The 72,089-nt window shown below is 37.7% G+C and overlaps 2 protein-coding genes and 1 non-coding gene across 3 annotated transcripts in view; all 3 read right to left on the bottom strand.

Moving 5' to 3' along the window:
* The window catches only part of LOC149836132 (RHOMBOID-like protein 2), a 6,575-nt gene extending 269 nt beyond the window's left edge, over positions 1 to 6,306 (bottom strand). The window contains exons 1-5 of the mRNA XM_090009007.1: positions 5,585 to 6,306; positions 2,471 to 2,634; positions 1,663 to 1,826; positions 1,312 to 1,568; positions 1 to 56 (exon numbers count right to left, since the gene is read on the bottom strand). The exon at positions 1 to 56 is cut by the window's left edge and continues 269 nt beyond it. Of these exons, the coding sequence (XP_089865133.1) occupies positions 1 to 56; positions 1,312 to 1,568; positions 1,663 to 1,826; positions 2,471 to 2,634; positions 5,585 to 5,889 (946 nt within the window). The 5' untranslated portion in view covers positions 5,890 to 6,306. The remainder of the gene's footprint in view (positions 57 to 1,311; positions 1,569 to 1,662; positions 1,827 to 2,470; positions 2,635 to 5,584) is intronic.
* A 27,469-nt stretch (positions 6,307 to 33,775) lies between these two features.
* On the bottom strand, positions 33,776 to 33,849 carry TRNAV-AAC (transfer RNA valine (anticodon AAC)). Its single transcript has one exon. It is a non-coding gene; the product is annotated as a tRNA-Val (tRNA).
* Positions 33,850 to 43,747: 9,898 nt separating this feature from the next.
* On the bottom strand, positions 43,748 to 50,136 carry LOC149836130 (putative pectin methyltransferase QUA3). The gene is made up of 7 exons (XM_090009006.1): positions 49,603 to 50,136; positions 47,212 to 47,412; positions 46,880 to 47,090; positions 46,533 to 46,794; positions 46,064 to 46,435; positions 45,623 to 45,718; positions 43,748 to 44,343 (listed from the first exon to the last, which is right to left on the bottom strand). Exons 1-7 carry the CDS (start codon positions 49,996 to 49,998, stop codon positions 44,127 to 44,129), a joined length of 1,755 nt encoding a protein of 584 aa, XP_089865132.1. The 5' UTR covers positions 49,999 to 50,136; the 3' UTR covers positions 43,748 to 44,126.
* Positions 50,137 to 72,089: the final 21,953 nt, after the last annotated feature.

Raw genomic sequence — 72,089 nt, 5'->3', positions numbered from 1 at the left:
GGCAGCTGTCATTTCCGTTCTTGCCCCGAAATAGCATCACCAGGCCAACCGCAAAGCTGTAAATTTTCAGAACATATGTAAATTGATCTATGATTTGATCCTTGCCTCAAAAAACAGAAGTTGAGAAGCTAAAAAGAAGCACCACCAAGTCCAAAAGGCAACAAAATATTGCAAAAAGAGCAAGCACATGTTGCTAGGAAGGGAAGTCCCCATCACAGACCGCACATTGGCAGGCCTTTGGTCAGTAAAACCCTTGAGGTCCCTCCGGCCAACTGGAGGGTATGCCCAGCTTCAACCTTGCAGCGATGGACAACCCCCTTGGGTTACGAACTCATGATGTTCTGTCAAATTAGTGACTTTCACAAGTCGCCCCTATCAGATGAGTGGATCCCTTGTAGTTGTCTTCAAATTTTCATCAACATATAAGCAACAAAATTGTGTTCATCAACCATCGGGTGCTCTCCTTCTCTAGTGGGAGAAGCTAGTGCACATCACTTGGTTCAAAACCCAATGGTATAGTGTAACTGGTAGGGGTCTGACTAACCCCAGCTTGCCTTTCAAAAAAACAAATTTGTGTTCATCAGGTAGGGGTGCTTGGCACAGGCTTGCTTGCTTGCTTACATATAGGCTTGTTTGTTAACCCACCACCTCAAACACTGTGCCTGGTGCTCGTTTAAGCTCTCTTTTTTTTAAATACAATACGTTAATCATTGGTTATATGTCTTAGAAAGAATAACATGACAAAAAAAAAGGTGTACCCTATTGGTTAGGACGTTGGTCTTCGATGCTTGAGGTGGCGGGTTCAGTTACCGTTGTTTGTACATTTGGTTTTTACATCTAATAATAACAATTTTATACCTTTATCCAGCCCGAGCCGAGTCAAGCTCAAATGGGCAGTCAAGTGAGCTCTTGTGCAGCCATATCAACAGCATTTCTTTTTTAAGGGTGCACAACCATCCTATGGCGGTAATAGACTGTTCTATGTTGAGATATCTGAACTTCTGTTTATGATAGTATTTGACTAATTTCTGCCCTAATGTATGGTGTGGGGTGTGAAGAATGAGTACTGATGCTCAAAGAGGGCCTATGCTTGTAAAATCTTCACACATACTGAATATGACCAGTGAACTGAACTAACATAAACTCATGGATGAAACCAAGGATTCAGACAAGGCTTTTATGCAAGATTGCAGTATAGGATAACTAACCGGTGCATAAGTTGCAGACATCCATAATGTGACTTAGGAATTAGAAAGTTATCAGTCAAAAACTGAAAGCATTTGCATGAAACAAGAGATGCATGGCACTTACCCGACTATCACCAGAATCAGTGAAACCACCAATAATATGTACTGATAGACCATATATTTAGACTTGACATGGCCACTGTATGGTGGTGGACGATGATGTCGTTCCATCCAACCAAATTGAGGTCGGATCAACAAAATGAAGCCTAGAAGAAAACCAACCAAAAATCCTCCAATATGAGCAAAATTATCAACATGTGGTAGTATTCCAATGGCTAAGTTGATAACGATTATCAGCACTAACGTAAATAGAGCTGCAGCCTGTCAAATGAAGAAAACCAATTACTTCATTAGCAAACATGGCTTAGCAAAAAAGAAACAGAAGACTTGTTAAAAGGCATAGCAACTAACTCACCTTGTTGGAATAGATTGTCCAGTTTGTAATTAGCTCAGAAAACATCGCTCCAAGAAGTCCAAATAGTGCACCAGAAGCACCCACAGAAATATTATTTTGAATGAAGAGGAGAGAGAGGATGCTGCCTCCAAACCCAGATAACAGGTAGATAATCCCTATCCTTACTGTCACAGATGGAAAAAGAATATTGTTGGGATCATATCTTGAAAAGGGGAATAAAAGAAACTGTAGTTTACCCATGAAGCACAGTGCATATGCCTTTTTTCATATTAGCTTGCTGTCAAAGTTACTCTCTTCCCCCTTTCTTTAAGATAGACAATCTGTGGGCATAGCCGCATAGGGGCTAGCCTCTGGTAAAATTCAAATCTGAGTCCGCTCAGCTAGAAATAGTGAAATCCCACCAGCCCAGCAATCGCATAAAGTTGCTCTCACAAACACTTAAAAGTTACATTTTTAAGAATTTTTTGCCTTCACGCTTTTAAAGTTTTTGTCTCCTATAAGCAAAATAAACTATCCACCAGCCAACCCTCCCACAGAGGCTCCTTTCTCAGTCCAAAATTCTTGCAAGTTTCAAGGCAGGAGGCCTCCCACATTCTCATTTGTGAGTGTGTGCATGTGTCTGTGTGTGTGTGTGTCCAGGCTTGGGAATCTCATTCACAATTCCATAATTTAACACACCTTCTGGAAGTATATCAAGCAAGAGATATGGTTTGAAGCTCATTAAATAAGAATTCTAAATCCATGTATGTCATTCTATGAACTCTGTACTCCTATATAAAATTATCTAAGCTTGAATAAGAGAACTTACTGAATCCAAATTGCTGCTCGAGGCGGATACCAATGAAAAGCAGGCTCAGCATATTTGCAAGTAGATGGATAACACCAGCATGCAACCAGACACAACTGAGAAGCCTCCATCCTTGATGCTGATGCACCACTCTATTCCACTCAAGAGCCCCTAGTTTCAACAGCCTGAAAACATTCCAAGTCCAAAAGAAACATCAAGATCACAAATAGAAGAACTTTTATTTAAAATTATGATCATGCCTCAGCTCTATTTGATTACTGGAAAAAATATGCCAGCTTTTACACAATCAGCAAACAAGGACGGAAACAAATTTTCTATGAACAAGGATAGAAGTAGATGGAACATAGCACACTAGCTTAATATGTGTTTTATTCAACATTGAACTAATAATGCACCCGAAATTTTGTGCTTACATGCCAATTTTAATCAATCACTGTTCTCAGGTTGACCAGCAGAGTTCAGTGATGTAGTAATTGTGAAATGTAGATCCATGATGATGGGGATCTGGGAAAATAATCAGTGTTTCTTGTGTCACTGTAGAATAGATACATGTGATTTGACAAATTGCTTCAGACTGAATGTATTTGTTTATTGTTTATGAGCCAGCATCTTCGTAATCACCCATAGGAATTGGTACTGATAGTGTGTTTGATATATGGAACTGAAAGCTCAGTGCATCAAATTTAGAATTTTTGTTTTGCGAATTACTAAAACACAGTAACTTGATTAAGGGAACTAATATATTTAACTAAGGATGTTTTTTTCTCGGTGTGTGTGTGTGTGTGTGTGAGAGAGAGAGAGAAGGGGGTGGCTCGAAATTGGATGACATGAGTCACAAGCAGTTCCATTGCTCGTGAAATTAGTGGGAAGATATATTTTCCTAAAACTGTTCTGGCACAAAGTGAGTACCATAACTAGGGGTGCACAACGAGCTGAGCTAGCTCGAACTCGGTTCGATTAAGCTCGGCTCGGACTCGTTCGGGTAAGTAAATGAGCCGAGCTTGATCAAGCTCTGAAACTCGATTAAGCTCGGTTAATGCAGTCATATAATAAAGATCTCTAGAATATGTATAATTTTTGTTGCATAAAAATCTCAAAAGGGGGTTTCACCCAAGTGGTTAGTGCGTTGGGCACTTGAGTGTGAGGAGTGGGGTTCGAATCCCACCCTTTACACACCTTTTCAAAAAGTCTTTTTAAAACGATCAACTCGGCTCGAGCTGAGCCAAGTTTGTACACAGGTTGTTCAAGCTCAGCTCGAGCTCGAGCCGACACAAGCTGAGCTTGAACATATTATTTTTTGAATGAGCCAAGCTTTTTGAGCCTAGGATCGACTCGAGCCCAGCTCGTATGCACCCCTAACCATAACACATGTCAGGTAGTGGCTTCTTCAGATTTTGATACTCAACTAACACACAGAATAACCCCATCAAGTTACCTACATAAGGGTCCATCTGCAAGGATATAACTGCAGTATCATAAAACTATTATAGCCAGTTCCTCACAATATTACAGCATAAGAATCTTATTCAAAATGAACACAGATCTTGCATGTATCAAACAAAACTGTCACACACATAGGCACACATGCACAACACGCACGCACAACACACGAACGCACAACACGGATAGAGCTCTGGACATAGCATGCTGTATCCCATCTAGCATTTCTCTTCTTACTTGATACATACAGTAGAGAACAAGATCAGATCCCAGACATGGATCAAGAAAAGCTGATGAAAAGCCATCCTTTGTAGCCTCCAATACTAGAGGTAATTGAAGTAAAAAAAATAAACTTCCAATTATAAAATCAGTCATGACCGTACCTGATCTGTGCACCTCATTTTTGTCTTTAATCTAATATATACTTCCCATAACGAACATACACTTCCCACAATAAACATACACCTCACTCTATAACTCAAAGAGTCAAAATAGAACACTTTCTAGAGACCGATAAACGGCCTATTAAATCAAAACAGAGCACATGCATAAGTCTTCTTTTGTAAATAATGTCTACACATATTGACATGTTAAGATGCAAGTCTCTGAACACTTTTGACTGAATGCATCTAAAGATTAAAGATTTGATGAACTTTATATACGACAACGAGGCCACTTGTTCCTGTTCAACCTCCTCTTTTTATTTCTTTCATTATACCACAGAATTTTCACATAAAGCTTCTTCTGAAATCTGTAATAGAACCGCATAATTTCCCTTGAGGTGATTGAGTGAATTTTTTTTTCCAGAGACGGATATTTATGCCACCATAACCTTTTTCCCTTTTCTTGGCAAGCTTAGCTCAGTGATAGATTCTGAGATTCCTCAACAAACAGCAAATCTGTGAATCCCCTTGTCATATTCAATCTTGTTTCTTTTTTCTTTCTCAAATTTTAACTTTTTCTTCTCTTCAGCACAAAGAAAATTGTTTGTTAAAACAGTGCTAGAAGAGATACTTAACAAGGTGAAAGGTTCAGAGCAAAAAAAAAGAAAAAAGATACAAGGCTTCTCCACAGCGTCTTGCCATCATTAATCAACAGGATCCTTAACACAACAAATGCAAAAACTAAAAGATGATATTGATGGCCCTCAGCTTGCTCAATGGTGACAGTCCTCATGAAACGGTAATTCACTCATCAAGGTCAAGCTAAATGCCTCTCTGACATTGACAGTTGAAGAAGCCATAAAGCCAGAGAACATCCACTGGTTCTAGCTCGTTTTCATCTTCCCTCATAGGAAATTAAGCCGGCTTTTGGAAGTGTCCTATACACCTAATACGAATAAAGATGAGGCATTCACATCGGAAGTGTCCTTCCATACACCCAATGGGATAGCAGATGAAGGATTCACGCAGATACGGATACTAATTCTTCAAGAAAATAGTGTTCCAACCCGTCTCCAAAACTCGCAACTTTCACACAAAAAACACAAGAAAAGACAGCTAAAGGTGTGGTAAAAGCTTCTCAAACTACAGAAAATTGAACAGAACAAAAGAAAAAAAAAAACAAAAACCCAATTCAATTAACCCGAATTTCTACCTGTTACCAATTTCTGATGAAATTCTGACAACCAAAAGGCGGTAAAAAGAAGAAAGGGAGGGAGAAAATCGAGCTTACGTGAGAGAGGAGGGGCCGAAGAGGGGGTTCTCTCGGAGGGGCTCGAAGGAGAATCGGCCGAGGAAGGTGGCGACGCAACTCTCAGTGCTAAGGTGGGGCTTCTTGGGGCAGTTGTTGATGAACATGAGGACTATGAACATCGCGACGTTGGCCACCACGAACATGGGGACGAGCCACGACGTCCATTCCCTCTCGGATTCGGATTCGGCCGCGTAGTAGGAGGCCGAGTAGCCGTTCCTACCGTCCTTCGCCGCCGGGTGTAGGCGGTGGTGCCTCCCACCCCTGCTCTCGATGTCCTCGTTCATGGAGTCTCTCTCTGTTTCTAGAAGAGAAAGAAGAAGTTGGTGTATTCTCTCTCAGGAAAAAGAAGTTGGTGTATTCTCTCTCTCTCTGAAATTCTAGAGACGGAGAGACCACCGGTTGTTTAGGGCTGCAGATCTATCGCACTCTAAAATCTAAATCTCTCTCCCTCTCTCCAGAAGGGAAAAAAAAGTTGATATGTTAATCTCTCCTCTCTCTCTCTAGAAGAGAAAGAAGAAGTTGGTGTCTTCTCTCACAGGGAAAAGAAGATGTTGGTGCTCTCTGAAATTCTAGAGACGGAGAGACCACCGGTTGTTTAGGGCTGCAGATCTATCGCACTCTAAAATCTAAATCTCTCTCCCTCTCTCTAGAAGGGAAAAAAATGTTGATATGTTAATCTCTCCTCTCTCTCTCTCTCTCTAAATTCTTAGCTTAGAAGGGAGTACTCATTTTTGGGGGCGTTACAGCCTTGCAGAGGAGGTGGTCGATGAATCGGCGATTTTTTTTTCCGGAGAGGGCGATTTAATCGCCCCAGTGGGAAATTTAGCTTGGTGTGGAAGTGTCGGTTGGGAAAATGGGTGTTTGCTTTTTTACTGTGTAATGACTGGGAACGCCCTAGACCTCGATTTGTTGGGAAATGACGACATTGGGGGTTGAGTGGTGTGTGTGATGGTTTTGTTTTTTGCATCATTGGGTTGAGGATTACGTAAATTTTCAAGTGTTTGGTAGTTGGTAACATTTAGTCTACGTGAGCCAGTTAGGTTTCAGTTGTTAGTCTGTTTCAACTCAATCTCAATCAGAACTTTTATAAGGTATGTCGAGTTGGTGAGACTAACTCTTAGGCTAAGTAGCAGTTTGGTGCAATTTCAGTTGGCATTGAAGTAAGAGAAAGGGATGATCTTAACTTTTTTTTGGTCAAGTCCTTTTAGATCCCTCTAAAAATTATGCTTTCAAGTATTTTTTTCTTGATTTGAACCGTTAGATGTGTTTATCATTGCTTATTCCTAAAAAAACAAATTTTCTTTCAAGCTGATTTTATGTAAAGATGTAAATATTTTATCATCAAATTTCATTATAATATCAATTATTGATGTTTTACTTCTTTAAAATACACATTTGACCATAAAAAATCTTAATCAAATACATGTTCCTTATTAAGTAAAGGATGATAAACATATCTAATAGTACAGATTGAGCAAAAAATACTAACAAGACCTCAGGAAGAAAAGGTTAGGACCATTCCCCTTCTCAATAAGTGAAGGATTAAAATAGTTGCTAACTTCTAGAGAGAGAGAGAGAGAGTTGGGACATTTTGCCAAATTATTGACGGGAATAGAGGGTGAAAGCAGTGAATATTGAGGTGAAGTTGCAATTGCCAATTTTCTAATATCGATAGAACTTCAAACTCAAGTAACTGGAGAGCAGATCAGTGGCTTGCACTAGGCCCACCTCTCCATTGAATGGATACCTTGTAATGTACTTAATCCAGTTGCTAGATGTTCCTTTCAAGTAATTGGTAGTGATCCAAACGGGTCAGATTCAAAACAGTTAAATACATGGAAAATCGGATCCGGACAGCCAAAAAATTGTAAAACCTCTACCTTAGATTTTACTCGTTTGCATCACTAGTAATTAGAATACATAAAAAGAATTTGAACAGTGAATTAGGATCCTATAAATGAACAAAAAGTATTAACCCAATTATTTTTCAAGCTTACCAACAAGGGCTCAGCTTGTCTGGCAGGAGCAGTTAGTGCACGTCTCCTTGTATTGGGACGTTGCAAGTTCGAACCCCAAATGACATGGTTGTATAACTGGTAGGGGTCTGCATAACCCCAGCTTTCTCTGTCAAAAAAAAAATTCAAGCCTATATGTATTGCAAAGATGGTCCCTGTCTGTAGGAATGCAAACAATTCAGATCCCGAACAGCTAAAATGCCTGAGAATTCTGATCTGAATCGGATTCGGAACAACCAAAAATTGCAAAATTTCCATCCATTTACATCCCTAGCTGTCGGCTATTATAGACCCACACACACTGGCTATCACATGGACATTATTGTTGGTACAAACATGTTATTTTTTTTATGAAGTTTTCATTATGACCAAGCATACAAAAAAGGATATCTGAGGAACATGGATCATATTTGTGTGGACTTTGTGTGATTAGGGCTGGTAAACGAACCGAGCAACTCGTGACTGGACTCAGTTTGGCTCATCCCAATATCGTTCTTGTTCAGAGCACAAGTTTGTTGGTTAGATATAGCCGAGTCGAGGATGAACAAGGGGTGGTGTTCGTCTTGGCTCGGCTCGGCTCATAAAAGGTTCGTTTAGATAACTTATATTGAATTTTACATATAACATGTAATAGAAAAACTTGTTAATTCCAGCTGGGTGGTTGGGTTTACTTGTGTTCAACAAGTCAGGGGTTACATTCTCAATGAACCCTTTGATAAAAAATATTATTTTTTATTTAAGCGAGCCAGCTCGGGCTTGGCTTGTTTGGCTCAGGCCCATACAAGCTGAGCTTGGGTTGGCTTGCACAACTCATACTAACCGAGCCCGAACATTATATGGCTGTAAACAAGCCAAGCCCTAACAACCATTGTTCGGTTCGTTTACCAGCCCTATTTGTGTCACAGTCGACTGTATGACAACCTATTGGGGCATCTGTCATTACAAAAAAACCAATTCGCCAAAATAGCAGGTACATAAAAGCATTAACACAAATCTCATTCTTGGGAAAACATCAAGCAAAAATTTCTTGATGTTTTAGAAAAGTTTTTTGTCTGAAAAAAGTTGTACAAATAAAAATATAAAATGTATTAAAACTAGAAACCTAAAAAATGCGATTATTTGAGCTTATAAACATTAAGTAAAAAAATATGATATTTTCAAAGTAGCTATTTTTTTATGGCGACAAAGTACCCCATCGAACCGGGTAATCTTTGAGTGGGGTCATCGCACCCACACATTGGGTGAGTCGAACCCCAGGCCTTCTATCACTTGGGCGACCTGGCAAGATAATATTGTGTTTTTATATGATGAGTAATGCTGTGGTGCTCCGGTAGTACCCACTCCCACATATTAGAAATCATGGTTTTAGGTTGTATCTTCTCAATTAAACCTTATTATGGATGTACTCAACATAGTTTATTTGATAGGAATTGGATCATGTTTTTTCAGACATAAAAGTAAGATTTTTTAAGTCATGAAATTTTGATACATTGTAAGCCATTGATTTTTAAAGGTCTTAAAATATACATATATATCACATAATCCAAAACTTGTTTTCTACTAAATAGTGCTTATAGATCATAGGGTCTGATAAACTAAAAAGTTTAAGAAATTTGGCAATCTAAAGCTTCTATTATGTGGGAGAGAGAGCACCATATCATTACCATTATATGATATTTCTCTTTAAATATTGCGATAAAGATGACGATTTTTTCAATATATCGATGATATTTTATTGTTTTTATATTCCTACAAGTTTTGCTTTAATGTCCACAACGCGTAAAATGCCTGACACGCTTCCGTTTCGAAAGCGTGTTCGGAAGCGTGTCGGCGACTCCGATTAAATCGGCCCAACTAATCGGCGATTAATGAAAGGGCGCCAGCTGGAGCCCATAATGGAATACTTTTGTTAAGAAATAGCTTCCGAGAAAAGGGCCTCCCCTTATAGTGCGGGTTCCAGTACCGAAACTTCTGCTGCAAATATCCGAAGCCCTTACGTAACCAATCAATCAGCTCCACTGCCCATTAATGACAAAAACGGGTTGGATATGAGTCGGGCCATGCTTAAACAAAATTACTGTTCAATTTTTTAAAGAGCGGATCCAGATCAGTATTTGACTCAGATCTTATAGTAAAGTTTCAGATCCAGAGTATCTAGATTTTGGTGATGTTGGGTATATGCTGACATGGAAAAGGCAATAGGGACCGTGTTAGACCCAGCTCTTACCAAGATCCATCGCTTACGCTTTTCTGGCCCAGATCCAAATAAATACAACCGTATTTGTTTCGGACCGTATTATGTAGATTCGATAACATGAGTTAGTTCCGGGTTGTAAGCCCAACCCATTTGCATCCCTGCTAACTTCGGCATGTGCATCTCTTTGAGGTTTCGGTATATTTCGGTATTAGGTGACAAATAAAAAAATGATTTTCTTAAAAATTACGATTATTTAAAATTTTAAAAGAGAAGATACATAAAAAGGATGGAGGAATATGAAACCAGAATAAAATCTAAAAAAAAATTGAACATATCACAAACGTGCCACTATATGCTTATTTTGTGGACTATGATTATTTTCGTTGCAATATATTTACAAAAATTATCACCGATATTTGTGAAACTAGGCTTCCAAACACAGTAGGACCAATGTGGATCTGTGTGGGTTGGGTCCAGATCCAGAGTATACAACTAAGACTAGGGCTGTCACTGGGTTGTGTATCCGACCCATTAGGATGCACCCAAACTAAAAAACAGTAGGTCTGTGTTTTGGGTTATAATGGGTCAAAAAGTATAAACCCAAAACCAGCATGCATAATTTAGAGGGGATTTAGAATTTATTTTTACATAAAAATACAAAAAATAAGTATTGTCCTTATAAAATGGCGTGCTTTCAGAAATACCTAAGCAAATTGACAAAAATCCCTTGCATATCTAAAATTTTGATTGTCGACTTTTTTGAGACATTTTTAACCTATCTTCAAATATAGCACGACATTCTCAACTCATACTTGGGAATGTCCCCAAAAAGTGTGAACATCCTTTTACTAAAAAAAGGTACATGCAGGAGGACATTCACAAATATAGTATGACTTCATATACGTGAATGACCCCAAAATGTGTGAACCTCTCCTTTTACAAAAAAATCATGTTTGAGGACATTAACAAATGTGTGTGTGTGTGATATAGAGAGGAAAGAGGACGTTCTCAAATCATGCATTCCTATGTCATCACACATTTGTGAATATCCTCAAACATGATTTTTTTTCCAAAAAATGATTGTACTTTACTGTCAAAATGATGCATTTTCTAAAAATGCCCCACAATTTATCAAATTCTTCGAATGAACAATATCACATGTTCTCAAAATTTTCTTGTCGCTTTTAACTCTTGTAGGTGCGAATTTTTTATTTTCGCACGTCATGACTTTAAAATAATACATCCACGAAACTCCTTAACAAAATCACATATGAGGTTGCGAAGTTCCAAGAAAGTTTGCAAAATTCCAAACAATTTGCGAAACTCGTCATGAGTTTCGTGCAAAAACCTATGAAAATCATAAAATTTGTGAAAGTTCAATAATTACAAAATTGTTGACGAGTATCGCATGGAGTATTGTGAAATTCTAAAATATTTGCAAAAGTCAGATATTGCCAAATCTCTTATTTTAATTGCACCTGCATTGCGAAATTTTGTCCCATATAAATGACGCTTTGTTTCACAACCCTTTTTTAAATCCGGATGCCCTATTTTCGCAACACCTAGCATTCTTGTAGTCCTTAACCCTTTAGGCGATCTTTCGACAATATTTCAGCTATATTTCGATGACATTTAGGCGAATATTTCAAAAGATTCCTCATCAATTTTTTTGTTAGTTTTCTCAAAAAAATTTGGTTTTTTATTATTTTTATCCCATATAAATGAACATATAGTTACTTGTTTTTATCTGTTGCTTGTCAATATTCGATGGTTTTGTCAATATTTATCTCAGTTTATTTGGAGCTAGGGTTGATTGTGCACGAACATTGAATATGAGACTGATTGTATGGGGTATTGTGGTTTATTGTGGGTTATTGGTTTTCAGAGTTGTTAACTGAGTGATACGTTGTGTGGTTGGTGTAGGTAGTTATGATGACTACTAAAATGATATTTATAAATTATTGTAACATTGAGCAACCTCTTTGAAGATCTATAATGGTCTCTAAAAACAACTATAATGAATTTGTAGTATTAATGTCTCAAAAAATCAGATATATGGAAGAGTTAATGGTCCTACGATATAAGTGCACTCCAAAATTAGATGGTGAAGATATATGAATACATCTCTTGGACGATAATGTTGTACACTCAATGTTATATAGGATCAACATTTATTTAGTTGCTAGTAAAGCTATACAAGATGTGGTCAGAAGTGATGTATAAGAATGAAATAATAAAAATCTTATGGATAATGTGCATCTATCTCAACCACCAACTATTGAGCTCACTCCTCTACTGAATATCCCACTGTTCTCAATAATTAATGATGAGAGGATCAATGCAAATGATATAGAACCACTTGGACAAACTACTGCCAGTGATCTTCATCGCAAGATGTTATATGACACCCAACCTTCCAATGCAAATGACAAATCTAGGTAAAGGTTGAAGATCTTTTTAATTTATGTTTGAACTGAAGGTGTTATTTTTTTTGTTAATCTTGAAAGTTGGGATTGCAAAAATGTTGCATTTTTTAAAGCAAATAGAGTCATATATACAATAAGTTTTGATTTACTTTGTTCAGTGAACCAGTCATTTTGCGCTAGCAGCGATGATGAGCACAATGCAGAATCAAATGATAGCGATGATTCTGATTATACCATGTTGGCTAAGTCAAACTCAAAAATGACAGGGGAAGACCAAATTGGTGATGATTTGGAACAAGTACTGGTAGGCGAGAACAATGCGCTAATGACATTTAGGAAGTCAAACCCTTGGTTCTCAATGAACAAATTCTCATTCAGTGAAAAACAATTGAAAATGATTGATGTAGAGGCTTCTTAGTTGTATGATGAGTTGCACAACAAAAAACTTAACGAATGCAAACAATTTAAGTATCTATCAACAGAGTCAAATGATCCCAAAATTGCTTGCGATAAAAGGTTTATTGATCTTGAGCAATGTCGCAAGTTTTTTAGAGATCATGTGATTAGGAATAACTTTTAAAAAAAATTATGAAGATCTGTAGTAATAGAGTCACTCTCGCATGTACGAGAAAGAACCCACAGACTGTGGTAGATTGCTCCTACAAGATCTACTGTACAAAGATGCGTGAAGAAATGTTCTTTAAAGTGAAGAAGTATCAAAGTGAGCATACATGTGGTGGATCAATAGACAACCTTGTTGTGACAAAAGTGTCTTCAATATGGATTTCACGTATTATTCATAGACGCTTGCACGATAACCTGAAGAGAAATCATGAAGGACCTTAGTCGTGATGTAGGTGTGAAGTTTTCTTATAAACAAGCTTGGTGTGAACATGAATTAACAGGTTGATGCTATATGGTTTATTCTATGAGTCCTTCAAGATGCTCCCCACTTATTGTCCTCATTTGATGACGGCTAACCTTGAATCAGTAGCGTTCATTAAGACCGATATGGACAGTAGATTTATATACATGTTTCTATGCTTTCGGCCATGCATCGATGGGTTTGTTAAAGGATGTTTACTTCTTATGGTAGATGACACCTTCCTAAAAGGAAAATATATTTGTTGTCTGCCCACACTATTGATACTTTCAGTGATATATTTCCTTTAGTATTTTGAGTGGTGGATAAGTAGTCGAAGAAGTCATGAAAATAGTTTTTGAGGTATTTAAAGAACCAAATAAATATCTATAACAATGATAAGTACAAGGTTAAACCACAATTGATAGTTATCTCAGATAGGCATAAAGGGCTTCTGTATGTTGTCCCTCACACATGGCGTAATTGTCATTATCGATATTGCATGAAGTACTTGACTGAGAACTTTTTAAAGAAATTTGATGCACCACTTAGTGCATACTGGTGGTGCGCCACCAAAGCACCCACGAGTCGCTAATGTCATTTTTATATTTCAAAGATCCGTGAGCAAAGTGAAGAATCATACAAATATATTGCTGATAAGATAAAACTGATACAATGGACTAACAATCATTTTTCACTAGAAGGTATGAGTGCTTAACCTCTAATATAACATAATGCTTTAATTCGTGAATTCTTTCTATACGTGATAAGCCCTTAATCCCACTTATTGAGAAGTTTGATCTAATGTTAATGGAACTCTACAAGAAAAGGACTAACAAGGACAAAATGACTGATATTGTGGTGCCTGAGGTAATTATAAAGATGAAAGAGCTTCAGTTAGAAGCACAAAAGTTATGCATGGTAGTAGTGCATTGCCTTCACCACCGTTACGAAGTCCATGACCGGAAGCATGACTACTATGTTGATCTTGAGAGTATGCAATGCTCTTGTGAAGAGTGGAAGGTTAGTGGGATTTTTTGCGAGCATGCCATCGCATGCATTTTGTATGAGGGCAATCTTACAGACAACTACTACATACAGATGAATCATATTGAACTGCACATAGTACTTATCAATTTCATTCGATGGCCCATAATATCCCATACATTGCTCCTTCGACCCTTATTATCGTATTACCACCAATGCCAATTAAGAAAATAGGGTGACTTAAAGTGAAAAAACAAAGAACATAACAAAAGGAGGTGGTGTCATACAAGTGCAGTATATGTCATGAGCTTGACCATAATAGGCAGAAACACAATTAGGAAGTAATGTGTGAGTATTCGATGCATTTATAAAGTACTTTAAGACATGCTTCTTTGTAGTTTACATAATATTTTTTTAATTTTGCATCTTTTGTTCAAGTACTTATTCAGTTTAATGTTGTGTTGTAGGTTAGTTTGCGTCAATAAAGAGTCAAAGCTGGAGGATACACTCACACTTGTAGATGAAAGCTGATGAAGATGACCATTGCACTTGTGGGAATAAAAGATAAAGTTGTTTGATTTTTGTTTTTTTTAGGATGGACAAATTGTGTGTGTGTATATATATATATATATATATATATATATATATATATATATATATATATATATAATAGGGAATGAAGTTGTTCGATTTTTATTTTTTGAGTAGAATGAATTATTTATATAAAAGGAGAATGAACTGTGTATGTAAGAGGGAATGAAGTTGTTTGATCTTGTTTTTGTTTGATATGTGTTGTTTATGTAAAGGATGATCAATTTGTTTATTGGAATCAATTGTGTATAATGTGTATATAACAAATAATGAACATGTTATGTAATTGATAAATTTTGTATCAGGAAAGAATTTTGCAAGGTACATGCAAATTTTAGTTTATTTTTTTAAAATTAGAAAGGAATTTCGCAAGGTACTTGCAAATTTCAGTTTATTTTTTTAAATCAAAAAGGAATTTGGCTTCGGTATTGTGAAATTTCTTAATTGGACTGTGTTGGTATTGTGAAAATCCTTTTTCTTGTGAAATCTCAAAATTCCTTTTGCAGGAGATTTGTTGAAAAAATTTGCTGGAGGGGGTCAAAATTTGGGGTTTGTGAAAACAGGGCATCTGGATGCAAAAAATGGGTTGAGAAATGAAGTATGCACTTTAACAAAATGAAATCACTCATATATTGCATTCATTCTATTTTTCACAAAATGAAGTCGCTCATATATTGTATTCATTCTATTCTTTTATAAAATAAAATCGTTCATACATTGCATCCATTCTATTTTTTACAAAATGAAGTCGCTCATACATTGCATTCATTTCATTCTTTCACAAGAATGTTGTTTCTCACTTTGTCTCTGATTGAGAGAAAACAAACTATCCCACCTATACCATGTGATTGAACGCTGATTATGAGATATATCAACTTTATATTAATAGAGAGAAAATACATCTATCCAGCTATCACAGTTCATTAGAGCGGATGATCTCAAGAATGCTGGATATCCCACCCATACCACGTGATCGAACATTGACTATAGATTTCATTTCCTATGACACCCATACCATAAGATGCCCTTATCGGAAGCACTGCCAATCTTCTCACTGTCAATAATTTTTCATTAATCTTCTCGCCATCGATGATTTCATGTCGATTTTCTCGTTGTCAATGATTTTTTGCTAATGCATCACCGTTTAGCCATGAAAAAATGACTATAATTTCTCACTGGTTGGATACCACAAAAACCTAGTTTCTATGAAACACTACCTTTGCTTTTACACTATTCGTAGGTAATTTCACAATAAAAAAGAATTTTGCAATACCAATGTGATAATTGTTCTAAAATTCACAAGATACAAACTTTCGCAACACTATAAAGGAATTTTGCAACGTGCATTGCAAAACTTGTGATGAGTTTCGCAAATTGTTTAGAATTTTGCAAACTTTTTTGAAATTTCGCAACCTCAGATGCGATTTTGTTGAGGAGTTCAATGGGTGTATTATTTTAGCGTCATGACATACAAAAATAAAAAATTCACACATGCAAGGTGTAAAAGCGACAAGAAAAAATTGAGAACCTACAATATTGTCCATTCGACGAATTTGGTAAATTATGGGCATTTTAGACAACACATCATTTTGGCCGTATAGTACAATCATTTTTCATTTTTTTAATAAAAGGAATGTCACACATTTTGAGGACATTCACATGTATAAATTGCGAAGGTCATACTATATTTTAGAAGGTCCTCCTGCCTATATTGAGTTTTTTTAGTAAAAGGGGGTTTGCATATTTTGGTGTCATTCATGAATATGAGTTGTGAAAGTCGTACTATATTTGCGGAGAGGTAAAAATGTACTAAAAAAAGTCAGGAATCAAAATTTTGGATATGAAAGAGATTTTGTCAAATTGTTAGGTATTTTAAAAAATGTGCCATTTGGCAAGGACAATATAATTATTTTCTATAAAAATATAGGTATATGTGGGTTAATATTTTGTGTTATTGAAGGCATAAAATTATCGAGTATAAATCACAATTGTCATATTTTTCTAGTTTTTTTTTTGTAGATTAAACCATATAGATGTGATCTACAAGGTTTGTTTAGTAGAAAATATGTTTTGAATCATGTAATTGTGACATATAAGCAGGATGTTTAAGGGCTTCAAAAATCAATGACTCACGGAGTATTAAAATTTCATGACTAAAAAAATATATTTTAGACCCAAATAACACAATCCAAGATTTGATCCTTAGCAAACAATATATGTTGAACATATCCATGTGGTTGAATGGAGCAAAAATCTAAACCAAACTTGGCCGCATGTTACTTAGGCAGGGTTCAAGTTGAACTGAATAAAATTTGGGACAACATTTTTTATATGCACACCTAAATATCTGGATTCAGGTTGGGTTGGGTACCTGAGACAAGCCTGACCAGTTGACAACCCTACCAAAATTCATCTATAATTCCAACTTCCCCAGTCAGACCCTTTGTGACCAGATTATGGTCGACATCTTGACCCGGTGGACCCACCATGTCACTGTGATGGTGCCAAAATGGGATGCTGGATTTGGAGCATGAGTATGATATGGACCCTATCCCTGCCCCTAGTGAGTGCTCCAGCACGCAACATCAAGCTGAAACCAGCAAGCTATTGGGTAGTTACCCATTATAATCCACTATCCAAAATGGGTTCAGGATCCAGAACTGTGGAGTCACCACGAAGGCATGTCACTAGGGATGCACATCGAAATGAGCCAGCTCATGCTTGACTAAGTTGAAGCTCGGCTTGGGCTCGCCCATTTTGTAAATGAGCCAAGCTTGAATAGGCGTATGAAGCTCAGATGAGCTATCGAGTAGAGCTTGAATGACCTATCGAGCCCAATAAGGCTTGACAAGCTTGATAAGGCTCTGTTCGTTGTGGACCCAATATATATAATATGTTTGCAAATAAAATCAACAAGGTCATTACATTAATCTATAGATTTTTTAGTATGCATATATATTTTTTAGTCACAATAGTCAAAAGACATGCTCTGGCTTGGTGGTGGGTTAATTGGTTAATGTTAAAGAAGTTGGGGATCGAATCCCACCTCTGCAAAAAAAAATTACAAGATTCCTTTATGGAATACCATTGAAGCTCGGAATCGAGCCAAGTCTGGAAAATTCCATACAAGCTCGACTCTGAACTCGAGTCGAGCCTGGACAAAAACATTTTGAACCAAGCCGAGTTCGAACAACCTAGGCTTGGCTCGAACTCAGTTCATGTGCATCCCTACATGTCATATCAATGGTCTGTGGAGGGTTAGTTTCACTTTACTCGCTTGGCTTCTAAGCCACTGATATGATGCATGGTGACCTCTGATTGGTCACAACCTGAGGAAGCACTATAACCAAACCCCATTCACTGAAAGAGAGTGACACAAACAACCTTCCCCCTTTCTAGAGTCCATGTAATATCCAAAAAATTTATGAATAAATAAAAAGAGGAATTTCTTGTTTTAACATGTTTGAATCAAGACTATATATATATACACACACACCATTCTAGAGAAAAAAGGAGATTAAGGGAAAATTCATAAAAAAAATTATTTATTTTTAGAACTTTAAATGTGGGATTGCATTCATATCAGAATTCTAAGAAGAATGGTTATGATTTCATAAAAATCAGAGTTATAATGCATTCAAAGCTCTCCCAACAAGTTTTGGGGGTATAGTGGCACTTTTACCAAATTTAGGGACAAATCTAACATGAATGTCATAGTTGTCAGGTTCAGTTAAAGCCTATAAAACTCTTCTTTATTCCAAACCATACCTTTTAGTATAAACTAACCTAGAGGTGAAATAAATTTTTTACTAAGGGCCTAATTAGAAAAAAAAACTAGACTCTAACTAAATAAACTAAACTAAATTCTAGCTAAACCGACCAGACTAAAGTCTAGTTGGGTCACATTTTTGGACTAGATCTGGGCCTTACCCAAGGTCCCGACCCACTTTTTCCAACCATAGACCAGCCCATGGTTTTCAAAAGGGAAGGGCGTGCCCCCCTGGTCTCTCCAAGTGGCTCTTGCCACTTGTTTCCTCTCCTCCCTCTCTACCCCCTATAAATACCCTCACTCTCCTCTCTCTCCCACTCCTTCTTTCTCCCCTCCCTCCTCTAGCCCCCCTTGGTGGTTTCTTCCCTCTCTTAGTCGTCTCATCTCCCTCCTAGCTACTAGGCTAACCCAGCCCTTAGGTTCAGACCTAGTTAAACCCTTGGTCTGAACCCAACCCTAACTTAGCTTACCTTCCCCTAAGACCTAGCCCAATTTTTATTGGTTTGACCCTAAGCCTTGACCCACATAGTCCTCCTAAGTGCACCTGGTTTGACCAAAACCCTACTAGGTTTGACTCCACCTTTCTCCACCCTAGCTAAGTTATGGCCAAGTTAGCTTAGCCTAGCAAGGTTTTATTCTGTCAACATCCCTTAAAGAAGTTACACCCTTAGAGGAATCACTGAAGCCTTCGTAATATCTTCAAAGAAAATTTCCCTGGGTTATTTTGAATTTTTTTTCTTCTATTAACGAGCATTTAAAGGTAGGATCTTCTCTTGTCAAATGCTCGTAAAATGTATAATGCTTGATATATGCAATTAGACTTATGCAATTATTTTCTTCGAGTATATGCAAATATTGATCGGTTATTATCATTTCTTCCAAGAAATACGAGTATTTTACAAACACTTTACAAGTAAAGAAAACAAATATTCTGATAAATACTTTTGAACGCATTCACCTTGAGAAGAATAAACGACTTTTCAAAAAAAATTACAAGAAATACGAGTATTTTACAAACACTTTACAAGTCAAGAAAACAAATATTCTTAAAGAAAAGTGAAGTATTTTCAAAAGATAAATACTTTTGAACGCATTCACCTTGAGAAGAATAAACGACTTTTCAAAAGAAAATATTTCATAAATATCATATAAATTTCATAAGAGGTTAATCCTCCAGAAAGCAGATATTTAACGAATAACCCGTATAACCATCCTTGATTTAAAAAAAAAATCTTTTAAATGGAGAGCCAATAATACTAAGTTAAGATTTTGTGAAACCCTAAAGGTCGTAGTGACCTCTATTTTTTAAAACATACAATCAACTCCAAGAATAGAGCCAAGGTTTAAGGAACCTCTGAAATTCAACTTAAATACTTGAAGTGTGTGAAAAATATGATAGTCGAGATCCACCTAAATAGGCAAAGTGCTCAGAAGGGTCAAGCGTGCCAAAGCAATACTGAAAGATCAAATAATCACATACCTAAAGTGACATCCGCCTTCACAGGCACATGCTCGTATGGATCTGCCTAGATCGGCAGAGTATTTAGAAAGGCCAAGAGTGCCAGAGCAACACTTGAAAAATAAGATAATTCATATTCACACATCTAAAATGGCATCTGCCTTCACAGGCACAAGCTTGTATATACAGAGTTTTCACTGAATGGAAGGGAACATATAACTGTGTCGTAAAACGTTGGTTACCCAATTGGGTTATGCAGGCTATCAGTGCCATGGAATGCTCATAAGAGGTAGGCACAAATATAAAACACTTACTAAGAAAGAAAAACTCTATGTTTCCCATTTTGATCTAGGCCTACCTTAGAAAGGGTAGGAGGTATAAACTCTGATGGATACTGTTATTAATATGCCTCTTGAGTGGTAGTGACTTGACCTCCTTGGCCATTCGAGATACAGGACAAGATCTACCACAAATGTTTCTTAGGTGGGTAGTTTCCATACTTCTGCAAAAGGTTAGAGTGCATCCTTGTTTATGACCCAATGTCAACTTTTCTTCCGGTTATTGAATCGCCCCTTGTCGAGTCACAAATCTAGTTTGTCATACGGGGTATTAAAACACAGCATAATAAACCCCCGTATGGTCTCAACTGGCTCAAAGTTTTTCCTATGAGTACCCACAGTAGGAGTTAAATATCAAAACATAAGTTTAACATAATCACACTACTGCATACATGTTGTAACACAATACAAACTCTTTAGATTTATTAACACTGAATTATAAATATTGGATGTTATGCTTTTTACTTTGAATTGATAAGATACCTACCAGGTTGTCACAAGTTAGACCTTATTATTATAAAATTTTAAGTGAACAATGAACAGGAGATGGTGCGAGGCAAGGGCAACATTCAAAACCAACAACTTCTAGGATCCCAGGACAAGCTTAGGATACTTTCTATATTATTTTGAATCTTAAGGCTTCTTGAAGTTGTAAAACTATTTTTGAAACTCTGATATATCTAAGTGTGCAAATTTTGTTATGAAACCTTGAATGTACTTTGATCTCTAAGAAGTATTTTTCCTCTACCTATAACCCGCCGAAATTGTCTATCCAAACTTCAACTTATAAAAACTTTGTTTTTCGTTATTCGAAAGTTTGAAACAAAAATTTTTAAATTTTTACACAAAAAATCTTGGGTCGGGAGTTTTGGAGCATCACAAACATGGTATCTGAGCCTAGGATCTTGGAAAGTTCTTGGATCAGAATTTGTCTTGTTTCTGATATCTCACTGTAAGTATTATACCTTCACTAATATTTTACTAATATTATCTAACTTAGTATAACTTAGAAATGCTAAAAAATTATTTTGAATAGATGTCTTACAATGACATTATTGAGGCTATCAGTGCCCTGACTGAGGCATTCGAACACCAATGAACGGATATGCACAATGTAAAACTACAAATCCAAGAGTTAGTTTGCAGGACATCCAACCTCGAGTGATTGGGTGAATGTCATTGATGCCACATAATGCATCCAAAACACATATGTCCACTGGAACAGTTAGACTTTCAATTTTGTGGTGAAGAGGAGCATACTCACATTAAGTGCTATATCAGGAAAGGTTACAAATGACGACAATAAACAACAAAAAACTTATCTGATGTAGAATCACATGTTAATGGCCCATAGATAGAAATCATCTCTTCAGACTCATTTGTGGGTATGACAAATCTAAGAGAACCTGCCAACTCTCTAACATCGCCCGATCGAGTATGTATCGGCATCGCCCGAATACACACCTGCAACACCTTCCTACTCGTCGATCTATGATCCGGCTAATTTTGAGTACCCTTCAAACACACCAATTTACACATCAACATATCCCGTCCATTATCCATCCATATCGTCCTACCCTCAGTGGAAGGCAAGACACACTGGAAATAGAAGAGAATACATGAGACTGTACTCTCGACACCCATAAGAAAAATTTAGGAGTAGTTGTTTTGGAGTCAGCCTGTTGAACTATAAATAGATAGCTGACTTTTTTTGCTAATCAGCTCTGCTCGTAATTTTGTATCTTTTGTAGATATTATCAATGTTATTTCCTATTATTTTGTGCCTATATTTGTTACATATAATAATTGAGTCATTCTAATATAAAAAAGGATGACTCACCACACGAGAAGAAATCTGACTCCACCCGATGAATGGGTAGAGCAACAAGGGTTCGTCATAAAGACCCTCAATACTCTTGCCACAGTTATCTGAGATCAGGTCTGTGATAAACAAGGTCAGGAGGCTGTTTCCAGGAATTGTAACCCAGAAAGGGTTACATATGAAAAATTTCTAAAGTTAGAACCTCTGATGTTCGCTGAAAAGGCTGACTCAGAAATGACAGAAAGCTGGGCTGAGAAAATTGAGCACGCTTTCTTAGTATTGTCTGTGCCAAAAAACAAGAAAACAAACTTTAGCACGTATAGGTTAAAAGATAATGCTAGGAAATGGTGGGATACCGTCAAGAGAATTCATTTATCTGAATACGCATGATTTCTTGAGAAGATTTTTGAATGACCTTCTTAGAGAACTACTTTCCTCTACATGCAAGGGATAAGAAGAAGGTAGAATTTCTCGAGTTAAGTCATGGAAGCATGAACTAAGTAAATTACACCACTAGGTTTCAAAATTTGGAAAGGTATTGTCCTAACATATTCATCGACGATCGTGTGAGAGAGAACAAATACATTAGGGGACTTAAGGAAGGGCTTCGCTACAAAGTCCTGACAAGTATGCCACATACTTTCTGTCCACGCTTGAACAAGGAGATGCCCGCTAAGCTTCCACTTGGGGTTTACTATAAAAAAATGAGGAAGGCATTCAGTCGGCTCCGTTCTTATGGGGCGTATGTGTGTCACAAAAACGGTGGGGTTTCCGCAGCAAACACACAAAGCACAAAGCACAAAGCGCAAAGTGTTTCTGCGGGCCCCACTGTGGTCATGCAAACGCTGCCAAGCGTTTAATCACAGAAAAGTGAGCCCAAAATCAACGGCCACCCGCCCATTTCCACGGAAACCATTCCGGTGTGGGGGGTGGGGGGGGGGGGGTTCGATTTCTTTACCGCAGGACACTCTGCGCATGTTACGGCGCAGAGTGCCTTTCCCAGTTACACAAACACGCCCTTAAGTAGGTTTTCATGGGAAAAAGAATGAACTTCCTAAACATTCAGCACTCACAGATTATATACATATAATACATCCATAAATGTTGGTTGGTTTGTTGGTTCTAATTCAGTTTGATAATCAACTTCTTCTCGTGTTATTTGATTATTAGATCTTTCACGTAGCATGGTGCCGGCATGCATGTTAAATGGTAAAGCTTTTTTTTTTGTCTTTGCTGGGTAAGTTGACGATAATATCACTGGCGTAGTGTTACGCTTTTTCTTAGCTTAGACCTTCACCTCGAGTAATGAACATAATTTTTTTTCAAACAAATAAATTATTTGGAAAAGTGTACAAGCAAAATAGTTTCAATAAACTTCTTTAACAATAAAAAACAAACTTCCTTAACATTTGCCACCATGGGGTCAGCCATGTAGTTAGGTCAATTTGCAATCCTTCATTTGCATTTGGATACCTTGTTTCTCGAGTTCCAATCCCATCGGGGTTATACCTGTGACTAGTTACTTAAAATATGACTTTGTGGATTAGGCTGCCACTGGTTGTAGGAAAAAAGAGATTTCTTAAATTTTTTTTACACTAAAAGATTATATAGCATATTACATGCTTGCATGATGGCTGGTTTTAATTCAACTAGCATGGTGGCCGTACATATGGTTGGGCTCTAGATAAATAAAATTTATATTAATTCTTTTATTACGAAAAGTATGACTAGTGAATAATACGTATACACCTAAAACAAATACTTTTATATGTATACGAAAAATATTAAAGGAAAAATATCTTTTTTTACCATTTGTAGTTAAGGAAGGTGGTGATTTATCACAATCTAATGGCAGGGGGCGTGACCTTTGGTAGGTCGTGCAAGGACCAAGGTTGGCAAGAGAGAGAGAGAGAGAGATCTTCCATGTGTGTCACATTTCCTATTTGAAAATGTAATTGTTATATTTGGGAGAAAATTACATAAGTGCCATGTAAGCAATACATCCCTTTTCCTAAAAAAAAAAAATTTACAAACGCCCAAAGATATTTATGTTCAACACATGATATACACTACAACAGAGCAGTAGATTAGCGACGACCACTTTTCGTCGCTAATCCGTCGCTAATCCGTCGCTAACCATGTTAGCGACGGATTAGCGACAACGCGGCGACAGTATGCTTACGTCGCGAATATTTCGACGCTAACTGGCGACGGAATTATTCCGTCGCCAAGTCCGTCGCTAATTGCGACGGAATAACGAGCGCTATATTCCGTCGCCAATCCGCCGGTACTAAACGGCGACCACGGCGTGGCGACGGATTTAATTCCGTCGCTAAGCCGTCGCTAGATTAATATGAATAGCGACGGAATCATCCATCGCTAATCCGTCGCAAAAACGAAAAAAAATCAAAAAAAATTTATTTAAAAATTAATTACGGAGAACTGTACAATTTATATTTCCTGTAAATAAAAAACAAACCACACAAAAAAATTCATATAACAAGTATCTATAATAATTAATCGTTCCACCTTAAAACTAAGAAGTTTAATTATTTACAATTCAACAATTACAATTAGGAAAAATAAAAAAAATAGAACTTCTTCAACACAGTCCTCTAATCATCGCCAAGATTTTGTGCGTCTTCTTGTTCATTGTCTTTATCTGTCCCTTCAGCTCCACTACCCTGATTATCGCTAGCAGCCTACACAAGAAAAGAACAGTCAGTATTGATAAACAAAATATAATGAAATAAATTACACACTATATGTGATTCTATCATGTGCTCATGTGTGATCTAAGGCAATAAAAAAACTCTATATGTGATTCTATCATGCTCATATGTGTGCTAAGGCAGTCAAAAAATTGAATATGTGATTATAGCATGTTCATATGTGTTCTAAGGCATATAAAAAAACTCTATATGTGATTCTACCATGCTCAGATGTGCTTTAAGGCAAGCAAAAAACTATATATGTGATTCGATCATGCTCGTATGTGTGCTAAGGCAGTAAAAAAATTGAATATGTGAATATAGCATGCTCATATGTGCTCTAAGGCAGGCAAAGCCAAAAATTTTATATGTGATTCTATCATAAATGATATATAACATGTTCATATGTGTTCTAAGGCAGTTAAAAAACTCTATATGTTATTATAGCATGTTCATATGTGTGCTAAGGCAGTCAAAAAACAGAATATGTGATTATAATATGCTCATATGTGTTCTTAGGCAGTAAAAAAACTGAATATGTGATTATAGCATGCTTATGTGTTCTAATGCAATCAAAAAAACTTTATATGTGATTCTATCATGCTCATATGTGCTCTAAGACAGACAAAAAGTTAAATATATATATATGTGATTCTATCATGCTCATATGTGTGCTAAGGCAGTAAAAAAATTGAATATGTGATTATAGCATGTTCATATGTGTTCTAAGGCATCTAGAAAAACTCTATATGTGATTCTACCATGCTCAGATGTGCTTTAAGATAGTCAAAAAAACTATATATGTGATTATACCTGAGAGGGACCTGGAATCGAAGATCCCCTATCCTGAACAGCGGCCTTGATCTCATTTCGGAGAAAGGGGGCGACGGTGTATTGGAAGTAGTTATTCAGTGATTCATTAATGATCTCGCGTACATCATCACCGGAAAGAATAGTCGGCTGCTTGGAGCTTATGTCGGCGCAAGAAGTTGGTGAGCCGTAACTGGAAGAACCAATAACTGGTGAAGTGTTCATATTACTCCCAAACCCGAACACGCGACCTTTTTTGGGTTCACCTGCTGCAGTCACCCATGCTGTAGGATCAAATGATGGATGCTGAGTAGCGTCTTCACCATATCGCTCTACCATTTGTTGCTCATATGCCTCCTACAAAATAATGTTTAAAGTATTCATTAATAATTAATGATAACATTATGATGACTTGCATATATATTGCAATGATTATTAATAGAATTAATACATACCGTTGTCGTTCTCGCCTTCTCTGATACGAAGACTCCCGTGGTCTTCCGTTTATGTGTTTCTACAAACACATCCTTATATGGTACACTGCCTCCTTTTTCTGCTTCCTGCGAAGTTAAATGACAAAAGATTTAGTACACAAATTTGCAACTATACTTATAAAATTAATATTATATATTGATGAGTTACCATTTTCTTTAGGTGGCTCCCAAATGTCTTAGATCCACCTGTGTGTAGATGGGCTTCGGGCATCTTCGATCGATTTTGTGAAGCCTTCGCAGAGCGATTTTTAAATGCATCTCCCGCCCACATATCGCACATTTCATCCCAGTAATCTCTCCTGATAGTAATAGGACCATGGCCCTTCCACAGTAATGGATCATCTACTACGCCAGATGCTTTTTTTGCTGCAGTCTTCATAGTGTGCAGCATGTCTGCAAATCGATTGGCAGCCACCTTCTGCCACACCTTCCTTGCATCATTTTCTTCCACCGTAGTTGCAAAGCGATTCGAAGCCTACAAATATTTTCAGAAAGTTAGTAGACATTGCTTAAATAAATTAAATATGAAACACATTAACTATGAGGAACAACTGTATACCATGAATGAGGACCACAATCTGTCTAATACCTCCTTTGGATACTCTTTCCATTGAGCAACTGGTCCTGGTAGATGTTGAAGAAGTGAATTCCTAATCTCCCGTACTACTTCTTGTGGCTCAAACCTCGTGCTGCACATGAATTGTTACACAGTAAATATCAATATAAAATATTTAAAAGATATGCAATAATTGAAAACAAAATACTTACGGTCGATTATCGATATACACTATTCGAATGAGTCTTCTTGTGCCAGCCTGTGAAGACCCTGTTTCCTGTGTTGGCTGTTGACTTGTGCGATCAACTGGTGTAGGTGGGTCGTATACAGGCGCAACATCATCTGTAAAAAAATACACACCAAGTTCTCAGAATGTGCATTTGAACTAATCAAGCATCTAATTAGTTATATGATATACCTATCACAGGAGCCCGTGAAGATGAAGGTTGAGCCTGGCTACTACTGGATGAGCGACCACTATAACCTCCACGAACCATATTCTAACAAATAACATATGTCATACAATACATTCAAATAATTCACATCAAGTATTACAATGCATTCAAGTCATTCACATCAAGCATTGCAATGCATTCAAATAATTCAAATCATTGACATCAAGTATTGCACTAATTCAAATCATTCGTTAATTGCATAAATTATAATACATTCAGATAAATTACAATGCATTCGAATCATTCGTATCAAGTATTACAATACATTGAAATAAAATTTTTAATCATTCACACCAAGTATTGCAATACAACTCACATCAAGTATTACAATGCATTTAAATAGAGGTTTGTAGTATAAGATTTTTTTCACTAGCTTGAGAATTCTTCCTCGTCACTAGTTTGACTTTCTTCTTCTTCTTCTTCTTCTTCTTCTTCTTCTTCTTCTTCTTCTTCTTCTTCTTCTTCTTCATTGTTTGCCCATCCACTTGGTACATCATTTGGATCACATTCCTCTATGAATGTTTCATCAGCCAATGGAGATATGACATGCATATCATGCGCAACATCGTGACCATAAGCGAAGTCACAGACATCATCTGATTGATAGTAATCACTGTCTTCAGCTAACTCATCTTCTTGTAACTGATCATACTCGGGGTATAGTTTGGATTTCACCTTGCAAACTGCCCACCATTCATTTCTATCTGACTTTTTTATACTCGGATATGAAGTATAATAAACTTGTTGAGCTTGCGAGGCTAATATGAATGGTTCATATGTTCCAAACCTGGATTTATGATTCACCTCCACAATGCCTGAATCTTTGTCGAGTCTTGTTGCAGTTGGATCAAACCAATGACACTTGAATACCGTAACCCTGTTATTCATGCCTAAGTAAGTCAACTCCATTATTTCCTCTATAACACCGTAGTAATCATGTTCATTTTCACCGTAGCTGCTACCCTTGACACACACGCCACTATTTATCGTTGATTTGTTTATACCGTAGTCTTTTGTATGGAATCGATAACCATTTACGATATACCCGTTGTAGCATTGCACAACTTTGGTCGGACCATTTTCTAAATCACATATTCCTTGATCTTTAACATCACCATGGCGAACCTACGCACAGACATAAACAATTATTGTGATCACGATCAATTAAGTAACTTAGTGTTGTTTATAAGTACAAAATTTATGTTAGCTTCTTTACCAACTGTTTCAACCACTCCACAAACTTAGTTTCACGTTCTTTTTGTACTTCTGCATTAGTGAGATGTGAAACTTTGCTTTGCAACTCCAGATCAAATCGTCTGCAAACCACAAATACTTATATTACCGAGCCATGTATCCACATATAGAACATAAAAGGATTTATAATTGAGTTGCATATACATATACTTACTCGATGTATGGGTCGATCGCTGAACAATTAAAAAGAATATAGATGTGTGCTGCATCTTGCTCTCGATCTGTCAATAGCCTTGATCGGCAACTACCAAATGCATGCCCAAGTCGTTGAAATATCGACAGCTTGTCAGCTACAGTTACTTGTTCTCCATCATCGTTACGGGGCGGGCATGTGTAACGTGTTGAAATATGAGGTTCGAAGTACATAGATGAGAAATTTGAAATCTCTTCTAAAGTGTACGCCTCACAAATAGAGCCTTCTACTCTTGCTTTATTACGAACCTTTTTTTTTAGGTCGAACATGCATCTGACAAGAATATACATTTCAAATTTTAAATATCTGTCATTAAAGAGACAAATATAAAAAAACATATACCTTTCAAATGGGTACATCCATCGATATTGCACAGGGCCACCAACCCTTAGTTCATATGGCAGATGTATGATCAAATGTTCCATAACATCGAAAAATGTTGGCGTAAATATCTTTTCTAACAGACAAACAGTGGTGATGACAGAGTCCTCGAGATTCTTTACATCTGATACAATGACCTCCGATGCGCACAATGTTCTGAAAAATCCGCTCAACTCAGACAATACCCCCCATATAGGTTTGTCTAACATATCATGGAATGCTAGGGGTATCAATCGTTGCATAAAGATATGACAATCATGGCTCTTCAACCCATATAACTGTCCATCGTCAATCTTCACAGCCCGAGCAATGTTAGAGACATATCCATCTGGAAATCTCAGTTGTCTCAACCATTGACATACATGTTTTATTTGATCAGGTCCGAGCACGTACTTCGCCTTTAGTTTCAGTACTTTGCCATTATACTCTTTGAGTTCCAATTCTGGTCTTTTACATATTAATTTTAAATCCATACGGGCCTTCGGATTATCCTTCGTTTTTCCTTTAATATTCATTACTGTATTGAACACATTATCAAACACATTTTTCTCTACATGCATCACATCCAAATTATGTCGTATCAATAGGGTCGGCCAATACGGTAGTTCCCAAAAAATAGATTTTTTCGTCCAATTGTGTTCCTTCCCAAATCCACGGAAGGGTGTAGGACTGCGGGCATCTGTTAATACATTTGGAAAGTATCGCAATCTTCTTAAAATCTCTATGCCAGACAATCTTGAGGATGGACCTTCCATTTCAGTTGTGCCTGCTGTAAATGCATTCTTTTGACGTCGGAACGGATGATCGCTGGGTAGAAATCGACGATGGCAATCAAACCAGCAAGGCTTCCTTCCATGCCTCAATCTAAAAGCTTTGGAATCCTCCATGCAGTACGGACAAGCCAACCTCCCATGTGTGCTCCAACCAGATAACATACCATATGCAGGGAAGTCACTGATTGTCCATAGAACAGCGGCCTTCATGTTGAAATTTTGTTTTTTGTGGGCATCATACGTGGTAACACCGTCATCCCACAGTACTTTTAATTCATCAATCAATGGCCTTAGATATACATCAAGATTTTGGCCAGGTGAGGTCGGACCAGGGATCAACAGAGACAAGAAAAGATTTGGACGTTTCATACACAAGCTTGGTGGAAGGTTGTATGGAGTTACAAATACTGGCCAGCATGAGTATGGAGTTGATCTACCCCCAAATGGATTAAATCCATCTGTACATAGACCGAGTCTAACATTTCGCACTTCCATTGCGAAGTTCTGATGAGTACGATCAAAGTGCTTCCAAGCTTCAGCGTCAACAGGATGCGTGATCTTGTTTTCATCGTGTCGAACTTTATTTGCATGCCATCTCATGTGTTTAGCTGTCTTTGAAGACATATACAATCGCTGCAATCTAGGAGTGATAGGAAAGTAGCGGAGCGACTTGTATGAAACTTCCTTTGATCTCGTGCTACCATTGCCTCTTGTCTTTGGCTTGAACCGAGGATGCCCACATGACGGGCATGATATGTCGTTTTCCTGCTCCTTGAAATACAACATGCAGTGATTTGGACAAGCATCAATCTTTTTGTAACCCATACCTAGAGCGTTGACCATAACTTTCGCACGATAGAAATTTTGTGGCAATTTCTCATCTTTAGGCAACATACTCTTCACAATCATGCACAAACGGTCAAAACATGATTGACTCAAATTATACTCGGACTTCAAATTCATTAGTTGAAGAACTGCAGACAAGATAGTGTGACTCTCACAACCGTTCCAAAGTGGCTCATCAGCATCTTTAAGTAAATCATAAAATCTACTAGCTGCATCGTTTGGTGATTCTTCATCTACGACAGTTCTTACATCACTAGAACTCATAGCAGAACCCAGTTCTGTTCCTGCAGCATCAAATATCAAATTCGTATATGGATTATCGTGCACCACATTCACCCGTGCATCAAAATCGTTTCTAAATTCTTCTCCATGAAACGCCCAGTTCTGATAATCACTCACAAAACCCTTCCTGTATAGGTGATGTCTAACGCCATGAGGTTCTACAAATCGATTATTCTTACAAATCTTGCAGGGACACCTAATCCGACCTGTGGGATCTACCGTAGTGACACTCGCCGTTGCAAATTCAATAAAACTATCGACACCATCCATATATTCATGCGATAACTCATTGTCCACTATCCTACGGTACATCCATTCACGGTTTGCAGTCATTCTGTCGTATGATGTTACGAATAGTATCCTAACGAATTAAGAAAAAAACAATCAGAATGCGACGATGAAGAAAATATCAAATTTATCATGCAATATACTATGTCAAACAATAACAAGAATTTTGATGCATGCATTGATAACTTAATATTTTCATGTGCAAACTATTAATGACATGATACAATCATTTGAAGCATGCTTTTATTATAAAATTTCACATGGAAGTCAAAATCAAATTGAAAGTAACTACATGCAAGCATGGATACAATTACATCAAACATTGCAATACATCATAATCATTCATATCAAATAAATGGCAAACATGTACCTGCAGCAAACACACTTCAATATCTCACTAACTACTACCATGCTTAGCATGGACTCCGTACTCCAAAAATAAGAACACTTCTATATTTCTACATTAAAATCATGCTCAGCATGATCTCCGAACTCCAACAAAGCAGTCCTAGATATCAACAACTAAGTGAGTGTGTGAACAATAAAGTGCTGCATTCAATAAATTAAATAACATGTGATACGTTTGCATCACTTACTCACCACGGGTATTTACCCGATTTGCATTGTTTTTGTCATTTACTTACCACAGGTGGCCGAGCACGAGTTGGTTCCGTTGAGAAATCTGCACAAAAAAACAATTTTTTAAAATGAAGTCACCACGGAAAAAAAACTGTTCTGACAAGGGGTCGACTCCCCTGCTGTTCCGACAGGGGGTCGACCCCCTGCCCGGGTCGACCCCCTACCGGAAAGGCAAGGGGCAAGGGTCCTCTGCCGAAAAATGCAGGGGGTTAACCCCCTTCCGGAAAACGCGGGGGTTAACCCTCTGCCGGAAAACGCGGGGGTTAACCCCCTCCGTTTTCCGGAAGGGGGTTAACCCCCTGCCGGAAACGGGAGGGGGTTAACCCCCTGTGAACCGGGAGGGGGTTAACCCCCTGCCGGAAACGGGAGGGGGTTAACCCCCTGTGAACCGGGAGGGGGTTAACCCCCTGCCGGAAATGGCAGGGGGTTAACCCCCTGCCTGAAATGGCAGGGGGTTAACCCCCTGCGTGAAAATGGGGGTTAACCCCCTGCGTGAACCGGAAGGGGGTTAACCCCCTGCCGAAAACGGCAGGGGGTTAACCCCTTACGTCAAAACGGGGGTTAACCCCCTGCCGGAAACGACAGGGGGTTAACCCCCTGCCAGAAACGGTAGGGGGTTAACCCCCTGTGTGAAAACGGGGGTTAACCCCCTGCCGGAAACGGCAGGGGGTTAACCCCCTGTGTGAACCGGGAGGGGGTTAACCCCCTGTGTGAACCGGGAGGGGGTTAACCCCCTGCCGGAAACGGCACGCAGGGGGTTAACCCCCTGCGTTTTCCGGCAGGGGGTTAACCCCCTGCGTTTTCCGGCAGGGGGTTAACCCCTTGCCGGAAACGGGAGGGGGAGGGCGTTACCTTTCTCCGGGCGGCGAACGGTGGGACCAGCGGACGGTGGGACCGGCGGACGGTGGGACCGGCGAACGGCGGGACCGGCGAACGGCGGGAGCGGGACCGGCGAACGGCGGGAGCGGGACCGGCGCAGGAGCAGCGAAAGAAGAAAAGGAAAACCTGGTTGGGATTAGGGTTATTCGAAAGTTAGCGACGGCTTAGCGACGGATTAATTCCGTCGCTAAGCCAACGTAAAATCAAATTCGCGAAAATAGCGACGGATTATATTCTGTCGCCATATCCGTCGCTAGTTAGCGACGGACTAGTGTCCGTCGCTAACGTCGTCGGTAAATGGTGCGATCGTACCGACAAAACAATCTGTCGCAACATCCGTCGCTAATTAGCGACGGACTAGGCGACGGACTATCTTCCGTCGCTACTTTCATAAGATTCAGTGATAATAGCGACGAATATTTGTCGCTCGCCAATCCGTCGCTAACTAGCGACGGAATCTTTCCGTCGCTAACGTCCGTCGCTAACAACCTATTTTCTTGTAGTGATATATCATTTAAGAAAAAAGTTATATAGGAAAAACTTTTAACCTTCACTGTCCATGCATTTGCTATTATAATATTTCCAGATAATAGTAGCAATGGGATGTGTGACCATGAAAGTCCTTGTGTTGCACTCTTTTTTTTCTTCTTAAAAAAAAAATATTTACAAATATGTTAAGCAACTTCTTCTTTCTATTTTATCATTAATTTCTTCATATAACACGTTCATGCCTGCATGTTAGATGATAGAGCCTTTTTTCTACTTTGCTAGGTAAGTTGGAGATTATGTTTTCAGTCTACATGCATGGACCTTCAACTTTAGTACGAGCAATGATCTCAATTGTTTTTTTTTTCAAAAGTAAAAATTTGAAAAAGGAGTACGAGCATAATAGTTTTGTACAATTAGAGATGAATATATGGTTGCAAATACGTCGGATCTAGGAAGAAGAATTGCAAAATTTGGCTGTCCCGGATCTGAACCTGACTCCCCAATCTATTTTGGGATCCGAAACCTGACCGGTTTGCATCCCAAGATGGATTATATGGTGGCTTTCACATTTTCGGGATAAATTGGATTTCTCGCAGAGAGGTTTAGACTTCACACAGCAAAATTTCAAGATAAAAAAAAACATCCAACGCAAAATGGCGTCGCCCGGACTCGAACCGGAGACCTTCAGTGTGTTAGACTGACGTGATAACCAACTACACCACGACACCTTTGTTGATAAGATAGCTTACTTAAATATTCAAGTATAAAAAAGCTTTTCTCAACGGACGAACGCGCGAAAACGGAGAAATAAAAAACACACCCGGTGGGATTCGAACCCACAAACGCCTGATCAGAAGTTAGACGCCTTATCCTTTAGGCCACGGATGCTTAATAATTTATTGTACTTTCCTTAATTATAATTAGATTCTCTGTTGTGGTATGCCACTTTTTGAATTGTAGAATCCTTTTATGAAAATGTCATTTTTTTAATTTATTCCTGAAAAGAAGAACGGAAAATGTTTGTACTATCCTTCAAAAAATGCCATATTTTTTGAAATGCCCTATGAATTAGTTATTTTTTTTTAAATATTGACATGAGTCACTTCTTTTGTGAAAAAATTACATGATTTTCAAGTTATCTTTACATATTTAATAGCCAATTCTATTTTTTCCTTTGTTTAAATCATTTTGTTTTCATAATGATTGGTGCATCTCTATCCTAGATTTTGGTTGTTTATTTGTTGCCTATCTTGTATTATAAACAAGATACACAACATATGCATTATTTTTTAGCTTATTTTTTTAATAGTTTATTTTGTTTATTTTTTGTAATGCTTTGTGAATATCCTATTCTTAGACTCTATCACCCTTTTGTTACCTTTATTATCTGTTTTGTTATTGTAGAAAATTTTAAATTTATTTATTATAAAATGGTGACTAAAAAGATTATCTTGAAGAGAGCCACACCCATACCATCTACTACTGTTGCACAACAAAAAAAAATAAAGTAAAAAATTTACACATTAGGTGATACTTCATACCATGAAGTATGGAGTAGGCTTGACAAGTGGATAGAGAGGGAGGTTGCTCTGTGGCCAAAAGTTTAGGTGTTTGACATTTTTTTTAAAAAAATACATCAGTCAGTTGAAAACTAAAAAATTGCCCTCAATTAAGCAGTAGCAAGTAGAGAATAAAGAAGTTGAAGGTCTCAAGGTGAAGATTATACGTGTATGTATGTGTGTATGAAACATGTTTGTAAGATAACTATATTAAGTATTGCAATTCATTGATTAATTTGTTATATATGTTTATAGGATAACTAGTTTGAATATATACATTCATTAAATTATCATATACGTGTGTGTGTGAAGTATGTTTTTAGGATAGTTTGAGAGAGAAAGATTCAATCTTTAAAACATTATATATGTGTGTGTGCGTGTGCATAAAACATGTTTGCAAGATAGTTAATTTGAATATTGTAATTGATTGATTAGTTTGTCATGCATGTGTGAAAAATATATATGTATGTGTGAAGATAACTATATTGAGTATTGCAATTTATTGATTAATTTGTCATATATATTCAAAGTATGTTTATAAGATAACTAGTTTGAATATATATATATATATATATATATATATATATATATATATATATATATATATATATATATATTCATTAAATTGTTATATATGTGTGTGTGAAACATGTTTGTAAGATAATTAGTTTGAATATTATAATTGATTAATTAGTTTATTATGTATGTGTAAAACATGTTTTTAAGATAACTAGATTGATTCTTGCAATTTAATCTTTAAAATGTTATATATATATATGTATATATATGTGTGTGTGTGTGTGTATGTGTGTGTGTGTGTGAATCATGTTTGTAAGATAACTATGTCGAGTATTGTAATTCATTGATTAATTTATCATATATGTGTTTGATTTGAATTTATCTTATATTAAATCATTAAACTGTGTTATTTGATTGATTCAAGCAATAATTATTGTGATTATATGATCAACAATCTAAAGATTATGAGGATCCAATAAGATACATACACTGGTTCTACTGGTTCCAAGCACACGAGTGATTTATCTTACTATCAGAGCACGTAAAGGACTAGCTGAATCAGATGCATTTTAAAAAAAAATTGAAGGTCACACCATAAAACATCACTCACATTCTCTTAGAGTCGGTTGTGCATTATGTAATTACAACAACCAAAACATGGATTTAATATGTGCAATGTTATCTTAAGTACATGAATGACAATACTCTCCTTATAATAAATTTAAGCAAAATCTTTTGGCTACAAGAAGTTGGATTAATATTTATCATGACAAGGGATATTCTGCAACACTTTGTGCAATTCTTCATAGAATCATGAAGTAGATTCCAGGGATGGAAATAAACCTATATCAAAGGTTGGAAAGTTAAGCAAAGCTGAAGCGAGCATGCACGCACACATAGAGGTTTGATTTAATGGTATTCTTTTAGACTAATACTACCATGTTCATCTAGATGATTTTTGGTAGGCATAAGGCCACTATGTTTTTTTTTACAGAACTCCAATTAGATTATCCTCCAGCATGAAGTTGTTGAATTTCATCAAAATTCGAGTATGGAAGGACATGTTCATGAAGAGATTTATAATGCGTTGAAAACCTTATTAAATATTGAAATGGAATAAAACTTGGAAGAACCTTTAAGATGGATTCCGTTTAACAAGATTCTAGTCTTATTTGTGCCAAAAAACATTTAGTCATATGATCATGCTTACTTTAATATAAAGAGATGCATACACAATGGAAAATAAAAAAAGATAAAACTTAATAGTTACTTTTAATTGAACTCTCTCTCTCTCTCACTCAAAATTGGGCATTTATTTGAATATCCTTTTCTTTTCTCAATCGAATGCAAACATTTTCAAACATAAATTTAAATTAAGGCTTCCATTTTTGAATTGGACACTCATATCTTGAGTTCTAAACCTTTTTCTCCATTCTCATGCCTATTATGTAGCTTAGAATGTATCCTCAAAAAGTCCCTACTAGCTAAGTAATGAGGTGATGGGTGAACTGTTGAAGGCAACATAACACATGCTTTTCACTTGTCTATTAAGAAGATGATAGAGGAGCCTTTATCAAACACCATATAAGTGCAGGGATAGACACCAACCTTATCGTCAAGCAACCCCTATCACATTATACTAATTGAATGCTTGTGTACAACCAACCCTGGCCTCATTATACTAACACAAAATCTCTGAATATTGCATAAAGGACAAACAAACAAACATAAATCATTTACAACACCCACAAATATATATATATATATATATATGTGTGAAAAAAACTTTAAACATAGTAAATCTGATGCCAAAATTTAAATAAAACATAGAAAAAATACACAAAACATCTACGACAACCAAACACAAATACTACAAGGCTATTAAATGTTCATATCTATAAAAAAAACTTTGGAATGAAACACACACACATATATATATAAAATTTATATATAACTCACCTTTCAACCTAACCAAAAAGTCAATGAAAAGGATACTACAACTATTAAGGATACCAGAGAAGTGGTTAGAATGCTGCAAAAAGATTGCACAGAAATTGTTGAAAGGGAAAAGGAAAAAGGGTTAGGTTTCTAGCCAGAAACAAATGAAAAAACTAAAAAATAGAACTGCAACAACTTTATATATTACTCAACAAGCATGCAAATTTATGAATATCTACAACAAAAATTTGTTGTAATTCTACATGAATGTCGTACATCATTTGTGAAGGTAGTACCTTATTTGCGACAATCTTATCATAGTGTGAACGTTGCTGACATTTTACAACACGTATATGCAAATATCGTCACATATTTGTGAACCTCCGTGAGGACCAATCACTTAAAGGAGCTTTGCATGGGAGGTCATGAATGTCATACTATATATATGTGAATGTCAACACACATTTGTGGATCTCCTTGATGATCAATCACTTAAAGGAGCTTCACATGGAAGGTCACTAATGTTGTAATATATATATATATATATATATATATATATATATATATATATATATATATATATATATATATATATATCACTACACATTTGCATATCTCCTTGAGGATCAATTACTTAAAGGAGTTTCACATGGTAGCTTGCAAATGTCTTACTATATATGTGAATCTCCTTCGAATGAAAACTATCTAGATTCACAAATTTGTTTATGCAAAATTCGTGAGGTTCATAGAATTATCATGCAAATGTACTTTTTAATGAGAGTTTGCGATATCTAGACAACATATCGATATATCGCGTGAACCTTAGGAGGTTCGCTAGTATGAAGGATAAAAAGGTCCTAAAAAAGCCAGGCATATGTGATTTTGAACATAGGGTAGATTTTGTGAATTGTGGAGCATTTCAAGAAACATATTAATTTTTAAGGACAATACAATCATTTTCTATCCCATGTAGGAGAAATGCTAGGGAAACACATTTCCCAAATATAGAAACATGTTTCTCATGTTTTTTTGGGGGTTTCTAATGATTTTTTTGGCATTTCCCAATTATGGGAAACACGTTTCCCAAGATTTTTTTGGCATTTCCCAAACATTTTGAGAATACAATGTTTTCGATTTCTAAAATGGTTTTTCAAGAAACACATTTCTCACTCTCTTATAGTGTTTCCAGTAACCCTAGTTTGATTTCGTGCTTTTAATTGTATTCACATACTTTCTGTAGGGCATAAAAAAACTATTGTGACGTAACAAGGATTTTAACTTGTCAAACATAGGTCCTGCTAAGTGTAAGGGTGTCTTTAATTGGTGGGCTCCATAAAAGCTTCGGTGTCAGTGATCCCACCTAGGTTTTACCTTGCAAGGTGACATGCCCATTAAGTGGCCTGGTGAGGGTTCCTCATCATAAAACAAAACTTATTGAACCTAGGACATAATCAAATGGATCTGGTCTATTGTTAGACTTTCAGTTCTATGTACCGAGTTTGCCTACCAATGTGGTCATCCCTGGCTTAGGTGGCACAAATACAAGCATGGATTCAGATGGTGAGAAAATCCAGACCTGCTAGAACTTTTCTGTTTTTAAACATATTACTTGCAACAGTTCCTGACCTTAATCGAATATTGGGTTGGACCGAGTTTGGTGTACAAACAAGAAAGTAGTCTTAGGCCCATGTACTATTCGGATCTGATAGATATTGCCTAACATTGGCCTTGGCTGACATTCAAACCACTGAACCCAAGTTCAAGTTGAATGATATGGACTTGGTAACTTGGCTGACCCAACTCATGAATTGGGTATATTTTGAAAACATGTTATAGTCATTGAAAATATGCAAACTGGCTCGATAATTTCCAAAAGATATGCAAATAGGACCTTTATCAATTCTAATACTCTCATACAACATGGATATATTTAAATATTGTTTGTGTTATTACATGTAGAATCAATGCAAACAACTGAACTATGTGAACCATGGACATTGTGAACTTCAAGTGAATTAGGTATTTTTGACACTTTTTTGACAAATCTAATCTTATGGATGTGTTTAGCGTGATCCATTTATTAGGAATCATCTATTAGATCATGCTTTTTGACAAGAAAAGATGACTTTTGAATGCCTAAATATTTATGAAAATTCTGTCATTGATTTTCAGTTCCTAAAGTCTTGCTTGCATGTTGTAATCAGACGATCTAAGGATGAAGCATATAAGATAAACATGTAGCTCACATCCAAATAGTCACATTTTAAAAGAAAAAACAAAAAACCCATAAAATCTCATTTCATCCAAAGGTTTACATATTTTTAGTTTACACAATCATATTTCTTCTAGATAGTATGTTTGAGTACCTCAAGCATAACACCTGACATTTTCTGCCTGATATTCTTTCTTTTCTTAAACAGTGTCATCAACATGAAACAAAGTCTCTCAAGAAGAGGCACTAGGATCTTGTCATGTATGAGGAGAATCCACAAATTAAAGTTATATGCTATATTAGATGTTAAACACCTATAGTTTTTTATTGAAAAGTGAGATATAGCCCAAAATTTTTGTTGTACATCGATGACAATATAATCATATGCGATTGAATTTTGCTCTTAGATTTTAAGAAAATACGTGCAATGTTGTGCTGCTCGAGTTGCGTTTCATCAAAGTGCACTGAGTGTGAAATAAATTTTCTAGCAAAGTTCTTTGTCAAGTGCTTCATGTAATATTCAATATGACAATTACACCATGTATGAGAGACAACATACAACAGCCTTGGGTGCCTATTTGAGATAACGATTAATTGTCTTCTCTCTCTAAACATGTTGTAGTGTATGAGTTATTGCTTTAGACTCTCAAAAAACCATGTCCATGACTTCTTGGACTTTTTATATACAACTGCAAATGTTACATAAAATATCTTACCAGAAGTATCAATACTATGACAATAATATACCCAAGTATTTTCTTTTTAAGAATGTGCCATCTACCATAAGAACTAGAAGACACTCTTTTAAAATGCCATCGATGCATAGCGAAAGGATAATAAAAGGTACTTAAATTGATATTTCTTATCAGTTTCAATGACCCCTAGAGTTCTTGGGTTTGTCTTCATTAAATGATCCAAATACGTAGGAAGCATCTTGAATGACTATTCATATGTACCATATAACACTTCATTCATGCGTACCCATCCACGCCATGCATGTTTATAATTAATCTCTACACCTTCCTCGTGATTGATGTCATTGAAGATTTCTCTTAGAGTCATTTTTTGGTTATCATGCAGGCACTTGCAAATAATACTTGCAATCCATGCAAAAAATACTTTTTTCACTCGAGTGTTGTCCAATGAACTACCATATATATGCATTATTTCGTATGTTTTTACTTGAAAGAATGATGCTCTGCATAACTTTGTGCAATGGATCTTTCAGGAGAAATCAATCATAGTTTTTGGGTTTTTTCTCGTGTATACAACAATCACTCTATTACTGCAACTCTTTAAAAAATTTATTTTATAGTTGTGTTTGATCACATGATCTTTCAAAAATTTGTAACAATATTTTAGATCATTAAATATTTTGCTGACAATAATGTTTTTATCATTTGAGTTTGTTGTTAACTATTGAAAAGATTCTCGATCATTAAATTTTATGTTGTGTAACTCATAAATCATTTTAGATGTCTTCACTTCAATCATTTTCAATTATTCTTCATTGTATGAGAATCCACTGCACGAGAACATATTCAACCATATTTTATTAGTAGAAAAAGTCAACTTTACTAACTAATAAATGCTTATATGGCTTACATAACATATCAAGGGTTTGATTTTTCAATTGCCATTTTTGCATTATTTGTATTCACTATTAATTATTTTATGTCATTTGTGCCTCGATCCTCTCCTATCGTTTGAGAGACCCTCATCCGCCAATATATTCATCATCATCATTTGATTTTTTGTTGTTTGCATGATCCTTGCTACTACTAATTGGTTGTTTGGATGTACAAACTAAATCACAAGGCATTATATTTATTTCTTTATTTGCTTGCATATATGCATCATTATTGTATTTCTAAATTTCAGGATTGACCATAAAAATAACACCTACATCTGAAGCATAGATTACACAATTCAACAACTTGTACCTTATTCTATCATACACTTTAAAAGGCTGAATATTATATGCATGATTGTAGTAAACATCAATAGCACTGACATGACTGCACATTCTCTACATAAATCCTCATATCATGTACAATATTAATTGTTTATGCAAGTTGTTGATTGCTTACACGTACAACATCAATATCCCTAATTGGTTGGGGCAACTACATGCTCGTTGTGTGCATGTTGCGAACATCCATATTGCCAATTGTTTGGAAGAGTTTGATATTCACCTCATGATTTTCCTCAACATATATTGCTTGATATAAATGCATATTCTCCACATGTTTCCCATAACTACTTGAACCATTGTTTCTTCAGTAGCTATTTCATTTGTCAACTATTATTTGAAGAACACTTTCAACTGCTTTTTGTTTAACTTTGTCATGTAGTATGATGTAAACAATTAAGTAAACATCACTACTACATAACATAGAGTCTACATCATCATCCAGAACAAGTATAGTCATTTTTTTACTTTCTATGTCTACAGAATAATTATACCAGAAGCTTAGATTCTCTTCGACATATTCGATTTTAAGAGACATCAAAGCCATAAATTCTTTGAAGATACTATTTTTTGAAACCATTATAGATCTCCAATAAGGGTCATCAATGAGATGATAGTGTACTTTAACCATTTTTTAGGCTATCATTAATTGCCTACACCAACTATACATTATATCATGCATCAAATGAAAATAGCATGTAACAAAAGACCAGACATATAGCTTTCATATATTTAATTAATATAATTGCCTACACCAACCACAATTGTTGTCTCACACTAAAAACTAATTAGTTCAACCCTAACCCCCATTACCCTAATTGAATGCTTGTGCACAATCAACCTTAATCCCATTACTCAAAAACAAAACAACCATAAATGTATAATATGATGTTAAATATTAAATAAAACACAAGCAAACAAACTAAATTATTTACGATAATAAACAAACACAAATACTACAAGTCCAACAAATATATATTTATAAAAAAACCTTAATCTAGCAAGAAAACATATGAAACTCACTTTTCGTTCTATTTTTAAAGACTGGAAGATGAAGAAGGTTGACCAATAAACTACTACAATATCTTCATAATGTTGTAAGATGAAATGTCCAGCAATCACCATAAGGAGAAAGGAAGAAATGTTAGGATTCTAACTAGAAACAAAAAAATAAAAAAAAGAACCACCAATAACTTTATATATGTATTAGAAAGCATGTGAAGGTAAAAACATTCACACGTTAAAATAGATTGACATTGCATTAATAGGACATTCACAACACATATTTATGAAATTCATGTCATACATTTGCAACAAGTTTTTAGTTAAAAGATGTTCACCTTGTATTTGCATGAAGATCTGCAAATGTGTAACACAAACTTGCAATAAGAAAACATGCGACGATAAAAACATTCAAAACACATATTTGTGAATGTCAAATGCACATTTGCGGATATATGTCAAGACTTTATGCGAGTTTTTAGTTAAAAGAGGTTTTCATAGTATCTACACGAAGATTATACCGTCTTCAAATATGTGACGTGAATTTGCTGAGCTCGAATCAGAAAACATGCGAAAGTAAGTACATTCACAATAAACATTTGCGAAGTTCAATCATACATTTGCAGATGTATATCTTGATTTTAAGCCAGTTTTTAGTTAAATGTGGTTCGTATGACGTTTGCACAAATGTCAGAACTATCGTAAATGTATAGAGCAAACTTGTCGAGCTTGAACTTTTAAATTCTAAAAGATTTACATTGGGCTTGAGAATCTCCAATGTTGAAATTCAAGTTAGTTATGTTCACAAATACTTTATGCGAATTTCATAAGGTCCTCAAAATGTTCATGCAAAACTTTTTTTTATTGAGATGTTGCAACCTTCAGACAACATACGTATCTATCATGCGAACATCAACAGGTCGCTTGTGCAAAGTATAAAAATGTTTTAAAAAAGTCAAAATCAAAATTTTGGACATGAGAATTGCAGCAAATTGTGAAACATTTTTTAAATCATGCCATTTTACAAAGACAATACAGTCATTTCCCGTAAAAGATACTCATATACCAAATGCCCTAGATGAGGCTCCTTGGGTGTCAAGGGGTGCGATGACAAATTTGCATGCTGCTGGGATGGCGACTGTAGGTATGGCAGGCTAAGATCAGCATGAACATGTCTCCGATCCCAAATTTAGTTTTTTCATAAAATAAACAAATAAAAGAATGCCCCGGATTGAAAATCTACGACCCTTGTAATGAGAGTTTTTTTTCTCAAGTAATTTACCAATATATATATATATATATATATATATATATATATATATATATATATATATATATATATATATATATCACTAGATATTTGTTTAAATGACATGCTACTGTACAAATCAACCTATACATTCGTTTAAACAATATGCCAGTGTGTAAATCACCAATCTCAGAAACTAATAGACTAAATATGATAGCAATCGCAATATTAAAATTTCCGTTACATAAAAAAGATTTTTCTTTTGATACATACAAATCACTTGTTCTCTCCAGTTTGTTTTTTGTCATGAATTTTCCCTTCTTTTTTTTTCTTTTTGGAACCCCATCACCGACATCACATTCACTGTCCTCCGGTTGATAAAACCCTTGAAGTTCCCCCTGCCCACCGGGGAGTACACCCAGTTTCGACCCTGCGGCAAAGGACGCCCCCTGTGTGTTTCAAACTCGTGACGCCCTGACAACTTGGTGACGTTCACGAGCCACCCCTATCAGATGACTCCCCCTGCCCACCCGTCAACTTTGTGGGGGAGGGAATTAGAGGGATGCTGTCTGCAGCTTCCAAAATTTTTTGGTTGCTACTAGAAGTTTCTCCTTTCCGGCGGACTCTGTCTCGTACATGCTTGCGGTCCACCGAATACCGCGAGCTATTTGAGCAGCCTTCTCGATCACATCTGGTGAATCACGCACAATAACAGTCCCTTCGGGGCGTAGAATTCGGTCCATCTCCACCATGAGATCCACAAGATTGCATCTACAGCACAATTGGGCAAACCAAGCTCTTGAAATTACTTGAATATGTTGAAATGCAACCAAAAGAAGAGGTTTCAACTAGCGAGTTTCCCATATCAAAATTTTGGACATCTGACACAGAACCGAGTTCTGCAGAAAATGCGATTTTGTTTTATAGCTTTCTAACAACATGCAGTTTCTCAGGAAATTTCAGCTGGTTATCCACGATTCAACACAAAGGGAATGCAACTTAGACTTGTAAAGGGATCTCAATTCTCACAAAATCAAAAGGAAATACTCATTAACTAATAGAATATCATTACTCATTAATATCACCCAGGGTTGCATTCCAAAGTACAGTCACTAAATGCATGCTGCTATTTGGGGTCCAATGAGACAGCCGGATGGTTAGGTTGCAATATCAAATTGAGGGGTCTTCGTTCGAATCTCATAGGGGTTAGCTGCTAGGTACCATAGCGCCAAGGGGTTGCTTACAAACACAAATAAATGCATTGATTTATTAAAAAAAAATCTGTGGCCTAGCCCTAGTGCCAAGGTGTTGCATAGGAAACCATAATTTATAAATAAAAATTCTAAAAGAATTTAAAATTTAATAAATTGAAAAAGGGAAGTGATAAACAACTATCATAATTTTTTATTTCATAAGCAAAAAAAGAATATCAAAATTAATATTTTCACTTTAATAAACCGCATGCAGTGGCTTGCACAGAATGTAAGTGTTAGGCTAACTAAACGAGTACCGGATTCACGTAAAAACCTACACATATTTTTAACTATATATACTGAAAATCATGATATTTTCGAATTCTCACATTCTTCAGGGAATTTTTTCAAGAAACAGAAAAAGCAAAATAACAGAATAAAAATCAAAATATCATTAAAAATTTACAAAATATTATAACACTTTCAAAACAATAATGAGTTAATTAAATTTCCAAATCTTTCTCTTTCATCCTTTGACTTTTTGAATGCCAAGTTTTCTGGATAATTCCCGCTTATTTTCAAATTCCTCTAGCAAAGGACTTTATATTATCTGGAAAATGATACTGGTAACTGTGTTTCCAAGTTAAAGTTATCCAGCCTAAACATATAACCCTTTCCATAAGGATGGGGATGCTAACAAGTGTCAGCAAAAACATCTGTTCATTCTGTATTAATTGTTACGGCATCCCCTTCTCCACACAGCAACAAACAGCCAACTAGGAAAACATGATAAACGAATGATGCACCAAATTCTTAGTGAAGTACCAAGAAAAGAAATATATATGCATCAAGAATACCTGTAGTTCCCTGTACTGGTGTCTCTTATCAAAGAATCAATGTCTGTCACATGAATAAAATCATAGGTTCGTGGATATGTAGAAAATGCCTCACACCTATCAGCACAAAAGAAGCATTAGTTATCACAGTTGCGACTTACAAAACAATGGATGCAAGTGTCCCCTGCAAGACCACTAACACTAGGAATTTGCCAACCAACATGCCAAACGAGAACTAGACAATAACGAGCAACATTGCTTAGTGAAAGAATGCAACTTAGAGCCAATAGATGTTACAGATCAAAACTTTTCGAGTTTCAAGAAAATGCATCTAGCAATGACCTGGAATTTCAATTAGTAACTAAGCAGAATACTAGCAAACTATCCAACAGGCAGGCAATGACGAACAGATTAGTCCATAATTGGATGAAACCAGTGTTTTAATTTGAGGCAGGCACCCACCAATCATGATAGACACCGATAAGACCTCTGTCATAGATCACACCCAGTGTTGATGGCTTGCAAGAAGGAACGACATTCATGACCCAAACAGGATCTGAGGAAAGAGCTGCTGCAAAGCCCCCAAAAAAAGCATTCATGTCCATAACATTGTGAACACTTGGACTTCCAAGCTTCAAGACCAGAGACTTATAGTATGCAACCCGTCTGACCCAACGCCTTGTGTCAGCTTGAAATACAGCAGCGCCATTCTTCATAAGAGCAGTTCGAGGAGAGGGTTTATTTAATCTAAGTGGCCAATCTGGAAGAGATCCAACTGCATTGTTTCCATTCATCTTTGGCATTCTACTGATGCAGTTTTCCAGTTCAACATACCTGCATAAATAGAAAGGCAGATCACATTTAGTCAATGCACCAACTTTGTGAAATGGAAAATGGAGTGAGTTAATGAAACAGATATCATGACACTTACCATGCATAACTTGGGTCATCTGTTTCGCTGCATAAGTCGAGCCCAAATACATTTTGGTTAGGCAGACATGAATCACCTACAGGCTTTTTCCAGATTGCAGTGTTCCCCTCTACAACAGCCAACTCGTAACACAAAGCATGTGCCACAGCCTGGAGGTCGGCCCACTCCTTATCTTGATTATCCCACTGTACAGGAGGACCAGAAATGACCAAAGATCCTCCAGGTCGAAGCAGGCGATCCACCTCAGCAAAGTATGTCCCATCTGCATTCAGACTTCTAAAAATCAATATTAATTGAAGACATAATAATGCATGCATGTACATACATGAGAGAGAGAGAGAGATTACTGTATGCAGTAAGGGAGATTAGGCATTGGGAACAGTGGACCAAGTCAAATGAATGCGCAGGGAATGGTAGCCGGTGAGTACCAAGCATTGCAACTAATGCTGGTATTCCTCTTTCTAATGCAAACTGTATCAGAGTTTTGTCGGAATCTCTTGTAGCAAAAGAAAGCGTCAACATTTCTTCATTAAGCAAGAATCCTCCAAAACTAGCAACCTGGGTCATCAGCGTTACAATGTTCCCAACAAAGCAATAAAATAAATATAAGACACAGAAGATGCTTAAGAAAGAAATAGTGTAAAAGTATAGCAACAGATTAGTTTGGTAAGAACATTACCCCACAACCCATATCTAGAGCTGTCCTTAACCCATGTTTACCAATAGGAATGTATTGGGCAAGTTTCTCAATGTATGGCACAGCTCCATCTGGGGACATTGAGCCCCTATCAGGGAAAACAAAATATGGGCCATCTTCTTTCATCTCGCCATGATAACCCTTTTTCACAGCAATCTTGTGAGGCATGTTGCTGTGCCATATCTGCAAAGACATAAATGCCAGAAGAAGTTGGAATATGAAACACTATTACTAAATAATTTCAGTGAAAGGAATTGCAAAGATGATAAATGTTGATCAACAAGCAGGCTCAGAAAAAGTATTTCTGAGAGCATAAAAGGAAGCAAACTTGTCAAACAGGATTATTTTATTAGATCAACCTCCACGCTAACTGGTAACCAACACTGTTTGAGAAACACAGTATGCTAGCATGTCTTTCACAACAATAAAACATAAACCATAAAGGAATCAACAATTAATGTAGAAAATGTTTTAGTTACTTGCAGTTCCATGCATTTAAAATATAAAAGATTTAATCAGAATACAGTAGCTGGAAGTTGATAGGGAATGATATTGACAACATCTTAAGCTCTTGCCCACAAGAGCTCCAGACATCTGGCTAGGTGGGTTGGCTTAAGGCATTCAAGTTGAAGGATGTCACGAGTTTGATACCTGGGGTGTGCATCCCTTGTCTTATGGCCAAAGCAGCAGGCTCCCTGGTGGACCGGAGGGAGGAGGGAGGGGTTTAACCACTTGGGGATGGAGATGGACCATATGGCAGAGCGTCAATCTCTCCCGAGCCCCACCACCTGAACCAGGGCTTTCCCTCAATAAAAAGAAAAGAGTCTTAGGCTCTTAAGTGCCATTTAAATGGATATGTCTGCAACTCACATGGACATGAGGTGCTGGTATTATTTATTTCATAAATAATAATACGGAGAGATGAAAACCTAAGGAATAATCTGTGACATTCTGTCTGTTCAAGATGTCATGATATTTTCAGTGTTTTCCTTCGATGAATGTATCACACATTATTGCAATATTACGGTGATAGTATAGCAAGATATTCTCATAGTCCCAAAACATAGTACAGATTTTTTTTTGTTCCACACTTCTTCGTTTCCTTTTAATCTTCAGTTTTGACGAAACTTTTCTGTGAAAAGAATCTCTCCAAAAGTCTTCCTAGATACTTTTCAACAATAGCATTTTTCACGTGGGCATGATGTATTCAATAGCATGAGTCCATGATCCATACAATCTTACGATTAAACAATCTAGGCTAGATGTATAGGGCATAGAAAGAGAAGAAGAGAAGCAACACAACCAAAAAAAGGCCCGCAGTTTGTTGGTTGTAAGTTAGCAAGTGCTTCCAACCATACCAACTGGGTCATGGACCACAAATCAAAATGGATACACATTAGGTGTGTAGCAGTACACTGTGTTTCTCCCAGAAGAGGGGCAATGGCTCAAATCCCTTCTCCTCCCTTGTAACAAAATTCAAAATAAAGCAAGCCAGTTTCACATTTAGTATGCAGATTACAAACATAGAGATGGAAAATATGCCACCAAACATGAACTAACTTGGACATGGAGAAACCAATCAGAATATCATAAAAACGTCCTATAATAAATAAGAAGTGAAATTTTTCCCTACCAAAAAAAATATATATATGACAATATCCCAGTATGACATCTTAAATCGGTTTGCAAATTTTGCAAAAATTCATATCTTCAATTGTACTAAATCCCCAACAAACATATCAGATCTAAAGAATTTGTTCCACTCTGCAAGTCAACCAACTTCCTCCTAGCTATTGACCAAATGAAGCACACCACAGAACCCTGTTGCTACACCATAGACTCTCCTAACCATCGCCTTTAATTTCTTACCGAATCATATAATTCTCCAATAGATATCTTCAACTCCCAATTTGAGCTTCTTAATCTTATTACATGAGTCAACTCTCTCATCAGTACTTCTGCTTTCTTCAATTTCTGCATCCGATACAGTGATGATTCAACCATCCAAGAAAGCTTTCACACTACACAATTCAGCACAAACTCCAAGTCCAAAAACAAACTCAAACAAAAGAAAAGGGGAAAAACTACAAGATCTAATTTAAACTAGTCTGTCTACTTCAACTAAACAAAAGATACACTAAATTCCACCAATTCCTTCACTTTCAGAGAGATCTAATCCTAAATTATTAGGACGAAAAGCGAAAAAAAAAGGAAAAAGGAAGTAAAAGTTCCGAAAATGGATCCGGAAAGCCCTCGAATCTCTCTAATCCCGACCTCCTCCTCTCACAGAATCCGCCCTCCATCATAGAAGAAGAAGCAAAACCCTAGCAACGATTGATCAAGTAGGAGAAGCAAAACAAGAGGAGGCATCACCTTGGACAAGCTGTCCGGCCAGGGGACCGGAATCCTGTAGTCGCGGGGAGGGGGGACGAGGCAAAGCGGCGACTCCTCCGTCGGCGGGCAGTGGCGGTCGCGGCTGAGACGTCCGCTCCTGCGGAGGTCCTCGCAGGGGATGAGATGGGCGGCGTCGGCCGGGCAGGACTCCAGCGGCTGCCCGGCCCCCACGAGCCCGACGAGCCTCGCCCGATCCGGAGCGTCGGTGGCGGTGAGCGCCAGATCGCGACGGCCGGACGACGCGAGCGAGTCACCGAGCGGCGTGAACACCAGGAGGAAGAATGCCGCCACCGCCACGAAGAGGGCCGCCGACATGAGATCCAGGAGCTGCCGGTGGCGCCCATGCTTCCTCGCCTGGAGGTTCCCGTGGCCCATCTCCACCGCCCGCTCGGACCTCGCTCAGCTGCCGGAATATCGACGGAATCCGGCAGTTCTTTCCTGCTCCTTAAGGTCGGTCGGTGGTAGAGGAGAAGGGTGGACTGTTGGGAGTGCGTGTGTGATGCAGTGCGCGGCGAACGACCACGAGCGTGGTTTTCTCTTCCTTATTTCCAACGGAAATTATACCCGCAACAGTAGCGGCAGGCGTCGTAGGGTGTCCATGGGTCGGGTTTGACCCGGACCCGATCTATACCAAACCCTATAAAGTCCGGTTGGTGATAAATAAGAAGGCCTGATTAGAATCCGAGTCAGACCTGAAGGGTTCGATTAATTAATGGAGCCCAGCAGGTTGGTAAAATTTCATACCAGACTCACTCAGTCTTGACCCGAGTTCCAATTAAGATCCGAAATTTCTTAATGTAAAAATAATTAAAAAAATATTATTTATGGTTTCTCTTATGGTGATTCCAATTATACCCAAATTCGAACTCGATACTATAATCTCAAATCAGGTTTGGGTCCAAACCAAACCTGATCCATTGACACTCCTAGGCAGGCGTGACTGGCCTTGACTATTGGGTTGTATATAAATGTATCAACACATCAGTGCTTCACTTTTTATCGGAAGTACGAAACTGTTGCATAAGATAACGGAATTGCCTACTGGTTTTCATTTGTGGGTTGGACTCAGTTCCATCCTGGATGCAGAAAAATGATTTGGATCCAATCAGCCCTAATCGTGATACCTTTAATGAATGCTTCTGGACCAAGTGAATAGATCTGAACCAGATCCAATAGGTTGGATGCAGATCAAGCATATGTTAGTAGAGTCATGGTCCAAACCCTTGATCCAACCCATGAATGAATGCTTCTAGTTGAATATGCACCATTCTGAATCTAGTTTACAACAACAACAACTACGCCTTCATCCCAAAACAATTGGGGTCGGCGATATGAACTAAAAAAGAAAAGCATTCTGGGTCTTCCACATAAATCCTTCTCCTCCAATCATTTTTATCCAATGCCATGTCCTCGGTGAGGTTCAAAGCATTCATATCCTTTCCTATCATCTTCATCCAAGTCTTCTTAAGCCTACCCCGACCTCTTTTAACTAATATATTTTTCCATTTCTTCATCCTTATAACTGGAGCATCATTAGGCCTTCGCCGAATATGTCCAAACCACCGTAAACGATTCTCTCTCATCTTATTTTCAATGGATGCAATGCCTACCTTCTTACGTATCTCCTCATTTCAAATCTTATCTTTTATTGTATTTTCACACATCCATCTAAGCATACGCATCTCAGCTACACTCATTTTTTGAATATAATGTCTCTTGGCAGCCCAACATTCCGTACCATATAGTAAAGTGGGCCCGATTGTCATCCTATAAAACTTTCCCTTCAACCGCAATGACATTCTACGATTGCACAATACTCCAGTTTTACTTTTTTATTTTATTCACCCAACATTTATCCTGTGATTTACATCTTCATCAATTTCTCCATACTTTTGAATGATAGATCACAAATATTTGAAACAGTCATCCACCAATATTTCTTACTCATCAAGCTTCACTACACTCCCATCACTACTTTAATGCTTACTAAACCGACATTCCATATATTCTATCTTACTCTTACTCAACTTAAAACCTCTTGCTTCCAATGTTTGTCTCCATAATTCTAACTTAGCATTAACCTCAGCTCTAGACTCATCAATCAAAACAATATCATCAGCAAACAACATACACCATGACACATTTTCTTGAATTGATCTCGTAAGCTCATCCATCACTATAGCAAATAGGAAAGGGCTTAATGCAGATCATTAATGTAACCCAACCGTTATAGGAAAATTGGTTGTCACCCCTCCACAAGTGTGGACATTGGTTATTACTCCTTCGTACATATCTTTAATTATACTAATGTACTTGAGAGAAACACCTTTCTTCATCATTGTCCACCAGAGAACATCCCTATGTACTCTATTATATGTCTTCTTCAAATCAATAAAAACCATATGCAAATCTTTGTTCCTCTATATATCTCGCAATAAGTTGTCTAAGAAGATGTATAGCTTTCATAGTTGATCTTCCACGCATAAAACCAAATTGATTCTCCAATATCATGACAACCTTCCTCAACCTATACTCAATCACCCTCTCCTAAAGTTTCATAGTATGACTCATGAGTTTTATACCACGACAGTTTGTGCAATCTTGTATATCACCCTTATTCTTATATAGAGGCACCAAAGTACTCTTTCTCCACTCATTATGCATCTTATTTGTCTGTCAAATCTTGTTAAAAAGATTTGTCAATCATTCTAAACCTTTCTCATTCAAGCATTTTCAAGTCTCGATAGGTATACCATCTGGGTCAAATGCCCTTCTTGATTTCATTTTCTTCAAAGCCTCTACAATTTCTTTCTTTTGAATCTTGCGCATGAAGTCATGATTCATCTCATGAAAAAGAATGGAGAAGTCTCCAAGATCCTGAGCATGACTTTCATTAAATAGCTTATCAAAATAATCTTTTCATCTCTCCTTAATCTCCTCATATTTGACTAAAACCCTTTGTATTTCATCTTTGATACATCTAACCATACCCAGATCTCTTGATTTCTTATCTCTTATCTTTGCAAGCCTACAAATATCCTTCTCGCCCTCTTTGGTATCCAACTTGTCATAAACCTTTTTATATACCTTATCTCTTGTGTTTCGAACTATTTTTTTAGCTTCCTTCTTTGCTATCATATACTTCTCCAAATTTTTATTATCACGACTCTTACTTAGATTTCTATAATACTCTCTTTTAACCTTAATAGCTAATTTGACATCCTCGTTTCACAATGATGTATCCTTACCTAGCAGTGCACCGCCTTTAGACTCACTCAATACCTCCTTAGCCACCTTTCTCATGCCACCCACTATCTTATTTCATATTAATTATGAATCCTCCTTGAGGCACCAATTAGCTTCCTTAACTACCTGATCTACAAACATTCCTTGTTTAGCTCATTTCAGTGCCCACCACTTAATTCTAGGATTTATCTTATGTCTATCCCTTTTGTGACATTTTCTAATTCTAAGATCTAAAATTAAGACTTTATATTGTGTAGCTACACTTTCTCCTGGTATAACCTTACAATCAATGCAACAACTCCTATCTCTCTTTCTAAGTAGAAAAAAAATTATCTGACTCGTATTAACCCCAATTTTAAATGTTAGTAGGTGAGACTCTCTCTTCCTAAACCAAGTATTTGCTAAGATCATATCATAGGACAAACCAAAATTTAAAATATTTTCTCCACTTTCGTTTCTTTCTCATATACCATAACCTCCATGGATACTCTCAAATCCATCCCTACTAATGCCTACATGTCCATTAAGGTCACCACCGATGAAAAGCTTTTCTTCATAAGAAGATATCCCTTGTACCACTTCATCTAAATCTTTTCAAAATTGACGCTTAATGGAATCATCTAAACCTACTTGAGGTGCATAAACACTAATAATATTAATAATATATGTACCTAATATTAATTAAATAAGTAAAATCCTATCACCCTTCCTACGAACCTTAACTACATTATCTATAAACTCACGACTAATAACAATCCCTACTTCTTTCCTATTTATTCCTGTATACTAAATCTTATATCCCCAAGATTCTATCACTTTTGCTTTCTCACCTACTCATTTGATCTCTTATAGACATAAAATATTCATCTTTCTCCTACACATAACATCTACTAAGTCTACCAACTTACTAGTTAAAGACCCTATATTCCAAGTGGTTAACATAATTTTATGGTCTTGAACTATCTTCTTTACCCCCACCCGTCCAACAAAGTGAGGGAACCCTTGCCTATTTGACACCACACCTAAGCGCCAGTATGACGCATCGCTTTTGGATGACGACCTAGCAACCCTTGCCCATTTATCACTGACTTCGGGCCTATAGAGTACAACACGTCGCTCAGTAGGGAACACTCCAACAAAATTCTCATATTGGTTCATATTCATAAGGTGTGACTAAGTTTTTACGCTGGCTGTCACTGGCCTACCGCAACCTTCTTCCTTTATTTGGGCTTAGGACCAGCAGTGTGTAACTAAACAGTTATACACAGGCGGCTTCTGAATCTAGTTTGCTATGATCAAATCAGACGGTAAGTCAGGTCTTGACATCGAGACCAAATCAACCCAATTTTAAGTGGGTTGAACATATGAAATGAACAGGTCTAACCCCTTTACAACATGCTCGAACCAAATGACAGTCTTAGTTCGGTTTTAGGACTTGGACTTGACCCTAGATCTCAAGTTCATGCTAATCACGTCAGTACCTATAATGAAGTTCTTTCAACAAGATGGTCCTTAGTGCATATCTGAACATTGTGCAACATACATGAGTCTGAACCCGAATCTAAACTAATTTGAGATGACAAAGTGAAATCTGGATTTGGATTTATTCTAGCATGAAAAACTATGGCATGAAAAGAAGTCATGTCAATTGGTGCCCACCCTCACCGGATCTGTCATTGGGTGGGCAGTCCGGTCAGGGTGGGCACTGCACACCCTGACCCAACTTTCAACTGGCCACACTGATCTTAACCCCCCTAAGACTGTATCAAGAATTTTAGAGAAGGTGGTAGTGATAAGGAATTTCAAATAAAAGGTAGGCCTGTATCAGGAAATTACCCATTAGTTGATGAGAATGAAGCTTATCCCTTAGGCAACATATTGCAAAAAAAAAAAAATCATAAAAAGGAAAAAGTAATCGTGTTTTAAGTTTGCTCCTCTTTAAGGGAAGTTTTAGATTTTAAAGTAAAGAGTGCACTTTTTAGGCTGCTGTCTACATCTAATAAATTCTAGTGGAGTAGAACTTTAGGTACTGGCTTTTTCTTTAGTACGTAAATCATGGGTCAGGCAGAATCCCATTGATTGGAAAATATGAACGGATTTTTTGACCCTTTCAAGCTAGGGAGACTTTTTAGCTGAGAGAGGTTTTCTAAAAAATATACTTTTTTCATAAGAAAGTGGTGGAAGAATGTTCCCTACCAAGAGAAAATTTATTTTACACTCTCCACCACCCATCTCACCACCACTCACCATCTCAACATCACCACCACCCTCCTCCCCCTCTCTCTAGTTCTTTTACATTTTCTCACTTTATTTTTCTCATATTACACAAACAAGTGAAAAACTTTTTTTGGGAGAACTTTTCATATCAAAAACTCTCATAGGCAAAACTTTCTTATCCTATGAGAGTTTTCCTCTCTTCCAAACGTGCCCATACTTTTTTTTTTCTCTAATAAGTTTGCATCGTAGTTAGGCACGTGCAACAAATATCAGCGATATTTTGGAAATGTATGGAAAAAAAAAAGATTTTCTCATTTTACATAGCCAAAAAATCATGATATTTTCAAAATATTGCAATCATATTATTTTAATGAAAATATCACAATTTTAACGTGATGTTTATGTTTTTTTAATGATTTGAGATTTTTGCTGCCATTATTTTCCATTTTAAACCTTTTTTTCTATGGTTAGGCATTTTGCACCCAAACCCAATTCCATCTTGGACGAGCAACAAGAGCATGGTGTCACCGGCTGAATTAGAAATGTGTGCAACGTCTAGGGTGAGTGCTAGATGAGGCTTGAGTATTGTGGCAAATGGCGAAGGAGTACCGGGAGCGACCAAGTGCGATGTGCGGTGACCGTTGAGTGAAAGCGACTTGAGGGAGCAACAATAAAAAGCCATCATGTGAGATCAGATGCCCAATCAATGTCGAATCCCTTGAGATGGCCCAACGAACTGTAGGTACTCATGCGCGAAGTAACAACGATGGTACCCCGGAGGAATGTGGAGCCCACAAAGGCTAAGTAACATGACAGGCAATCACCAAAAAGCGGTGCAGCGCGGTACCAATGCGGAAATGACCTGCAAGGAGGCAACAAATCATACAAGCAACAAAAGCAGGGAGGGACGTGGTACCCTCCTTAGACACTGGTTTTGAACCTGCACCATCCCAACACAAGGTGACCTGCACTAGCTGCTCCTACCAGACAAGCAGAACCGCCGCGATGGTGAGAGTTTGCTAGTGCCAAATTACGTGAGAACTCATTGACAGAACCCTATTCACAGCATCGCTGCATAACCTCCTTGACAGCCACCCATCTTAGCATTTCTCTAGATGGGTGTGGTATCCATCTTGAGAAATCTTGAAATAGATAGTCATAACAGCGGATAGAGGTATCAACGGGTTGGATCTAGTTTGGACCCGGGTGGGTTCAAACCTGAAATCTTTTTACATTGAAAAATCATGGGTCGAAAACTCAGGCCTGAATCTGGTATGAGTTTTCACAAACCATACTCAGATTCATATACTAATCATACCCTTTACCTCATGCATTCTTTATCACCAAACCCAGACCTTAAAGGGTTTGGTACGGGTCGGGTCAAACCCAACCCATTGACACCCCTAGCAGCGGAGCTGCATGCTTACCTGTATAAAAAATGACCTCTTACCTAAAACCCTCATTGTTTTTATTGCTATTTAATATTTCCCGAAAGCTTCATTACTAATTTAATGGTTTCTTACCACCGAGGTGGTATCCCATGTGGTAAGTGGAGTCTTATGCCAAGCTGAAGGCCCAGGTTCGAATCCTCTGCCATATGGGATTTAAGAGATATCTGGTAAGGGTCTGCCTAACCCCAGCTTGCCTTTCAAAAAAAAAAAATTTAATGGTTTCTTTATGAGTGCCTGTAGGGTGGAGAGAATTGGAATCTAGAGAATAGACAGACAGTGCACAAAAGAAGCATAAATGTTCACATTGGTAAGGGAAATATGTTCACATTTGGTCAGGGTTCGCACAAGGGACAAGCCGGCATGCTTTTAGTCCACCATTTCTAACTTTTTCAATGTTATTGAACTTCCCATGTGAATGTAGAGGTGGGCAATGGGTCGGGCGGCCCATGGCCCAGTTCGGCCAGTGTCCGTGTGTGTATATATATAACATAAAATATATAATATAATATAATCTAATCATGATGTAGATCAAATGTTATGGATGTGATCTTAGTAAGAAACTTGTTTTGAATAATATGATTATGATAAGTAATTAGGTTTTTAAAGGGATTCACAAATCAACCGCTCACAATGTGCTAAAAGTTCACAACTCAAAAGATCGCATTTTCAAACCAAATACATTTATGTGATAAGATTGAGTCAATACAACTTGCACATATGATTTTTAGCTCATACCTTTATTAGTAGCCAATATTTTACACTATATATAACATAATATATATATATTATAACATAAAATATATAATATAATAAGCCCGTCCTAGCCTGATTAGGCCCACGGGCCTAACAGGTCGGCCATGGGCTGTGGTTTTCCACGCGGGCCCACACAAACCAGGCTTTTGGCCCGGCTTTTCAATTGACGGGCCGAGCCTTAACCGACCCCGCCTGGTCCAGGCCAGCCCGTTGCCCACCCCTTATCTGACATCCATAAAGTAAATTTCTTAATATGGACCTACCCTTTGCTGAAATTCCATGTCAAGTACCAAACTTTATGAAATTCCTGATATGGGCCTATGTTTTGCTAATAATAGCCAAATAAAAATCTGGTCTAACCTAACCTATGGTACACATTTTGAAATGCCAAACATATCCTTGTACTTTCTTCTTTCTCATTTATCAATATATTTATATGGATCTAACCCATGCTTGTAGAGACCATTACAAAAATATGGGTTTTATGACTATATCTGATTTTGAATTTGGGTTTTAGTTATCCAAATCCGGCTCAGGTCTCATGATAAACCTATTAACTTCAAGTAGTAAAATGGGTGTCATTAGACCCAAGTCTGACTTTAATGTACTTTCCGTTTTAACCTTGTTCTGAATAAGCCTAAATATATTTGTTAAAGCTAACCCAATTTCACATATTTGCTGTCCAGTACAAAATATGGGTCGGATCCAGTTTGGGATTTGATTTTTGATGATCGACTAGTTTTAGACCTATATCCAACTCAGGTCTCACAATAAAGCTTTGAATCCGATTGGGCTCTATGTTACAGGGTCCACTAAAATAGAGTTACACCTATCAATTTTCATGTGAAAAAGGGTTCGGCTTGCCTGATTTTGTTTCAAACTGGCCACAAAGCTGATTTGGTTCCAACCATGATCCAAAATATATATATCATTGGAAAAATAAGAATTTTAAAGTACTTTTAAAGGTTCTCCACTGTTGCGTGTGACAGAGGTTAAGCCAAGGTCTTTATTTGACCATTGTCAGTAAAATATTGGTTCATATCAGGAAATTCAGAAAAGGTAGTACCTGATTGGAATTTCAGGTAAAATATGGGTTTGCATTAAGAAATTACTCTTTATCTTTTTTTTTTACACATTCTTAGTTACTCAAAGACCCGAACTGATTTTTTTTTCAATAAATGTCATAGAAGGCACAAGTGTAGGGATGTAAACGGTTTGGGCGGACGTGGCCAATAATATATCCAACTAATCTGATGTTTGCTAAACCGATTCAAATTAGAATTCAGATCTGGAGGGTGAAAAGCTCATGTTAGATCCACTTTTTTACATGCAAAATCAAATTTAGATATTTGTAGAATTTTATAGTGAAAAATAAAAACCATATCGGCATCCAATTATAAATGGATAAGATTTTGTCATACCAAAAGCTACTAAACAGAATATTAATCGTACAGATATTAGATAAAATCTTCTCCTCAACCGAACTGCTGCCCTCCACGAGCGCAGGCTACTGGATGCAGTCGGTGAGTAGGATTTGTTCTCTCACCGGATAGAAAAACCCTGTTGGAGAGGTAAGATATACAACCCGATTCCCTCTCTCGTTTTCCCATTTTTCATACTGTGTTTTCACCATTTTTGGGGGTCGCTCATGATACCCCTTTTATAGGCACAGAGTGGAAACGGTTTGTGTAATTGTTCCCTCTGATTCTGTGCGAGTTTATCAGAAGGCGCATCTTCTGTGGGGGGTATCCACATCGTGGGTAACCACCACCACTAGCTGGTGGTTTATCCCAACATTCTCCCACTTGTTCTGATGATAAACCCTTAACCAGAAAACTTTATGGGAATGACTTGATGAATAAATTGGCCTTTATGATCTATTCTGTAGATCCTTAGTTGAATCTCTAATCCTTATGAAATTAACAACAAACAAGTAATAACGAGAATCAATGAACTGAATGTGATCACTTTATTCATATGCATATGTCAAAAAGAATTTAACAAGCCCATCCTCAATATATGTTTGGAATATAATCTCGGTGATAGCCTTTTAGCAAGCGGATCAACAATCATTTGTTTGGTACCAATATTAACAATATGCACTAGATGATTCTATGTCCTTTCTTTAACAACAAAGTAATTTAATTCCATATGCTTACATAACGTAATACTTTTATTGTTATTCGAAAAGGACACCACAACTTCATTATCATAGTAGACCTTCAGTGGCTTCTCAATGGAATCGACCACTTTTAACTGTAATATGAAGTTCTTCAACCATATGGTTTGCGAGGTAGTCTCGTACAATGCTATAAATTCTGCCTACATGGTGTGAGTAACAGTGGTCGTCGGATTCCCACTCCTCCAAGAGATCGCGCCCCCAACAAGTAAGAAGACATACCTAGTAGTAGACTTTCTACTATCAAAGCATCCTCCTAAGTTCGCATCTAAGTAGACAATGACCTCGAGGTGATCAACTTTATGATACGTCAACATATAGGCTTTTGTCCCTTACAAATACCGCAAGACTTTCTTGGCAACCTGCGCACAAAGACAACAAACAGCAAATGCAAAAACAAGCATGCAGTTGTAGGGTATACCTGAGGCCGCCATCGAAGAGCTGGGATCGATGGCTGGCGGTGGCTGGAGCAGGGGAAACTGCTGGTGGTGGCTGAACAAGAAAAGCTTCTCCTCAGCCGGACTGCTGTCCTCCACAAGCGCAGGTTGCTGGATGCAGTCGGTGAACAGGATTTGTTCCCTCACTGGATGAAAAAACCATGTTGGAGAGGTAAGATATACAACCTGATTCCCTCTCTCATTTTTCTGTTTTTCACACTGTGCTTTCACCATTTTTGGGGGTCGCACATGATACCCCTTTTATAGGCATGGAGTGAGAATGGTTTGTGTAACTGTTCCCTCTGATTCTGTGCGAGTTTATCAAAAAGAGCATCTTTCGTGGGGGGTATCCACATCGTGAGTAACCACCATCACTAACTGGTGGTTTATCCCAACAACCCATTGCCAATGTTTTGGGCCAACCTCTAAAATCCACCTAGGGATGACAGTACCGAGGGGAAACAAAGCCATGCCCCACCTTTGGACAGGGGATGGAGGTTAAAATCAAAACCATGCCGCTATGGAGGCGGGGATGAACTTACAGTTTCCCCGCCTTGCCCCATCCCCCATCCTTGTTAGTAAACCTTCATCTCCTTCTTTAGAGATGGCAGTGGATCAAGAGAAAATGGAGCCCCGCCTCGCCTTGTCCCGTTTGAACCGGGGATGGAGGATATGAAACGGGAATAGAGGTGGGGATGGAGGTTAAAATCAAAATCTGTGCAGGAATAAAGGCTAAGATGGAAGACATAATTTTGAGACGGGAAAGGAGTGGAGATCTTGTCCCTCGTCCCAGCCCCCACTGCCATCTCTAAATCCACCCTTTGCATATTGTGTGTCCAACTGCCCTACTCGAAGGTTTCACTCATTGAGCATACGTTATTGTCCAAGATTGCCTCTGCACCAAGGCCCACACTAAAAGCTCGCAGCTCACAAAGCTAAAGCAGGAACTCTGCAATATGTCAATCTTTGGTACGTGTTCCACCCCTGCACCCTGGTCGAACTGAAGATATGGGAGATCAAACTCTCATAGGAATGAGGATATGAACTTGGAACATTAGGGGTGTCTCAACTCCAGAGATTGTCAGCTTTATTTGCCCAACTGGAGATAGAAACATGAACTGAATGCCCTGGCACTGGTGCAAACTAAAATCGAGGTGGTCCATCAGAAACTAATCAATTTAATCTGGCAAGACGAAGTTCATGTTTGAACCCTTCAATGGGGCTTCTGGATGAATCATCATAATGTGTAACCAATCTTGGGATGGAAGTGTCATCCTTGTAGGCAACTATTTGATCACCCTGCATCTATCTCCCCTTATGATGGAGCTCGCGTTCATCCTCACCATTGTCTATGAGCCGGTCACCAGTAACAATAAATTACAATTTTGGTCAGAACTAAATGACATTGCAGGGGCATAAATCTTCCCTAGGGTCTGATGGGTGATTTTAACTCATTACTGCACCTGCAAGATTGCAACATGTAGGTCAAGGCCTGTTGCTCTATGAGGCGGTTTAGGCAACTACTCTCTCAGTGGGGCCTTTACGATGTCTCTCTTGGGGATATTTTGTTCTCATGGTCAACCAAAACGCTTATCCCTTGCCTACAGAAGCTCCACTGGGCCTTGGTCTCCCTATTGTTCTTGGAGGTCTTTCACGATGTCACTGGACTCGTCATGTCGAGTTCAATCGGAACATGGCTCAATCCTACTCGAATTTGGAGATGGTCTCAAAAGGAAAAGCCAATTCAAATATGAAGACTGGTGGGTATGCATTCTGGACTTCATTCATACACAAAGACAATGGGTAGGATATAGGCTTTGGTTGAAGCTTCGCCTTCTTGCACAATCCCTCCTGCCCTCCACTGTATCTTTGAATGGGTAAAAACTCAAGGTGGTGCCATGTTCCACCAAATCCAAGAATGAAAAGATGAACTTGCACATCTTTAATCATCAACGTGTGCGTAGGATTCAATGATCAAATTTATTCTCGGTAGAAGTAATGAGCTTGTGAGGCTCACTTGAGAATGGTGTATCAGAGGAAATTAAATGGAATCTGTGTTCCAGGGTGTAGTGACTTAAAGTGGGGGAAATCAAAACTCCATTTTTTTTCATTTGAAAGCATTGTATAGGAGACTGAATCGGATCCCTTTCCTCCAGATCGGGGAAAATACGTTCTCAGACTGAGATATCATCCAGGTTGCCACTGCATATTTCAATCTGCTTTTCACTTATTCTGAACAGGGGCATGAGAGGCTGAAGCAACTTCCCTTTGAGAAGCTATCACCAGAAAAATCCAGGTACCTGGAAAGAACTTCTGCAGAAGCATAAATCAAGGATGCACTCTGGTCCATTTCATCTGGGATGGCCTCGGAACCGGATGGTTTCCCATCCCATTTTTTCAAAACCTTTTGGTGTTATTGTAAAAAAGAACTCTGTGAGTTGGCCTATGAATTTCATTCCAATTACTCTTTGCTCAAGAACCTTAACAAGTCTGACTTTATACTCATCACAAAAGAGGACAATGTTGAGGATATTACCCGATTCAGGTCTATCTGCCTCTTAAGATCACCCTACAAACTAATAGCCAAGATCCTTGCCGCGAGAATGAAAGAAGTGCTCACCACCACCATTTCTCCTTTCCATTGTGCTTTCGAGCCCAAACATAAGATTCATGATTGTGGAGTTATAGCAAATGAGGTTGTAGATGTTGGCGCCTACGCAAAAGATGAGACAGATTATACCCGAAGCAACTATATTTGTTTGATAATGGCCGATGAGTGAACTCGATCTATCGTCGCTGAGACATTCGTCTTCTCAACCGGTCACAACCCTTGATGAGAGCAGACCCTTCAGCGATGGTGAGCAGGATCCGAATCTCAGAACAATCAATTGTGTTGATTAGCTTCTGCACAGGGGTCTCTCATCAATACCCCTTTTATAACATTAACCTTTATTAGGAAATAGTTAAGATAATTGTTCCCTTCAAATGGTAAGGTTTATCTGATAGGGACACCTCTAGGAGAGTACTTATACGTAGGTGACTCCAACATTTTCCCACTTGTCCCAGCGATAAACCCTTAACCGAATACCTTATGAGAATGATTTGATGAATAGATTGACCTTTAAAATCTATTTTATAGATCCTTAGATGAATCTCTAATCCTTATGAGATTAATAAAAAAATGATCATAATGAGAATCAAAACGGTATGTGATCACTTTATTTTTATGCATATGTCAAAAAGAGTTTAACAAACACATCCTCAATACATGTTTGGAATACAATACCAGTGCTAGACCTTTAGTAAGAGGATCAACAATTATCTCTTTGGTATCAATATTAACAATATTCACTAGATGATTCTCTATCCTTTCTTTAACAACAAAGTACTTTAATTTCATATGCTTACATGATGTAGTACTCTTATTGTTATTCAAAAAGGACACTGTAGCTTCATTATCACAGTAGACCTTCAGTGGCTTCTCGATGGAATCAATCACCTTTAACCGTGATATAAAGTTCTTCAACCATATGGCCTGCGAAGTAGTCGCATACAATGCTATAAACTTTGTCTCCATGGTGTGAGCAACAGTGATCGTCTACTTCCCACTCCTCCAGAAGATCGCGTCCCCAGCAAGTAGGAAGACATACCCAGTAATAGATTTTCTACTATCAAGGCACCCTTCTAAGTCCGCATCTGATTAGCCAATGACCTCAAAATGATCAACCTTATGATATGTCAACATTAATCTTTTGTCCCTTGCAAATATCGCATGACTTTCTTAGCAGCTTTCCAATGGGATATACTTGGGTTAAACTGAAATTTACCAAGCATCCCTACTGCGAAAGAAATATCTGGATGTGAACAAGTCTGCGTGTATTTCAAGCTGCTAACAACTGATGCATATGGATAAGAACTCATCTGTGCTTTGCCAATATCGTTCAGTGGACAATCCTTTAGGCTCAGTTTATCACCTTTTGATATGGGTGATGCACCAGGAGAACAATTCTTCATCCCATATTGCTTTAATATCTTATTTATGTAGCATCTTTGGGAGAGACCTAGAAAATCTTTTGCTCTGTCTCGGCGGATCTCTATGCCAAGTACATAAGCAGCTTCACTCATATCTTTCATGTCAAAATGTGATGTAAGAAATTGTTTTGTCTCTGCAAGTAATTTTATATCGTTGGTTGCAAGTAGTACATCATCTACATACAACATCAACATTATGAACTTACATTCACTTTCTTTAAGGTATATACATCGATCAATGATGTTTTCTGTAAACTCAAAAGTCACGATAACATGAAAAAAATTAATATACCACTGTTGGGAGGTTTGTTTAAGTCCATATATTAATTTATTAATCTTACAAATCAAACGATCATCTTCAGAGAAACCAAGAGGTTGTTTCATGTATACTTTTTCATTCAGATTCTCGTTGAGGAACGTTGTTTTTACATTCATCTGATGTAGCTCTAAGTCATAATGAGCTACGAAGGCCAAAATTATCCTCATTGACTCCTTAGTTAAGATAGAAGAGAATGTCTCATTATAGTCAATGCTCTCCATCTCGGTGAATCCTTTAGCAACTAATCTTGCCTTATGTCTCTCTATGTCATCTTTGGAGTCCCATTTGGTCTTAAAGACCCATTTACACCATATGGGTTTTACTCCTTTAGGTAACTCGACAAGATCCCACACTTGATTCTTAGCCATAGAGTTCAACTCTTCTTTCATGACTTTTATCCAGTGCGAAGAATGTTTGCTTTCAACAGCTTCTATAAAAGTCAACGGGTCATCATCTATATCTATGAAATCATTAGGCTCATGAAGGTACACCATATCATTAGGATGTATGGCAGATTTCCTAACTCTTGTGGATCTCCAAACGGATCGTTCTACAAGTTCAAATTGAACTTGTTTATCTTGTTTGTGCTCTTCTGCATTATCCACAATGAGTTCATTTTGGATTTGTGCATCAACGATCGGGTGATCAACCACATCAACATTAGGGATGACAATATGGTATCTCTCGGTGTTTTTCTCAACAGGTAGTGAGACTGAATCCTGTATTTCCTCAAAACCAAGATTTTGAAGTGTACTTAATTCGACTAAACCATCTTCAAGGAATTTTGCCTTATCCATTTCAACAATCTGTGGTGAATGAGATGGGCAATAAAATTTGTATCCTTTTGATCTCTCTGGATATAACTAATGAAATATCCGATGGTTGTTCTTGGATCAAAGGCTTTAATGTGGGGGTTATACAACTTAGCCTCTGTAGGACATTCCCATATGTGCATATATGACAATGATAGTTTCTTACCTGTCCATAACTCATAGGAAATTTTAGGCATGTATTTCGTAGAAACCTTATTCAAAATATGCACAACAGTCCTTAAGGCTTCACCCCACAACTTGATGGGAAGTGTTGAATAATTCAACATGGCCCTAACCATTTTTTTAAGCATACGATTTCTTCTCTCAACTACACCATTTTGGTAGGCACTATCAGGCATGGTATACTGAGGCACAATGTCTTCCTCTTTGAGAAATCGCGTTAATGGTCCTTCCATTTGTCCTATCTCAGTAAACCTACCATAATATTTGTCACTTCTATCAGACCTAACTATTTTAATAATTTTATCGATTTATTTCTCTACTGTTTTCTTAAATTCTTTAAACATTTGAAAAATATCAGATTTTTCATAAATCAAGTATAAATATATATATCGAGAATAGTCATCATTAAAGGTGATAAAATATATTTTGCCTGTGTAATAGAGGGTAAATGATTCACATACATCTGTATGGACTATTTCTAATATCTCACTACTACGTTTGACACCATTTTTATATGTGTTTGTTTACTTAACTTTTATGCAATCAACACATGAGTCATTGTCAGTAAAACCTAGGGATTTCAAAATTTTTTCATTTATAAGTCTCTTTATTCTCTTTTCAGAGATATGACCAAACCTTCGATGTCAAAGCATGTAGGACTTATCATTAATCATGCTACGTTTATTCCCAACCAACGCATATTCAGAAGTCAAAGCCTCATGAGTTTGGATCTTCACGTTTAATTTGTACAAACCATCATAAACAAAAGCAAAACCAATTTCAATTAAATTTATGTATATGAATAACTTGAAGTTTTCAAATTTAAAACAATATCCAAATTTATCCAACTTTAAAATTGAAATCAAATTTCTACTATATGATGGAACATAAAAAATATCATGAAGATCTAAATCTACGTCGGTATCTAAAGTGATCATGCAGGTCCCAACACCCTTCACATGCAAATGTATCTTGTTCCCCAAATAGATGCTCTTCTCATGCATTGTTGGTTCCCTTCTGTTTAGAAATGACTGCAAATAATTAGTAATACGAACAGTAGCACCAGAATCAATCCAGCAGCTATTTTCAATAATATGTAATAAATTACATTCATGAGAAACAAATGACAAATTACCTTTCTTTTCTAACCATTTCTTTTATTTTATACAATTTGCCTTCCTATGTCCCTTTTTCTTGCAAAAGAAGCACTTCATAAGAGCAGAATCAGGTTGCTTGCTCTGAGATGACTTTTCTCCTGCTGACTTCTTTCTAGCATTTTTTTTAAATGCATTTTTCTTTGGTCCTACCTTGGATCCATGAGAAGTCATATGTGCACTTTGCACCTTCTCTCCTTTCAATCTCTCTTCTTTCTCAACACACTTGGACATGAGTTCATTGAACGTCCATTCATTATTATGTGTGTTGTAAGAGATCTTAAAAGGATCATATTCCATAGGTAGGGATGCAAAAATTAAATGCACTAGGAATAAGTCAAAAATGGTCAACTTCATGTCATTCAGCTGGGATACTATGTTCTTTATTTTCAAAATGTGTTGGCGAATATTACCCTCTCCAGAATACTTTATAGATATGATTTTTGACATGAAGGTACTGGCCCTAGCCTTATTCAAACTGATAAACTGTGTCTCAATGGCACTCAGAAATTCCTTCACTGTCCTGCATTGTGGGATAGCACTACGAATATTCTTAGTCACCTTAGATTGCAAAAACAACAAGCTAAATTTATTCGAGCGCTCGCACTTCTCAAAAACACTTTTTTGTTCAACAGTGATTTGATCTGTCAGGGCAGCAGACTCATCCCTTCTTAAGGCCAAATCCAAATCCATATACCTTAATGTGAAAAGGATAATTTTTTTTCAATCACTAAAATTAGATCCATTAAGAAAATGAATAGTATTCGAGCCATCTAAAATCACAGAACAAAAAACTGCATGGTAAAAGACATGTATGAAAGGAAGCATATACGAGACAAACCTGATGGAAAAAGCAATAAATAAAAGGCCTTTGATATGTTTATTTCCAGGCGAGTGTAGGGGGCCATCGGAGTCCTACTTTGCTAAGAATTCTGACACGCGTAATCACTACACCTACCTACCATAGTTGGTAAAACTTAAGGCTCATGAGAAGCTAGACCGTCAACAAATGGCACCTTTGGGTATACATGCACGATGTATCTCAACACACTTGCCTTATTTTACCCTATATAAATTTTAAACACGATGAAACTCCCTTTGGGTCGCTTCATCGTTTCATTAATTTAAGTACAACATTAATATTGGATAAAATTGTATGATAGAACAAAATTGACAACATGCATGCATCCAGTTACTTTGGTAACATGAATTCACTAAGTTATCTAAATATCCTTGATTTCAATAACAGTCATGCATGCATAATCACAAATAAAATGTATGAAAAATAACAAAAACAAGCTCAAATGGGTAAAACTCGGGGTTCTCAAGTAAGAACCGGTCTAAAAACACACCGAACCAGTCTGAAATGGCCCCAAACTAGTCATCCATGAGTCTGAACCGGTTTTGAACCTTATGAGCTGGTGTCAAATATGAATAAAAGTTCATAAAATCCTATAATTGTATGCCAAAATCCTTGTATCTTCATATATTTATGAAAACAGGGTCTTAGCTTCTCAGAACCGGTAAAAAATTGGAAGGAACCGATCAAAAATGACTGCAAACCGATTCTGAAAATGGCCGTATCAGTTCTTGATCTAGTTTAGGCCAAATAGTGTTTGGACCCTGCTGAAGCATGGGTCTGACCCGGTCCAAAAATGAACCCAGACCTTTTCGGATCAGACCCAGACCCGAAACCATGATGGGTCCAAGTCTAATCCAATGGAAACGTAAGACTTGATCCGGGTTACCCAGCATTAAAAAAAAACAGAAGCTTCTTTCGATTTTTGGTTTCTGAGAAACCGAGGGAATTCGGTTTTCTCATAAACTGAATGTCGCCTCACTGGCGACCCACGTCGCCGGCAGGCGACCCACGACAATGGTAGACCGACACCAGAGCCCAGCCGACGATTGTCATCGGTGCCCTTAGCGATGCACCCCCCAGCAACACATAAGGCTTACAATTTTTACGTTTTTTTTTAATGTCTGTCGCTAGAGTTGCCGGTGACCTACGTCGCCCCACCAGCGACCCTCATCGCTTGCCGACGTCTCACGTCGCCCGCCAATGATCGACAAAAATATTACTGACTTGGTGGCAGAGGAAACACAGGGAAAGAAAAAAAAAAGGGTTTTCTAACCCCTTTTCGACAATCAACCGAGAGGAGTCCGGCGACGTCGATCCTCGCACACATAAAGGTTATCTGACGATGGCTGACTCTGGTGGCGACAAAACCCCCTGCAGCTCGACGGCCACAGATAAAACTGTGATCCTCTGTTTCCTTTTTTTTTTGGGATTTGTCGAGAAATGTTGTCGCTCTATGGCGACAGTCGCCAATGTTCAAACGACTATTTTCTAAATACAGACGAGCCACGACGACAGGCTCAATCCGTTACAGTCGCCCCGCAGCGACTGACTGCCAAAAAAAAAATCAATCGCCTCATGGTGACCATCGCAACCAACTTGCGACTTACGTCGCCCCATGGCACCAGTCACAGAAAAACTCCAACAGGCCCGCGCAGCGAAAATGCGTGGCATGGACCCATAACCCAATGTTGGCACCTGCGCAAAAGATGAGACAGATTATACCTGAAGCGGCTATTTTTGTCTGATAATGGCCAATGAGTGAACCCGATCTATCGTCTCTAAGACGTTTGTCTCTTCAGTCGATCACAACCCTTGATGAGCGCAGACCCTCCAACGATGGTGAGCAGGATCCAAATCCCAAAATAATCAACTGTGTTGATTAACTTCTTCACAGGGGTCTCTTATCAATACCCCTTTTATAGCATTAACCTTTATTAGGAAACAATTAAGATAATTGTTTCCTCAAAATTGTAAGGTTTATTCGATAGGGACACCTCTAGGAGAGTCCTTATACGCGGGTGACTCCAACAGTAGATTGGTTGGACAAGTATGGTAGATCGGCTATCATTTTAAAATTTGATTTTCACAAGGCTTTTGACGCGATAAGCTGACCTTTCCTATAATCATGTATGGAGTCTGAGATTTGGAGATAGATTATTGGATGGGTCCTTGAGTTCATCTCAAATGCCCAAAACGCAGTTTCTATTAATGGGGAGTGTGGCAACTATTTCCAAATGAAAAAGGGTCTCTGCCAGCCTATCCCCCTCCTTTTCAACATCGTTGGGGAATCCTTGAACACGCTATTTCGGAAGGCAATATCTATAGGATTCATTGCGGACCTAAATCTACCAAGCCTATAAAACTTCTCCATGTAACAGTTTACAGATGATGTGCTAGTCTTTAGAGTTGCCTCTTGTGCACAGATTGCGTGTACCACTTTGTTGCTCAAGGCTTTTGAACTGGTCTTCAGCTCTTCCACTTTCAAAGATACTCTTGACCATTCTCTGTACACATTGCATTTGCTGAACACCTGTTTGGTTGTAGAATCGCCAGCCTCCATGAGGAGTACCTTGGGTTTTACGTAAATAAGGGTAGACCCCTCTGTCTCCCTTTCGGCCAAGGTCGAAAGTAGGATTGAGACAAGATGCAATCATGGCAAGGAAAGTATCTTTTTAAGTCGGGACGGGTGACCCTGATTCGCCATGTCCTCAATTGCATGCCTCTGCATATGGTGAGGCTTTTTAGTATTCCCAAGAAGGTGAAAATCAATCTGGACTGCCTATGTAGTTCATTCCTTTGGGTGGGTCAAGTCCAACTAAGGCCACAGTAGCATGGAAACGGCTAAGGATGACAGTGGACCGGGGCGGGGGCAGGGAACAAGGTCTCTATCCCCGCTCTGTCTCAAAAATCCTACCCTTCATCCCCGGTCCAAACGGGGCGAGGTGGGGTGGGGCCCGTTTTTCCTCAGTCCACTGCCATCTCTAAAGAAGGATCAGAGATGGAGCAGAGCGGGGCAGGGGAAAGCTTAAGTCCATCCCCGCACGGGTTTTAACCTCCATCCCCACCTCATGTCCTCCATCCCCTGTCCAAACGGGAAGAGGCAGGGCAGGGCCCGTTTACCCCCGGTCCACTGCCATCCCTAAAAACGGCTAACTTATACCAAAACATCATGGAGGTCGGGATTCGTAAATTGGGGGCAATGAACCGAGCCCTATTGTGTGGTTGGTGGTAGAGCCAGTTCACAACTGAATCTTCAACAATGACTATTTTCATTAAAAGAAAATATCGATTCTTGGCAACCAAATGCCTCTTGGGGGAAGGGCTAGCTTTGGTTTTCAGTTTTTTTCAAACAATTCATCAAAGTGGCTAGTAACAATGTTGGTACAACTTGGACTAAGCATTGACAGTGCTTTCTCAATGACATCCACCTACTATGCTGGACTTGAAGACGGTGTTGATTGCTTCCCCTAATTTTTTGGGGTTAAGGGGGGCATTCACCTAGAGCGATGTTTTTAATCTAGGGGCAGCATTAACACTTAACATGTAATCGGGCCGCAAGTGGTGCAGAGCTCTAAGAAATAGCCTACGGCTTGGTGGCGAGTATGGGAAGAGAGGAAGTGGGATGGATGTCTTGTCGGCGATACTGATGGTGTGGCCAAACGAGGGTCTGATCTGGATTCACAAACATGCAAACCATCCTTTTTCTTTCTTTTTTGAAAGGCGAGTTGGAGTTAGGCAGACCCCCACCAGTTACTATTCAAGGTACTACTGGGTTTTGAACCTGCAATGTCCCACCATAAGTAGACCTGCACTGACAGCTCCTGCAAACTATGCGGAGCCCCCTCCCCTCCCCTATTGCTAAACCATCTTCTCTCTCTCTCTCTCTCTTTTAAGGCAAGCTGGGGTTAGGCAGACCCCTGCCAGTTGTACAACAGGTTTTGAACCTACAACTTCCTACCACAAAGACATCATTTACAAAATCCATACAAATCATATCATTTACATAACATCTTACAATAGGCTATCATTTATAGAATTCACCCAATTCAATATGATTTACTGTACAATAGTCTTATCATATGATTTTAGAAAAAAATATATCATTTTCTAATAGTTTTGTATTTAGTTACTAATAGTATATTATTTTTATATAAAATCAAAAGTTAACAAAACTCGAACGAGTCACCAAGTTTACCTGGCTGAGTCACGAGTCACTAGTTGATGAGTCGATTCTTGAGTCATAGGGTTTTTGAACCATAGTTTCAAGCAAGGTTCTTAATTATGAATATGACACTATGTAGTATCTTAATTTTTTCACTTGCTACTATAATTTAGTCATATAAATTATTTTTCTTTTTACTGCCCAACCTAGCTTAAATTCCTGGCTCCGCCCCTAGTGGTAGAGGTCTGCCTAACCACAGCTTGCCTTTCATAAAAAGAAACATGTATTCTGCTACTGTAATCTGACTTCACCGAGTCTCATATGAAAGGCTCTTAGGATGTTACCGCATCCTCAACCATTGTAAACTGAAATCGTTTCTTAATAAACCCCTTTCTATTTTCCCTAAAAAAAAAATCTATGATTTGCACTTTGGAAGTTCTACTAGGTTTTATATAACATGGTGTCATATGGTGTTGGTCCAATCTTCCTACTCCATGATTAATCTGTGCCCCGTTAATTGATTTTTATAAAGCATTCATTCTTTAGCATCATGTTCACAAAATCATGCAATCCAATCTCCAAAAAGGTCTTTTGCTTTTCAATTATTTGGGACGTCCTTTGGTATGGATATCTCCCAATCAAAAGATATTTTTGCTCGA

This window comes from Nuphar pumila, chromosome 6, assembly GCF_984573655.1.
Source record: "Nuphar pumila chromosome 6, dmNupPumi1.hap1.1, whole genome shotgun sequence".
In the NCBI taxonomy this organism is placed as follows: Eukaryota; Viridiplantae; Streptophyta; class Magnoliopsida; order Nymphaeales; family Nymphaeaceae; genus Nuphar; species Nuphar pumila.
The sequence above is the reverse complement of the archived record's forward strand: the minus strand, read 5'-3'. Positions and strand labels throughout refer to the sequence as shown.

What these genes read in the sequence shown, in the direction of transcription:
- LOC149836130 (XM_090009006.1), bottom strand. Translation starts at nt 49,998, where the DNA reads ATGGGCCACGGGAACCTCCAGGCGAGGAAGCATGGGCGCCACCGGCAG. An exon ending in CTCTAGATATGGGTTGTGGG is followed by an intron (nt 47,091 to 47,211) that starts GTAATGTTCTTA and finishes CTGATGACCCAG; the next exon opens with GTTGCTAGTTTTGGAGGATT. An exon ending in ATCGGTGTCTATCATGATTG is followed by an intron (nt 45,719 to 46,063) that starts GTGGGTGCCTGC and finishes TTGTGCTGATAG; the next exon opens with GTGTGAGGCATTTTCTACAT.